The sequence below is a fragment of the Microcaecilia unicolor genome, chromosome 12, assembly GCF_901765095.1.
Source record: "Microcaecilia unicolor chromosome 12, aMicUni1.1, whole genome shotgun sequence".
NCBI classification, from domain to species: Eukaryota; Metazoa; Chordata; class Amphibia; order Gymnophiona; family Siphonopidae; genus Microcaecilia; species Microcaecilia unicolor.
In genome coordinates this window covers 110,449,385-110,508,923 of record NC_044042.1, presented here as the reverse complement: position 1 = coordinate 110,508,923, position 59,539 = coordinate 110,449,385, and the positions used below count along the sequence as shown (strand labels likewise).

At 45.3% G+C, this 59,539-nt stretch overlaps 1 protein-coding gene across 2 annotated transcripts; it reads right to left on the bottom strand.

Annotated features, from left to right (window-relative positions):
* Positions 1 to 1,347: 1,347 nt before the first annotated feature.
* Positions 1,348 to 59,227, bottom strand: VAT1 (vesicle amine transport 1). 2 transcript variants are annotated; one of them, XM_030221090.1, is made up of 7 exons: positions 58,786 to 59,227; positions 25,564 to 25,771; positions 14,592 to 14,762; positions 13,041 to 13,130; positions 12,755 to 12,847; positions 10,027 to 10,268; positions 1,348 to 1,621 (listed from the first exon to the last, which is right to left on the bottom strand). In XM_030221090.1, the coding sequence occupies exons 1-7, from the start codon at positions 59,137 to 59,139 to the stop codon at positions 1,523 to 1,525; spliced, it is 1,257 nt and encodes a 418-aa protein (XP_030076950.1). In that variant the 5' UTR covers positions 59,140 to 59,227; the 3' UTR covers positions 1,348 to 1,522. The 2 variants fall into 2 exon arrangements, with proteins under 2 accessions (XP_030076950.1, XP_030076951.1); XM_030221091.1 differs by lacking the exon at positions 12,755 to 12,847.
* Positions 59,228 to 59,539: the final 312 nt, after the last annotated feature.

Sequence of the window (59,539 nt, the reverse complement as noted above, 5' to 3'; positions counted from 1 at the left end):
GACTCAAGAAAAATGTCACAAGAGTAGTGGATGCTTGGAATGCCCTCCTGCGGGAGGTGGTGGAAATGAAAACAGTAACGGAATTCAAACACGCGTGGGACAAACAAAGGAGCTTAGCCGAGATTGGGTGGCAGAGCTGGAGGCGGGGATAGTGCTGGGCAGACTTATACGGTCTGTGCCAGAGCCGGTGGTGGGAGGAGGGGCTAGTGGTTGGGAGGCAGGGATAGTGTTGGGCAAACTTACACGGTCTGTGCCCTGAAAAGGACAGGTACAAATCAAGGTAAGGTATACACAAAAAGTAGCACATATGAGTATCTTGTTGGGCAGACTGGATGGACCATGCAGGTCTTTTTCTGCCGTCATCTGCTATGTTACTATGTTTAAGGGTATTAATGGACACAAGTGAACAAATGTTTAAAAATATTTGGTCCAAGTGTTTTGCCTATATTCACATTCAGTTCAGGAACTGTGAAACGATTCCAGCAGCTCATTTTTGAAAAAACTGCAGGCACAGGGTGGCAAGTGAAAAAAAAAAAAGCCATACATACCTCCTGCAGCAGGAGGGGGCAGTGGGGGAAGGTGTTTATGCTCATAGCTTACTAATTTAAGTACCCTTACACAAGGAAAGCATACCTCAAGTTCAGTCTGAAGGACACCAATTCTGGGCTCACAGAAGCAAAAAACACAAGTCAACATTTAAGAGTTCCAGTCACTCTGGAATACATCCGTTTTTCACAAGACTAGTTTTAGTACAGAACTTTACTAACCTTTTCCGGATCTAGGAAAACGTTGGACAGATCATGTTGCCAATAGGACCTTTTGAGAAGTCCCTGAAAATACCAGTAGGTGGCTTCCAGTGGAAGCCAACTTAACTTCTCTTGCTGGTCTCTGAAATTTGAATCTATTTGGTATTGATCTGTTGAGGTGGCCCCAAATCCACCTGAATTCAGCTAAGAGCCCCGAAGAACCCATTGTAAACAAATAAAAATATGGGCCTTGCACTGGCATGTTCAGAGTTAAATGTTAAGGCTATTTAATTGTTCTAGATTTGGCATTCCAGAGCCTCCCCTACCTGGGAGGGTTTCAGGTGCTGATACTAGGCTCTCAAGATGCCTTATGTAACCTTTCCCCTCAGTTTCAAGGGTCTGAAACCAAAATCCCATTACCACTATATTTCTAGAGCAGATTCATTGTAGCCATCTTGCAACTGCCAGGTCACCAAGATAATATCAAGAACTGGAATGTATTTGGGGGAGGGGGAATTGCAGCAAACTGACCCAATAGATTCAAACAGAGGGGGGAAAAAACCCCAGCATCCAGTTTAAAAATAAAGTCTTATGAATATTATTTTCAAACATGATCTTTTATTTTATATATTCTCTAGCTACAACCACCACAGAGGTCAAGTAGATGCAGTTAGAGCAAATTTATTCAGATTTTGGCACATAGTATTGACCTGTCCTGTCCTAGGTCTCGAAAAGTTAGTAGACAGACCACAAAGTTACAGCAAATCCTTGCACGTCTAGTTCTCTTCCTTGTTTTCTTGCTTTGGTGTTTCTGGAACCAGAATCACTTTCCCAATATTCTTCTTGTCCTGCATCTGTCGCATGGCATCACCAACCTGGGAAGACATACACAAGTCAGATTCCTTACTCCTATTTCACAATACAGTCACAGGCATAACCTCTACTAGACAGCGAGTTTGCAATGTGATTAGGACACTGGGGAGAGGAAGAATCAATTACCCCATAACTTCTCATTTGTATCCCATGTATGGAAGAGTTTTGGCAGGGGCTGCAGTCAAAACACCTGCACTACTACAGACACTGTATACAGCTGTATCTGGTTGATTTAGTTAGTACTATGGATGTAATAGTGACCACTACAGCTTAACTTTCAAAGAGTTGAAGCACTAGGCCATACACAATTTGATTCCCCCTACATATCTTGATAAAGACAGCTAGGAAATTTCTATGTTCTGAAGTTTGCTAGGGGGAAGAGAGGGAGAGAAGAGATGATAGCGACAAATCTCAAGGGCATTAATGTACAGGAAAGCTCTGGAACAAGAATGCATATGATGAAGTTAAGAGGGAATAGACTTGAAGGGTGGTAGAAGCACAGAATGGCCTCCAAGTGGAGGTTGTGGAGTCCAGGACAGTGTCAGAATTTTAAAAAGGCATGGGGTAAGCATGTGGGATCGCTTAGGAAGAGGAAGAGTTAGGGGTTACAGAGGATGGGCTGACTAGATGAGCCATTTGGCCCTTTATCTGCCATCATGTTTCCAAAACAAAACCCAGCTTGCACAGAGTCCCATTTCTAACTGAAAAGGTTGAACAGTGTAAGACTTGCATGGAGAAAAGAATGTTTCCAAAAAAACCTCAACCTTAAACTAGCCTTCAGTGAGCCATTAACTAGCAAATGTTTAACCTCTCATTCAGTGCTGCGATACGAGGATTGAAGGGTGGCTAGTGTCAACACTGATAAATTCCCAGGGTGAGCTGGGAAACGATACACTGAATAGTAGATTGCTTATATTTGGATTTTCAGAACTTGACTAATTAGCCTCATGAGGTATTTTAAGAGTCATGAGATTGATTGCAGACTAAAAACAAAAGGGACTGAGTAATTAGTTATCCACATTGAAAAATGATGGTTAACCTCTTAGCCCATTAGGACAGAAGTTACCTGCATATAAATGTCTAGCAGTGTTGGTTTGCTTAAGGTCTTTCCTGGGACCTGTGCTATTAGGAATATTCATATGATTTAACCACTTTTACTCTGAGCTTCTATCTCAGTTAAAAGTGACAGAGGGATCTGAATTCTCTTGTGAGACTAGGTGACTGGGCATCTTAAGTGGCAAACAGTTAACTGATTTTTTACAGCCATCAGGGATCAAATCCCAGAAGCCACCATGAAGTCCCCAATTTAACCAAGAATATACCAATTAAACATTCCTACCTCTTACAAAATATATACAGAAACTAACATGTCTCCAGCAGTAATAGATGGCAGAGAAAGACCTGCACAGTCCATCCAGTCTGCCCAACAAGATAAAACTCATATGTGCTACTTTGTGTATACCTGACCTTGATTTGTATCTGCCATTTTCAGGTCACAGACTGTAGAAGTCTGCCCAGCACTAGCCTCCCACCACCCAATTTCCACTAAGCTAGTTAGTCTTCCCTCATTCCCAATTACGGTAGGCCATCCAACAAGCCAAATATTCCCCCTCCCGCATTACAAGCCTAATATTTTCCCACCTCCTGAATAATTATTAGGATAGCTGATGACCTGCACTTGTGACTGAGGTATCCGTATAAGGGCCCTGCCCCCTTCCATCCTGGCAGTCTTAACACATTTATGTCCTACTTCAAGAACCATTCAACAATGCTATGTTCCCAAGTTGATAAAACTTGAAAAGCATTTTTGATGGTTTGGGACCGTTGAGTCTCCTAGGGACTATTTACACCTTGAACCTCACACAAAGCATGACATTTATTTCTCCAACACCAGTAGGTGGGGTGTCTCCGGCAGCCAACAAAAACCCATTTCTCCACCCCAAGTGGAGGGTCTCCTACAGCCAATGATGAACAATGCACTTCTCCAATATACATGCAAGGGCCTCTATCCTGAATCCTATAAGCTTGTTAAGCATCTCCCCTTTTCAGGAATATGGTGTTTGTCAACCTAGTAAGCACCTTAAGTAGCTAATGGCCCTTCAAAAGATGTGGTCACCCCAAAAAGCATGAAGAGTGGTCATTCTGGTTACCTGCCCTATAAGCCTGAAGCTGTGAAATATGTTGGCATTCCTGTAACTCCAGTCGAGGTGCGGTAGCCGTGTTAGTCCACTCTTAAAGGTTATCAATAGAAATCAAACAAAATAGAACATGGAAAAGAAAATAAGATACCTTTTTTTATTGGACATAACTTAATACGTTTCTTGATTAGCTTTCGAAGGTTGCCCTTCTTCGTCCGATCTGACCTGTAACTCCAGCAAAGGCCATCTTGCGGGATTTCTATGACTACATCCTGAAAAATCCACTCCCTCTGTCCAAAAGCCTAAATCTTTGCTCCAAGCATCCCTAAGAGGACCAGAATCCTTGGTTTGCAACGCATTATGTAACCAACATTTCCAAGTGCATCTCCCCTCAAAAAAATCCTTTTAAAGTTTTCTTCCCAATCTGATGTACAAGGCTTGGTGGTCCAATCCTGCACAACTGCAAAACCACATATAGGCAAAAGTCCCCTCATCAGCCATTGTTGCAGTTCAACACTATTTAAAATCACTTAATGACCTTGCATCTAATCCATTTACTTTCAGCTTATGTATTTAAGATCATGTAATGACTGCATCATAACACTCTAAGCCACATTGAGCCTGCAAAAAGGTGGGATAATGTGGGGTACAAATGCAATAATAATAATATTGCTTTAATGAAGTGGGCCAAAGATCTGCATTCCCCTTCAATGGCAAGAGGTCACTAGTATTTGGGTTTGGTTTCCAATACAGCATCAATTCCTTCCATAAAGCGCTCAACAGCTGCAACAAAATCATATATGCCAAATGGGGTAATTGATATACAAAAAAAAAAGTCCATAAAGGAGAGAAATGCAGTTTCAAAATCCAAAAATAGGATTGGATGTCAGACCAAATAGCTCCAAACAAACGATATTTTGCTAGAGAATTTTATATTGCTAGAAAATATATAGGGGCCTGAAAAGAGCTCAGTAGTGTTCTATTGTAGATTAAAAACTGGTTAAAAGATAGAAAACAGTAGGGTTAAATGGTCAGTATTCTCAATGGAGAAGGGTAGTTAGTGGGGTTCCCCAGGGGTCTATGCTGGGACCACTGCTTTTTAATATATTTATAAAGGACCTAGAGATGGGAGCAACTAGTGAGGTAATTGAATAACTGTCATCAGCAAATTTAAAGTCGTTAAATCGGGGGAGGATTGTGAAAAATTACAAGAGGACCTTACGAGACAGGTGACGTTTAATGTGAGCAAGTGCAACGTGATGCATGTGGGAGAGAGGAACCCAAATTATAGCTACAGCATGCAAGGTTCCACGTTAAGAGTCACAGACCAAGAAAGGGATCTGTGTGTCTGATACGTTGAAACCTGCTGCAGCTAAGAAAGCAAATAGAATGTTAGGTATATTAGGAAAGGAATGGAAAACAAAAATGAGGACATTATGTCTTTGTATCACGCCATGGTGCGACCTACCTCAAATAGTGTGTTCAATTCTGGTCGCTGCATCTCAATAAATGACAAAAATGATAAAGGGGATGGGACGACTTCCCTATGAGGAAAGGCTAAAGCAGCTAGGGCTCTTCAGCTTGGAGAGAAGGTGGCTGAGGGGGAGATATGATAGAGGTCTATAAAATAATGAGTGAAGTTGAATGGGTAGATGTGAAGCGACTGTTTATGCTTTCCAAAAATACTAGGACTAGGGGGCATGCGATGAAACTACAAAGTAGTAAATTTAAAATGAATCTGAGAAAAAAGTTTTCACTCAACGTATAATTAAATTCAAATTTGTTGCCGGAGAATGTGGTAAAGTTTAAAAAAGGTATTGGGATCTTGCCAGGTTATTTGTGACCTTTATGTTATGCTTATTGTTTAATATACTGCATTTCAACACAAAGTACTATTAAAACATTGCCAACGCAAGTTAGCCAGGTAGACTTGGACAGCCATTTCTCTGTGATAAGTTGTACTGTACAATGAGGTGTTGGTCAGAGTCTAGAGGCAGACCTACTATAAAATGAGTGGGAACTGGATCAGGTTCTTCAAAAATAGACTCGGGATACTGAACTTATAGGCGTTTGAGATGACTTGACACGGTACCATGTTTCAGTACATGTGTGCCTGCCTCAGGTGTCTTGATACGTATACTTAATAATCACATTAGTCCTTGGCGATATGTCTTGTGAAATAAACATGAGCCGTCTTTAAAAAGACCGTTGAAAGATGATTGTTGATGTGTGTAAAATGCCACAAAAGTTGAAGGTCAATGGAGTGAAAATTCTAAAATCCATAAGACTAAACTAGCCCTGAAAACTTAGTGCTGAATATGAAATGAAAAAGTTGTGGGGCAAAAAGGATGGACAGCCAGATCACTGCAACGTTAAAAGGGGCTCTTGCCACTATCTACAAAAAAATAATGCAGTTTAAGTACTCCTGTCCCTACAAGTATGTATTTAGTGGTTTGGTAAGCAACCCCCCACCAAATTCTACATTAATGAAATGGGGTGCTATGTTTAAAATTTGGGAGAAAAAGCTACTTGGTCTCAAAAGCGATCTAGACTACACGTACCAGCTGTTTTGCATACTTAGATCCTGCCAAAAATGCATCCAGGAGTCACCACAGCACTTGTCAGTTTACGCACCAATGACTGCGCTCGGCTGCAGTTCGATGCTGGCTCCATCTCCTAGCAGTCTGTTTTATTACATAAGTGCATGTCAGTGAGCTGCCAGAGTAGGTGTGGGATACAGGCAGGGGTGGAAAAAATGTACAACTTGGGTGCCAGCCAAGTTTTAGAAAAGAGTCACTTGTCATATTATGTAACTTTCTGCTCTCATGAACTAAGTCTCAAACTTTGCACTTTGATGCATCTCCCCTGCCCCTCCCCCTCCTCCCGGTATCCATTACTCACAGCATGGTTTTTTGTTTTTTTACTTATGTTGAAAAAAAGTGGCAGACAGGTGATGAGCACAGGCCTTTTGGAAAAGCACCATGAGTAGGTACACTGGACCCACTCATCTGAGCAACTAGATCTCCAGAGGGGGGCAGCTTGTGTACCATACCGCAAACCCCATTATCACATTTAGTTTTACTACAGAGGCATAATGTATTTCTTGCTGCCACTACGACACAAAAAGCACCAGTCACTGAATGATATCCATGCAGACATCAACCATTTCTCCCTTCCCTCCCCCTAACCCATATTATACACGTTTAACAGTTTAGGTGAAGCAGAGACCACAAAACTTCATCTTCCTTCCTCTAAACCATTCATTACTAAAATGTCCTGGTAGCATATTCTGCTGTACCCAAATCTTAACAGTTTTGTGGTAATCCCTGGCAAGCAAGGCTGGATTACAAGACAGATCCTTCAAGAATGCCTTGTCTGAAAGTTGATTTCTACCTTTTTGGAGAAGGATGCCAGACTTAACTGGAAATCCTGCTGCAAGTTCTAGAACTGAATTTGAAGAAATTAGAAACTGTTCCAAAGCAGTTCAAAGTGATCAAATCCAGAAGGGAGCAGTCCCCTCTTGAATTATCACTTGTATACATTTCCAGTAACAGATTGTCAGCCATGTACTCAATTGTCTAAAATGACACTTGACAGCAGCTCCTGAGGAAGAGACTGGGTATGACTAAGTCCCTGTGAGTCACTGACCTAGGGCTACAAATGCAGGGTATTCCCATGCCTTGGGATTAAAGCTGAAGACCATGCGGGTCTTTCAAACCCTTGAGGGCCAGGGAAATGTGTAGGGAGATCCATTTCAGGTATTACTAGCTGGCAAGCTACTGACCCCTTTCTTCTAGCTGCACTGCACCATTGAAGTAGATAAGACCATATGATCTATCCAGTCTGCCCATCCATGCCATTTACTCTTCCCACTCATTACACATCCCAAGCTCTCTTGAATTCAGATACCATTTTCCATCTCCACCACTTCCACAAATTCACCACCTTTTCTGTGAATTACTTCTGATCTCCTTTCACCTTCATCCTATGGCTCCTTCTAGAACTTCCTTTCAACTGAGACTCACCTCCTGTGCAGGTATTTGAAGTCTCATTTCTCCTTTCCTGCCTTTCTTCCAAGGTATACATATTGAGATTTTTACATCTGGCCCCATATACACTATGAAAACCACTGAACATTTTAGTAGCTGCCCTCTGGACCAACTCAACCCCGTTTCTCTTTTTGAAGGTGTGGTCTCTAGTCTTGTACATATTCTAAATGAGGTCAGTTTTACAGGGACATCACCTTTCCTACTGGCCATTCCTCTAGCTTTTGCTGTTGCCTCTTCTATTTAAGATCCTACCAAAGTCCTGCTACTCTCGTGCAGAGGAGCTTACCCCCTAAACTGTACTGTTCCCTTGGGGATTTGACCCAACACATGACCCTGCATTTAGCATTAAATTTTAGCAGTCAAATTCCAGACTATTCCTCTAGCTTTATATTCCTTAATTGTGTGTGTGTGGGGGTGGGGGGGGATGGGGTGAATCACCAGGAGAATGAATCCTTACAAAGTGACTTGCTCCTGCCCAACGCTTCCTCTCCTCCATGACCACCACTCTGTAGTTGCATGTGCTGTAAGTTGCAGTAAGTGTCTGGACACATCCAGCCCACAGGCCATAGCCTAATACTGAAACTGTAGGGGCAGCCGAGTGGAGAATCAGCCCAAATGTTCTTGCACTGGCCCGAGAACCAGCTCTTGGGAGTGTTAATATTTGCCCAGTCCCATTGCCCCAGGTACAAAATAAGCACCTGTATATAATACTGCTTCAACTAATCACAGGAAGACACTATATCAAATTGTACCCCCTTCCAACGCCATTTTGGTGGTAACTCATGTGCAAACAGGGGTGTAGGCCTAGAGTTAACCTGGGTGGACCATTCCCACCCCCATCCCTATACATACATACAATATAGTGGGTTTTTCTAATGCCCTGACGTCTGCCCATTTCTCTCTGAACCCCCTCCCCCAGTCCTACCTCAGAGCTGTTGCCCATCACAATTCCTATAGGCAACTTGCTCCGGCCCTGCAGGTTTCTTTACCACATTCCCGCCAAAGAAACAAGAAGTGACATTATTAAGGGCAGGACATGATAGAGAGAAGCCTGCAGGACTGATGCAGGATGCCTATAAGAATTGCCACCAGCAATAGCTCTGAGGTAGAACGTCGGGGGGGGGGGGGGGGGGGGGGGGGGGAAGGTTAGAGAGAGATGGGCAGATGCCAAGCCATGAGTGGAGAAGCGGGAGACAGAGTAGTGAGACAACACCACTGAAGAGTTTGGGGAGCTTCATGGGCTGCTGACCACCCAGGCCCACCCTTAGCTACGCCACTGTGTGCAAAGGACACCAACCCTTATAGAAAGAGCCAAGATACTATATAATGAGCTGAGAGCAGGTTATGTAGTTCAGGCTACTGTATGAAAGATTCAAACAGCATAATGTTACTGGCAGAACTGCCAACAGAAGGGGAACACCAGTGTGTTTACAACATAAAGGATCATTTTTGCCTTAACCCAGCAGTTCCCAAACCTGGTCCTGGAGGCACCCTAGCCAGTCAGGTTTTCAGGATATCTACAATGAATATTCATGATGTATTTGCATACAGTGGAGGCATGGAGGTGCATGCAAATCTCATTAATATTCATTGTGGATATCCTAAAAACCTGACTGGCTAGGGTGCCTCCAGGACCATGTTTGGGAACCACTGCCTTAACCCAACACCAGCATTCACTCCCAATTCTGGGAATCCCCTGCCCAGCATCTCTTCTCCCAACTGCCATCCCTTCACTTGTGGTATCAGATAAAATGCAGCAGGGGTCTGGGAACCAGCTGGCTTGACTAACGCTAAGGCAATAAGAATTAACCTGTTTCCTTCAAGGCCCAGCTGTCCACTAGCTATTACATAGCCAGCAATGAGCAAGAGGAACCATTCAAAGCCAGAGAAGCTACCTGAATACTGCTGTCCCAGAAATGAGGGCAATGTCCCTTGGCTCCAGGTTAAGCTTATCTACAAGGTCACTAAACTACTACTTAGTGATAAAGGAATAGGAAGAAGTCATTTGGCTGTCTACCTGACTTGTCTTGGCCCAAGTCCAGCTTTGAGAGGATTGCCAACTGGTTACATGACTAATCTATATACTGAAACTTAAGCTAGGCCTATCAACTACCTGTCTGAAAAAGCAACACCCTCTCAGGAACTGCTGATGCCGTGTACCACTGCAGTATATACTTCCAAGACTTTACATGAAGTCACTAGTCAGTAAACAAAGCTTACCTGTTCAAAAGGCCACACGCTGTCTATTTTGGGCTTTATCTTGCCTTGTTTATATAGGTTAATCAAACTGGCTACGACACCAGCAATAAGCTCCCATTCTCCATCCAGGTGACCGAGGTGATAGCCACACACAGCTTTGTTGGCATGAATGAGCTGCAAAGCGCTGATGCTGAACTGGTTCCACCATGTCTTTGCCAGGGCAATCAAGTTCTTCTTCTGGCCAGTGAGCAGATTTGCTGACCCTTGATAAAAAGGAGAATGGTTCCCAATGAGTTATTGCCCCAAGAACACAGTTGTAAAGCAGGACCACTAGAGGATTTTAGTGACACTGGCCAGTTGTCCCACAACATTCGCCATACATAAGTTTAATGCAACATTTGAGGGCCTACAATGCACAGCAACAGCAAGCTACATATTCAACTATCAGAAGTATGTAAAAATGTTACAATCGTGTTCTATAAAAAAGCAGCTGAAATGCATTCTAGTGTAACATTTCTGAGAGGGGCCTTTGTCCGAGGTGCCTCAAATATTGAGTTTCACTGCTGAGGATGAAGGCTTTTTTGGTATGTTTCAAAGCAATTTCACCCACACATCTAGCAAGAACACAAGTGTACTATTATAAGGATCATCAACCCAGAACAATGAGAAATTGTCACTTATGTAGTGACAGCTCAGCCATAGACAGCCAAAGATTCAAGAGGGGAAAATGTTTAAAAACCCTGTTTCGACAGATGTAGGAACACAGCCTACCGCAGGGAACTCCCACAGCACACTGGTTGAAAAACACATTGGCCTAGAGCATATGGGCTGAGCGTAAGAAACATACTTCCCCACTCACTGCTTGGGGACCTGAAGATGAACCCACCCAAGACTAAACTTTTCATTGGACAACCCTATTAGTGCTGTAAGCCACCTGGGCATTACTGAGAATTTAGCCTGCTTTAAGAATTTTCTAAATGGGAGTTTATCTCGTGAGTGACAAGATGTTAGGGGCATTTCATGGGTGAAGAAGCCTGACCCAGCCCACCATTCTAACTTCTACGTCCCAAAAACCATGACTTGTGTATGCAAAGCTTAGCAGAGCTGTTATAGACATCCCAGAGGGCCTGGTTCAGTGAAGTTGCTGATCTATGAAAACCCTCTGCAGTCCCATAATGGGAACCTCATGCACAAAAGGCTGCCCAAGTTGAACAGGGAATGAAAGTCTCAGGAAGAAGGGTGTTTTATGGATTGTGAAGACAGGTTTGTCCTGTTAGTCCACCCTGAACAAGGCTGATTAACCCCTTCAATGGGTTCTAGGCAAAGTGCACTGGGCCTTCATTGCATTTTATTCTAGTTAAGTCCCACAAATGAGACCTAGGAGTTTTCCTCTGTAGAGAGCCACACAGGGAAGGAAATAAGTACCATTACAAGCTATTCCTGATGACCAAATGCCCAAGGGAGAATATAGGGACTTCTGCAGCACAGGGGTGTAGCCGGACACCCAATTCTGGACATTCGAACCCTGCCCAGATCTCTCCCCTACCCACTAGGCAACTGGGAGTCTCAACTTCTCTCCCAACCCCCCTGGTACTTTTAGTCCTTTGCCAGGAGAGACTCGTACCCAATGCTTGAGCCACCCCTGAGCCTTCCCTCTGATACAACTTCCTGTTCCTGGGACCAGAATTTGCAGAGGAAGGTTCAGGGCTGGTGTGAGCAGCAGGCATGAGTTGCTGCCAATAACGAATTGAAGGACTAAGGTACCATGGTGTTGGGGGTGGGGGGGATGCAGTTAGGACTCTTGATTACCTGGGGATGATGCTAGGCATCTTCAGCTGGCAAGTCTTGGGGATCCCTGCCAGACATCACAGCTGTGCTGGGTGGGCTTCGAATGAAGTAGGTGGGCCTGTGCCCACCCAGGTCTAAGCCACTGCTGGTCCATCTACTCTGCTAGAAGCTGACTTACCAGGACAAGAGCCATGCTAACTGAATTGGTCAAAAGGGCCAGATCTCTAGGCATGTGCCTGGTTTACCTATGCCTTAATCCTGTCTTGACCCTGGAGATCATTAGTCTGCTCTGTGCATATAGCCAGCTAACACACATGGTTCAATAACCCCTTCCAACCTTTTCAAGATGTTATAACTGCTTTGCTTTATCAAATTGACTAAATAAGTTTAAATGTAGTAAGTTACAGATACAAGGCCTCAAGTACCTAGACCATGTCAAAAACCCAACACACCGGGCCTCCTAGACCAGGTCAAGTTTCACAATGCAGAGATTCCGATCCAGAAAACTCTACAGAAGTGGAGCCAGATATTCAGGTCTTCAGAGTTGAAGAGGAAAGCCTGCTTTGTTGTGTAGGTGGAAACTAGCCAAATGTTTTTTTAGCTACATATACTTATGATGCAATCTGTAAGCAAAAGCCAATGGTTTGTCAATCTGCTCTACAAGCCCAAACAGCTTCACAAATGTGACCTTATGTTGAAATCTTAAGTCACTCTTAAGAGCTACATTAATAGACAGCACAAAAATCAGTGTATAAAGCTTGTACAACATCTTCCATAGTTATAAGCAAAGCATGTTTTAATTGAAGAAGTGTATTGCCAACTGGAGGCCAGAATCAAGTTCACCCCATCTTTATTTATAATTGTGCTTAATAGATATGAGAAAGGCCAACATTCAGTTTGCTAGAATTGAGAGTCGACCTGGGATGAAAGCTTTGAGCAACTTGGTAAGTATTCTGCTTACCAACAGCCAAACTGGTGATTAAGCATGAATGGGTTTTTACGCCAGTGAGATCTTGCACCAAGGTAGCCAGCGGCATATTGCAGACAGACCACACTGCAGGGCAAATGAGGAAGCTTAAGTTCTAATTCAACAAGTGCTATTTCCCCAAATATTTCCACTACAGTTCCTGTGATCAACACCAAGCTCCTAAAAGTGAACTCGCTGTTCTCCCAGAACCCAGATAATATAAGCCTAAGCTTTACCAAGTTATGGGCCAAAATCAGTTCTTAAAAGTCAATGCACTCACCATATAGTATCACTTTTCCCATTGGTTTCAAGAGATTAAATGCTTTTAATGTATCAGATCCTCCCAGAGGATCTAAGACGATATCAACTCCTAGAAGGGTGAAACAGAAGTTGCAGAAGTACAGTATTGGTTAAAAACCCAACAGTTATACAGACTAAGCCTACAAAGGCCAACATGTAAGGCACAACTTGTGCTGTGGTTAGGCTTGATTACTAATTTTGACATTACATTCTCCCCTCCCCCCTTGATATTCAGTCAGTGATCAGCAGTTGGCAGATGACCGCTGACACTAAACTCAGAAATTCAAGGCTGGCTATGTCTGGACACTGGCACCAGGTTGATGTAGCTGGCTAACAGCTGATTAAGTGCAATATTCAGGATTTAACTGGCTACAGGTTACTGTACAAAGACAAATCCAAGTCAGGCTGATTTTATGACATTTGTATCCCACAATTATCCCAAAGTGCTTACTCTGCCCCCAAAATAGCCAATTTCCAGCAGCAACCTGCCCCAAACAGCTGATTTAACCTGGTCATCATGTTGACTATTAACCACCCAAATCAGTCCTTGAGGTCCAACTGGCTTAATTACTTAGAGTAGGGGCTCTCAACCTAGTCCTTGGACACCTACCCAGATTTTCAGGATATCTTAATATGAACTATATTCCCACAACTATAATCTTCAAACATACTGTATATACTGCAAAAATTTTAAAACTATCACAAACCACAATTAGTGCTGTTTACACATCGCTTCTTCAAACTTGCACTAATCACAATACCCCTTTTGAAACGTGTAACCCCCCCCCCCCCCCACACACACCATCCTGCTCGGGGAAAATGGCAAATTCTAATCACAGTGATGTACTTCCATCTCCACACTGAATCACATGATGCCAAAGTGCAGTTACAGCAGCTGAAGGCCCCCCTGAAGTTGTAGCCCTGTTCTCTGCAAGCCAGCTCTCCTCTCTGCCTTCCCCAGGCCTACGTTGGCAAGGCACTGGTGAAGTGTCATTTTTGGGGCAGGATCATCCAGATTCACACCTCCCCCCTTCCTCCGTGCTAAAAAATGGCAGCCATGGGCCTACCTTCAGGGTGGGTGGAAGCTGGTCTGCAGAGGGGGCTACAGTTTTGGTTCCGTTTGAAACAGCTGTTGATTTGGTTTATTTTATTTATTTTTGTTACATTTGTACCCTGCGCTTTCCCACTCATGGCAGGCTCAATGCGGCTTACATGGGGCAATGGAGGGTTAAGTGACTTGCCCAGAGTCACAAGGAGCTGCCTGTGCCTGAAGTGGGAATCAAACTCAATTCCTCAGTTCCCCAGGACCAAAGTCCACCACCCTAACCACTAGGCCACTCCTCCACTCAGCTGGAACCTCTTACATAATTATCTAAACAGAAGGTAATGTAAGAGGAAACTATACCAATGGGCTCAACCACTTCCTATGCCAACTTTTGCTCACATGCATACAACAGAATGGCATCTAAGGTACATTTGGCCACAAGGATTAGATCCGTGGCTTCTCATCTACACCACTAGAAGATTTTACCTTTTGGAGCAGTTTTCAAGACCTCTTCCACGTAGTCTGATGTCCTGTAATCGATTGGGTGAGCAACACCATTCTCTTTAAGAGTTTCATGTTTGGAACCAGAGGCCGTGCCAAAGATAGTCACGTTGTCCACAGTTTTACACAGCTGAACTGCTGCAGTCCCCACCCCACCTGGAAAGAAAGATCAACAGGTATGTGAAAGTGAACTCTGGGCCCTGGCTTTTCCAGCTCCTCCACTGCATGGTACCCTGCATCTCAGCATGACAAATTGTATTTCATGCACAAACCTTATATCAAAAAGGCAGTTTTAGCCATGCTAAAATGCAAGGTGCACAATTACACACACAGTTTTTCCTTATACCACAAGAAAAGTAAAGTTAGTTACTAAACTAGCCAGGTGGCTATTGTATACTTTTGAGTCAAAAAGGATTGCAAAATGAAGTATACCACTAGGGACAGGGTTCATACCCTGTGCTGACCGCCAGAATGAGTATTAAGAGGATGCTTGGCACAAAGTGCAAGTTAATCTGGTTGTTCGTCTGTTGAGGCTCTGTGTTCTAGGATAGATGTGTGGCTAGAAAGAAGTTACTTTCAAGTTGCTATGCTTCGCCAGATGTGCTGAAATCAGTTCAATAGAAGTCCCAAGCCTGAAAGACCCACATCCTGCCATTTGTACCCTTCCTGTTTGTAAGGAGTCCTGTCCCACAGAAGCAGTCTCATTCCTACTTGTACACTTGTCATATGTCAACTATAAATGTCTCAAGAGTCCAGTGTTCAGATCAGGATCCTACAGTTTACATTACGTGACTGAGCCAAGCATTTAATTGTTTCAGCTGCTAATTTATGACTATGCTGTGCAGGGTCCTTTTGAACTTCTGTTCAGAGCCAGCACCAGCCACTGCTAGCCTCACATACTACAGTGAAACAGGGTGGTCCGGGTGCTGTAAGCATTTATAGGTGAATAACTTCTGGGCAAAGCTACCCAATGAGTAATTCCCAGGTTCTGTTTACAGGAGTCTGGCTAAACCAACTTCCTAGCTCTGTCCAGGGGTTATATATTATAAAGGAACCTGGCTGTTCCGGGCCTACACCAGAACTTTTCTTCTGTTAGAGAGAACTGGAATAAAAGTAAAGTCACTGCTGTGAAATATATTAATTTATTATATAGGTAAGAAAATAGAATACACCCTATACTACAGCTCAGCTGTACAAATGTAGCTCCCTTATGCTGATAAGCAACTGTAGAATGTATTGTCTAACTAAAACACTGATATCACTGGTTACTAGGTTTACACAATCCTGATTAGTAATACTGACTAGGTCATGAAGTAATACAGTTAGCAGCACATCTTCCTGATCACAAAGTTCTGACTAACCCGCCTTTGCTGAGGTAAGAACCCACTAGCTAATCCCCGACTATAGGAAATAAATCTCTAATTCTCACCGAGCTGACTCTAGGTGGTCTCTCAGATGAAGTGGACAGGTTTTTCCCTTTAGACTTCAGCTGTTTTCCACAGCGAGTCCCCGTCTTAGGAAACAGCACAGGCTCTCTGCAGCATGCAGGATTACAGTCTCTCTGGCCGGTAGAGCTCAACCAACAGGTACTTTCTTCAGATGGTCAGTTCACAAGGTTGTGGACCACTTCAGGTCTCGCTGGTCTTCTTGCCAGCTACCCTTCTTCCAGTAGAACCAGACAAATTCTCCCTTTTTCTTATTGTCTGTCCTCTCTGTACTTCTTTCTGGTTTCCGCTCTCTGGCCCCTGATTCCCAGGTGACCAGACAGCAACCAATCAGGATCTTGTCCAGCTCCTTCCCTGAGCAAGAAAAACCTTTTTTTTTTGATCTTCCAGTTACATGGTGGTATGCATTCCTGTCTCATCAGACTCCCTGGCACCATGGCCTTACTCCCTGTAGCTCATCAGGGAGGTGCAAGGGTCAGGTAGCCCACTGCATATCCTTGAGTTTTTTTTTCAGACCTGCCAGTTATTTATCACAAGCAGAAAGTTGAACCTGCTTGGTCACTGAAGTGCAGGGTCTTAGTTCACAGACTCCATCTTGACATAGTTGTATACACAGGCTGAGAGCAGCAGAGTGAGGCTCACAGGGAAATAGCCCTACAGTGCCATGCTAAAGAGACCTAGGTTCAACCCCTGGGCTTCTGCACCCTTGGACAGCCAAATGGGAGGCAGTGTTCACAGCCCATCTTGGTTGGGGAAAGGAATCCATTACTGAATAGAAACCAGTTGCCAGATTCCAGAGACCACAGCAACTTATGGAAGGATGTGCCCCCCCCCCTCAACCCAAGATCTGTTCTAGATACCACTGTTTAGCAATTGCAGAGAGACTCCCTCCCTTGCCAGATGCCCTACTGCTTCCTTGTGCAGGAAAAAGCTCTGACTTGCTTTGGATTGAAAACTTGGGAGCTGCATCAGAAAGCTATGCATTGAGTCATGTACCCAACAGCTGAGTGCAATGCTAACACGAGTACTTCAGAGCAAATAAGACACGGCACTGACAGTGGTATACAGCTGTTTGCTGCAGAACAGCAAAGTGTCTCCCTTCCTGTCAGTGAGTGTTGCCTGCCATCATGTGTTGCTTTTACCCACTTCTAAAAGATTTAATCCCTCAGGCCCCCCCAAAAGTAGATTCCTAGTGTGGCCCTCCCCCTCCAACCCCATATACCTTACGAGGAAAAGTGATCCCCACCTTTCTCCAGCCTCTGTTCAGACATCTTTCAAAAATAGCTGCATATGACCCCAGGATGTACCAGATCCCCTTTACTGTTGGTGGGATTGGGGGAAATGGATCCTGGGGTAGGTCTTCTGCCCCAACACACCTGCAAAGGGGTGAGCTAGCCCTTCTACACTCCCCTCAGTCCTAGCTTGCTAGCAGTTCTGTGTTGGTAACATAGTAACAGTGGATGACGGCAGAAAAAGACCTGCATGGTCCATCCAGTCTGCCCAACAAGATAAATTCATGTGCTACTTTATGTGTATACCTGACCTTGATTTGTATCTGCCATTTTCAGTGGGGAGGAATAGCTGAGAAGCCCCCATCTCTCTATATAAAAAGCAACACCAACGTTCTAGGAAGCCTCCAGCCGGAAGTGTGAAGGGGGCGAGATATCCGGTTTCCCTATGAGTGTCTGCCCCGTCCTCTCTGTAACACAGTCAGTGAAGGAAAACAGCAGAGCACGAAATCAAATCGCTGGCTCTGTAACAGTGAAGGACTCAGAGGGGGGAGGGGAGACAGGCCAGAGGGCAGGGACACATACACTCCCACATGCACACAGAAGAAAACATTGCTAGCCCCCGTTTCATTTGCATCAGAAACGGGGCTTTTTTTACTAGTTTTAATATGTTGTGCTTGTCTGCAAAAGCTGCCATTAGGCTGCTAGAAAGATTGAGTGCAGACATTGTGCTAGCATATGCTTCCTTGTGTACTAACTTTCTGTATCAGCCCCTCAGGAATGTTCAACACCACCTCCAAGCCAGCCCTGGAAAATTTAGAGAAGGCTCAAAAATCACCATTGCTTTCATACAGATGGACATACTGCCAGAAAGTTCTGCAGACAAGCTCATGGCAAATGTGATCTGTGAAGTCAACTTTATGAAGCGCTGATAATGGCTTTTAAAACATTAAACAGATCAGCCTTAAGGGGGCATTTGTGCTTTCAATGTTCCATACAACTACTTAAGTCAAATACCTAAATGGCAATGCAGCCATCTGTCAGGGTACCCAGGACACGTGGCTGCCTTATCTTTCCACAAGCATCTGGCTGCAGTAATCAAGCCAAGATTTCTCAGCATCTGTCTGAGACAGTTTACACTGTCAGTGGTCAACTGGGAACATACCCAATGCTGTTCATTTTATAGTGCTTTGTAACCCCTTAACCTGCCACTTTTTCCTTCCTTACAGCTCAACTGGTTAACAGGGAAGCTGTTGCCAAGAAACCCAATCTTGGATTATGAAAAAAGTTCAGATTGAAACGAGTCCATTAGTTGCGTTATAGAGATGCAATTCTCTCAACATACAGCTACCCTTGGTTACAGCACTCTTCAGCCAATATATTCCTACTCCAAGGCCAAAAGGGCTTTTTAAGGGAACTTGAAAGGGAAAATTAGGTTCTCACCATGATAATTTTCTTTCCTTTAGTCATAGCAGATGAAGCCATTATGTATGGGTTGTGTCCATCAACCAGCAGGGGGAGATAGAGAGCACTCAACTTTTCATAGTGCCTCATGGCCAGTATTTGAAGCTTCCAAAGCAGTATGGCAAACCACAATGGGAACAACATGAACTTTCCTCACAGCGAACGATGGCCCCTTAACAAGGGCATAAACTCATCCTTCTGGAGGGAATCTCGTCCTCCACTTTGTATAAATGGAGGGAATACTTGCATCCTCCTGGAGGGAATAAACTCATCTTCCCAAAACATGAACTGGAGGGAATGAACTCATCCTCCTATAACTAACAAGAATCCTGAAGACTGTTTTCCGACTCCCCAAGGAAGGAATATAACTTCAGGAAACAAGAACAGCACCTAAAATCAGAATCACTGCAATACAGACAATCATACAGGGAGGGCTCATGGCTTCATCTGCTATGACTAAAGGAAAGAAAATCATCATGGTAAGAATCTAATTTTCCCTTCCTTGTCATCAAGCAGATGAAGCCATTACGTATGGGATGTAACAAAGCAATCCCTAAATAGGGTGGGAACAAGCCACACCACGTGCTAGCACCTGTGCACCAAAACGCGCATCCCTCCTGGCAGCCACATCCAGCCTGTAATGTCGGGCAAAAGAGAGCTTAGAAGCCCATGTTGCAACATTGCAAAACTCATGAAGAGATAAGTGCTCCAGTTTCTGCCCAGGAAGAGGAAATCGCTCTTGTGGAATGTGCCTTAAAGGCTTCAGGCGGAGCCCAGCCAGACAGCAGATATGCTGAAAAGATAGCTTCTTTGAGCCAACGGGCAATAGTGGCTTTAGACGCTGAAGACCCTCTGCGAGGACTGCAAACAGCACAAAAAGATGATCAGAGGTCCTGAAAGAATTTGTAATTCGCAGATAGTGCAACAGAGTCCTGCGCACGTCCAAAAGGTCCAACTGCCCAAATGAATCTGGAAACTCCTCCTCAACAAAGGAGGGAAGAAAAACAGGCTGGTTTAGGTGAAACACTGAAAACACCTTAGGCATGAAGGAAGGCACGGTCCGAACCGTGACCCCTGACTCAGAATTGCAGAAAAGGGTCTCTATAGGACAGCGCCTGGAGCTCTGACACCCGTCTCGCCGAGGTAATGGCCACTAAAAAGACGGCCTTCAGTGTCAAATCTTTCTCTGAAGCACGCCAAAGCTGTTCAAAGGGAGCCCCCTGAAGGGCCTTCAATACTAATCCCAGGTTCCAAGCTGGACAAGGTGCCCGCACGGGAGGACAGAGCCGAAGAAACCCCTCTAAGAAACCGTGCCACATCTGGATGAGCAGCTAAGGACACCTTCAACCTTGCCATGCAGGGAGGCCAATGCTGCCACTTGCACCCGCAGGGAATTATAGGCCAAGCCTTTGTGCACACCATCCTGTAAAAAGTCCAGAATTGGCGAGACAGGAGCCCGCAACGGAGAAAGCGCTCTTGAAACACACCAGACTTCAAACTGGCGCCAAATCCTGGCATAAGCCACGGAAGTGGAGCGCTTACGGGCCTGCAGGAGAGTGGAAATTACCTTATTTGAGTAGCCTCTCTCTCAATTGCGCCCTCTCAATCGCCATGTCATAAGACCAAAGCGGCAGGTGTCCTCCATGGCCACCGGACCCTGTGACAACAGGTGTGGAACCAGAGGTAACAGAAAGGGAGCCTCCAACAGCATCTGTCAGAGGTCCACATACCAAGGCCTCCTGGGCCAATCTGGGGCGATGAGCACCACTTCTCCTGGATGCAGCCGAATCTGCAGGAGCACACGCCCTATCAAGGGTCACGGAGGGAAGACATACAGCAAGCCCAGGGGCCAGGGTTGAGCCAAGGCATCCAACCCGGCAGAGCGAGGATCCCTCCGTCTGCTGAAGAAGCACAGGACTTTGGTATTGGAACTGGTCGCCATAAGATCCATCACTGGCTTGCCCCATTTGGCACATATCTGCAGGAATACATCGTCTGCTAGTTCCCACTCTGCTGGATCGATCTGATGCCTGCTTAGTCTGCTTGCACGTTGCTCTGACCTGCAATGTGAGCTGCTGACAGGGACTGTAGATGCAGCTCGGCCCAGTGGCAAATTTGTTCGGCCTGCGTGGCTAGAGCTCTGCACTGCCTTGTCGATTTATGTAGGCCACTGCTGTCGTGTTATCCGACATCTCGGACAGCCAATCCTTCCAGGGTCACTTGAAAGGCCGGAAGAGCCAGAAACACCGCTTTCAACTCCAGGCGGTTGATAGACCACTCTGACTTGTCGGGCGTCCACATGCTTCCCCTGGCAATGCGCGCCCCAGCCCTTCAGGCTGGCATCTGTCACCACTAGGCACCAATCGGGGAGTGCCAGCGGCATTCCCCGCCACAACATGCTGTCCGAGAGCCACCACTCCATACTGAGGCGGGCCGCAGGGAGCCAAGAAAGTCTGCACTGATAATCCTGAGATACTGGAGACCATCGTTGAAGTAGAGAATACTGTAGAGGTCTCAGGTGCGCTCTCACCCATGGCACCACTTCCAAGGTGGCCGTCATCGATCCCAACAGCTGGACAATGTCCCAAGCTCACGGGTGGGGCATCCTCAGGAGCAGACGGACATGATTCTGAAGCTTGCACCGCCTTTGCTCGGGAAGAAACACATAGCCTGAGGCTGTCAAACCTGGCCCCCAAATAGTCTAGAGATTGCGAGGGGGTCAGGTAACTTTTGGCCATATTGACGACCCAGCACAGAGATTGAAGGACTGAAACCACTCTAGCTGTAGCTAGATGACTTTTTCCGAGTCTGCTCTGATGAGCCAGTCGTCTAGGTACGGGTGAACCCGGATACCCTCTTGCCTGAGAAAGGCAGCTACTACCACCATTACCTTGGAGAAGGTTCGGGGAGCTGTGGCGAGGCCAAAAGGCAAGGCCCAAAACTGGAAATGTTTTCCCAACACCGCAAACCGCAGAAACTTCTGGTGCGGGGGCCAAATTGGTATGTGCAAGTAAGCTTCTTTCAGGTCCAGAGACGTGAGAAAGTCTCCTGGCTGTACCGCCGCAATGACGGAGTGCAGGGTTTCCATGTGAAAATGCCGCACTCTTAAGGACTTGTTTAGCTCTTTTAAGTCCAGGATCGGGCGAAAAGACCCGCCTTTTCCTGGCACCAAAAAGTAAATGGAGTAACGGCCTAGACTTTGTTCGGCAGGAGGCACCGGGGTCACAGCCCCTATCTGGCACAGACTGTGCAAAGTCTCCTCTACCGCCGCCCATTTGGCGGCAGAACCGCATCGGGACTCCACAAACACGTCTCACCGGGGCATCGAATTCTAATCGGTATCCGTCTCTGATCAGGTCCAAGACCCACTGATCTGCGGAGATTTTTGCCCACTCCTCGAAAAAGAGGGAAAGTCTTCCTCCGATGACAGGAAACGAGGAGGGGGCCGGCGCACCATCATTGAGAGGGTCGCCCCTGAATCGGCAGCTGCGGAACGTTTGTCCGAGCAAAAGGAGTTTCTCTGCTGAAAGCAGGCATGAGAAGTGAACCCAGCAGCACGCCCCGGGCGGTACCTTCTAGCTTCACGGAAGCGAGGTCTGTAAGAGGAGCGGACCGCCTGACCCTTAGAGGAAGGCTTCGGCCTATCTTCGGGCAAGCGCTGAGGTTTGGAATCCCCCAGGCCTTTAACAATGTTTTCCAGCTCCTCACCAAACAGGAGAAGGCCTTGAAAGGGCAACTTCACCAACCTTTGCTTAGAGGCCATGTCCGCCGCCCAATGTCATAGCCAAAGAGTGCGGCGAGCCGCCACTGCTACAGCCATTTGTTTAGCCGAAGCTCTGACCATATCATAAAGGACGTCAGCCAAAAAGGACAAGGCCGACTCCATCCGTGGAGCCACTTCAGATAAGGTCTCCGCTCCATCACTGGGCTGTTCCACTGCCTGCTGTAACCAAGCCAGGCAGGCTCTAGCAGCATAACAACTGCATGCAGACGCCCGAACAGTGAGACCTGCCAAATCAAAGGACCGCTTCAGAGCTGAATCAAGCCTGCGGTCTTGAATATCCTTCAGGGCAACACCTCCTTCAACAGGGAGGGTAATTCTCTTTGTCACAGCCGTGACCAGGGCATCCACTTTAGGCATTGCAAAGCGAGCCAAATGTTCCTCACTCAGAGGGTATAATTGCCCCATAGCCCTGGCAACCTTCAAAGGTCCCTCGGGGTCAGCCCATTAAGCCGAAATAAGCTCTTGGATGGAGTCATGCAAAGGAAAGGTTCGAGCAGGCTTTCTGGTACTAGCCATCCTTGGATTAACAGAGGAGGCTGTGCCACTCCCCGGATCTTCAATCGAGAGGGCTTGTAAGGCATCTGAAAAAAAGTGCTAGCAGCTCCTCGCGGTGGAAAATCCTCACCGCAGACGGATCATGAAGATCCTGTGGCAATTCTGCAACCGACTCTGGCTCCTCAGACCAAGAAGCTCTGCTAGACCCCACAGAATCCTCACAGCCCGACCACGGGGGGGGGGGGGGGGCACCACCCTTCTGCATTTATCAGGAGGATAAGAAACAGGCAAAGCCAACTCCAAAAGGCCAGAATCCACCGGGGGGTGGGGGGGGGGGGGGGGGGGGGTGGGGGGGAAGGCAGAGGGTCCGAAGATCCCTGTGGAAGATCTCTTAAGCATGTACGCCCTATGCAGCATTAAAACAAAATCAGAGGAGAAAACTGCTCCCTGACCGCCTGGATCCTGCCCAGGGCTATCAGCTCTATTAGCCTCACTCAGAGGACTCCCCCTCCCCCCCCCCCCGGATTCAGGGCTCTCCGTCGCAACGGAGGCCGCGCCATGTGGAAAATCCAAAATGGCGTCTGCTGCCAGCTCAGAGCGCAAAAGATCGCCGCTCACCATGCTCGGACCGGCTCTACTGTCTGTACAGCATGAATTACAGAGCCCCGCTGCTGATTTGCGCTTGCCACATTTAGAACAGCGCTTTGCAGTCTCCGCAGCCATTGCCGAAAACAGCGGTAAAATTCAAAAATGGCGGTTCACGCCAAAAACGGCCCACCCCGGAGGAGTCAGAAAACACTTACCTCACTAAACCGAGTAACAGCTCCGGTCCTGCAGAAGACAAGAAAAAACCTCTTTTCCAAGATCGCTGCGCTAAAGCGCGACGCGACTATTTATTTTTAACGCTGTGAGGAAAGCAGAGGCAAAAAGAGGTAAATAAAAACACTGGAGGCTCAGATAAGTGGGAAAGAGCTGACCTATGTGCCTTCAAAGTGAAGCTGCTATAGCCTCTAACACCCCGGCTAACAACTGGCAACCCAGGAGCCACCCCCAGGCAGATTGATGGAGCTCGAAGAAGCTGCAACCACCCTGCTTGGGGAGATAGAGAATACTGAAGAGGCAGTGGCCATGAGGCACTGAAAAGTTGAGTGCTCTATCTCCCCCTGCTGGTTGATGGACACAACCCATACGTAATGGCTTCATCTGCTTGATAAGGAACAGCCATTTCTGTGTTCTGGAAACTTAACGTCCACATGAGCACCCCATTTCGAGGGTATTACAAATCTTTATAGAGCTCACTGACTACCTCATGGCAGTTGGTTCTACAGGAGACCAATACTTGACACCATCCTGAACAGCTACATTCAAAGCATCAACTTAAAGCCTCATGTTTACTATAATAGCAAAGGTCCTCATAGCAGAGCTGCTGGTCCAACAGGTCTCCTTGACAAGCTCTAAAGGCTTACTCAGACTAAGCCTAATTTGGTTCCCTGGCTTATCACCAAAGTCCTCTTAAGGCAAATTACCCAAAATTCCCCAGAGTTTGCCCAGAACTCTCCCATCACTAAATTCTGTGCAGGCAAGGTAGTCACATACTGGGCCCCATCCTCTGCTGTTCTAGGCCTAAGGCTTCATATGAACTGTATGACCGTGGAGGCCCTAAGGTTCCACAGCTCACTGAGTAGTGAGCAGGAACAGAGGGTCTTGTGTGTGGTTTCAAGTGCCATCTGACACCCTACTTTTTTTGTAGTCCCATAGGAGAAGAGATCACTGGAGAAAGCTGGGTATCGTGTCCTAGAAGGGCAGGAGTGGCTGACAAGGGAGCAGAAGGCAAGGGGGGGGGGGGGGGAGGGCTGGCTGTACATGTATCAGGGGAACCTTGGGGATATACAGGTCTAGGTGTCTTGCTGGGAGCTACAGAAGAGAACTAGAAGGGGGGGGGGAAGGGAAGGCTGATGGGAAAGAACCAAGTGGTATGTCAGGCCTTATCTGCCTCTCCAGATACTCCTGGGGGAATTGTGTACACAGTACATTAAAATTCTGCATTGCGCCCAAAGTTTTTTTTTTCAGCAAAGTGATGTGGGATTCTTAAGGATTGTATTGTGCTGTAGGGCTCTCCTTTTAGGCAGCTCGAATGTAAGTAAACCAGGACAAATTTAGTGGTGTTCAGACCCATGGTTCACCTGTTCCAGGATGGTGTCTGAAGTCTAATGAAAGACTGGTGCAAGGTTAGAGCCTTAAAAAAAAAACCCAAGACCTGCTCATGTATCCCATTCTTAGTTGGATTGATACTCTCACTTTAAGCTGCTAGTAAAGACAGCCTTCTGGATACTGGTTCAATATTCGTCCCTTTTGTCCAGGGGCAGTCATACCTATTTAGGTCTTGACTACAGGTCACCCCTGCCTTCAAAAACCAGATTAAGGTCTTCTCTTCTGAGCCTGTACTTTGCATCTTTTTGACATGCAAGTTAAGATGTCAAATCTACACTACAGGTTGCCTTGAGGAAAGCTCTACAAATAAAACCACCTGCAATTGTTACCTGCTGCCATATGAATCAGAATACTCTGACTGGGTCTCAGGTTTCCAAAGTCAAAGAGGATCATATAAGCGGTGATGTAGTTGACCAGGAATGCTGCTCCTTCTTCAAAACTCATGCCCTCGGGCATGACGAATGAATGGTTGGCTGGAACCACCACCAACTCCTGCCAGAGACCTGCTCTGTTCATCACCATCACCTTATCGCCAACCTAAAACCAGAAACAGAACAAGGTAAAAGGCAATGTGAATTCTTCTGCAGAGATACATGACACTGAAGAATCAAAAAATTGTCAATGGCTCAGGATGGTTTACCTCAATATCTTTTCCCACAGGTAATACAGATGCAGTATACAATAAACATTTTACACAAGGAAAGTGATGGTTAACAGAAAAAAAAAAAAAAAAGGGAAGCCAGCAGAAAATGCAGGTCTTAAGGGATAAAATTACAGGTTGGAGATATTAGAAATTAGGGAAGGATGATAGGGTGGGACCAATTGCAGAATCCAGTCATAAGTTAAAAGGTTTTTGTTTTCCCCAGTAGACACCTAAGTTTTGGATAGGAGTTCAAGTCTAAGGGGTTGGAGAGCATTCCAAAAGTAAGGGTGCTATGCAAAAGCAGGCCCTGTGCCTCAAAAGCCATAGTAGCTTTGACAGATCCCTATTTAAGAGCAGTCATACCATGTTTAACCGCTCCACTGACTGACCGCCATCCAAACTACATAATTTAAGCCCATTTTCCTTCCCCAGGGCAGCTGGGATTAGATCCCCATGTTTGATAAAGCCTCCCCCCCCCCCCCCCCAACACCAATCAGACCAACCTTTTACTGCGCCACAAGGATTCAAAAGTTCATGATCTACCCCCAAAATAGTATTTTAGCTGTGCCTGTGTCATTTGCTGGCTTCAATCTGATAGCCAGCTTCTAGGACCAGTAGCTTGATGTTAGAAAGCCAGTAGAGGAGGCAGAGGATAAGAACAGTTACACCAGTAGAGGAAATTAGAGAAATGTTACCATATTTGTGATGGGTAAATCTAGGATACTTCTCTATGGTAAGGAGATTTGAGGCAATGAAAAGCTAAGGGGCTAATTTTTAAAACAGAAAAACATCCAAAAAGTGGCAGATGGACTATTTGCCAAAATGTCCAAACTGCTGTTTTCAAAAGCCATTTAAGACTATACAGTGCATTGAAATTTATTTTATTTTGTTACATTTGTAACCCGCGCTTTCCCACTCATGGCAGGCTCAATGTGGCTTACATGGGGCAATGGAGGATTAAGTGACTTGCCCAGAGTCACAAGGAGCTGCCTGTGCCTGAAGTGGGAATCAAACTCAGTTCCTCAGTTCCCCAAGACCAAAGTCCGCCATCTAACCACTAGGCCACTCCTCCACTGTTGCTACTATTTGAGATTCTACATGGAATGTTGCTATTCCACTAGCAACATTCCATGTAGAAGTTGGCCCTTCCAGATCACCAATGTGGCCGCGCAGGCTTCTGCTTCTGTGAGTCTGATGTCCTGCACGTACGTGCAGGACGTCAGACTCACAGAAACAGAAGCCTGCGCAGCCTTCTACATGGAATGTTGCTAGTGGAATAGCAACGTTCCATGTAGAATCTCCAGTAGTAGCAACATTCCATGTAGAATCTCCTATAGTAGCAACATTCCATGTAGAAGTTGGCCCTTCCAGATCACCAATGTGGCCGCGCAGGCTTCTGCTTCTGTGAGTCTGATGTCCTGCACGTACGTGCAGGACGTCAGACTCACAGAAACAGAAGCCTGCGCAGCCTTCTACATGGAATGTTGCTAGTGGAATAGCAACGTTCCATGTAGAATCTCCAGTAGTAGCAACATTCCATGTAGAATCTCCTATAGTAGCAACATTCCATGTAGAATCTCAAAGAGTAGCAACATTCCATGTAGAATCTCCAATAGTATCTATTTTATTTTTGTTACATTTGTACCCTGCGTTTTCCCACTCATGGCAGGCTCAATGCGGCTTACATGGGGCAATGGAGGGTTAAGTGACTTGCCCAGAGTCACAAGGAGCTGCCTGTGCCTGAAGTGGGAATCAAACTCAGTTCCTCAGTTCCCCAGGACCAAAGTCCACCACCCTAACCACTAGGCCACTCCTCCACTGTTGCTACTATTGGAGATTCTACATGGAATGTTGCTATTCCACTAGCAACATTCCATGTAGAAGTCGGCCCTTGCAGATCACCAATGTGGCCGCGCAGGCTTCTGCTTCTGTGAGTCTGACGTCCTGCACGTACGTGCAGGACGTCAGACTCACAGAAACAGAAGCCTACGCAGCCTTCTACATGGAATGTTGCTAGTGGAATAGCAACATTCCATGTAGAATCTCCATTAGTAGCAACATTCCAAGTAGAATCTCCAATAGTAGCAACATTCCATGTAGAATCTCCAATAGTAGCAACATTCCATGTAGAATCTCCAATAGTATCTATTTTATTTTTGTTACATTTGTACCCCGCGCTTTCCCACTCATGGCAGGCTCAATGCGGCTTACATGGGGCAATGGAGGGTTAAGTGACTTGCCCAGAGTCACAAGGAGCTGCCTGTGCCTGAAGTGGGAATCTAACTCAGTTCCTCAGGACCAAAGTCCACCACCCTAACCACTAGGCCACTCCAACTGAAACCACAGGGGGGGTGTTGGGGTCAGGATTTGGGTATTCCTAAAAGACCTGGACACTTCTGCCATAATGGAACAAAGCAAAAATGTCCAGGGCCAACTGGAGGGATGAAAGCATGACCTTTACTGCCCCAGTGGTCACCGACTCCCTTCCACACCCCCCCCCCCCCCCACAAAGCTGTGAAACAGTACATACCCAGCCTCAGATGTTATGGCCAGGCCTATTAGCGCAGCAAGCAGGTCTGCAAGTACAGAAGGGAGCCCGGGACCAGAGGCAGTCCAAGGCAAAATGCCATCCGAGGTACAGTTAAGATGACGCTCTCCTCCCCCAGGCCTGGCGGCAGCAGTGATTCCCATACTACCCTACTGTGGCCACCTGAGCCTCTGGTGAAACAGGAAGTTTCATCAGAGAGGCGGATGCATTAAAGGGGCGGTGCTGGCAGCAGGGCAGTGAATGGTAATTGCTATGAACAGGGTGAAGGAAGGGGGAGATGCTGCTCCCTGAAGAGTGCTGCCTGAGGCCCCCACCCAGGCCCATATCCTACTCTTACTCTAAAATGGTACACTTGTGGTAGAAAGTGTGAGCTGTCCAAAACTCGAAGGCCTACCGTACCCACATGTAGGTGACTATGGGCCATTGTTGTGGTGTATAGTTGGATACAGTAGGTTTTTGGTGGGCTCACCATAAGTACATGAAAGGTCCCAGGTAGAGTCCACTGTTCTGCTGGGATCCCAATGACTTGTGTTCAGTTTTGGAGGCCGTATCTTGCTAAAGATGTAAAAAGATGAAGCGGTGCAAAAAAGCTACAAAAAATGGTATGGGATTTGCATTGCAAACCGTACCAGGAGACTTGCTGACCTAAACATGTATACCTTGGAGGAAAGGAGAAACAGGGGTGACATGATACAGACGTTCAAATATTTTAAAGGTATTAATCTGCAAATGAACCTTTTTTGGAGACGGGAAGGCGGGCAGACTCAGGACTAATGTCAGGAAGTATTTTTTCATGGAGAGGGTGGTGTATATGTGGAATGCCCTCCCGCAGGAGCTGGGCAGACTTCTACGTCTGATTGTGACTGAATAGATAGGGATGGGCTGGAGTGTAAATTTTAAGGGGCTTCGACGTTACCTGCATAACTTAGTACAACAGTGCTGGGTAGACTTCTACGGTCTGTGCCCTGAGAAAGGCAAGGACAAATCAAACTCTGGTATACATATAAAGTATCACATACCATGTAAATGAGTTTCTTGTTGGGCAGACGATGGACTGTACAGGTCTTTATCTGCCATCATTTACTATGCATGTTATATATTCCCTTTTTCCAAAAGTGGTCCAAAAAGGAACACAGAGCACAAAAGCATCTAGCATGGGACATTTTTGAACCAGAAAAGGTCCTGTTAGCCACTTGGTTTTGGATGTTTCCAGCAACCCCCCTCCCCCCCCCCCCCCCCCCCCCACAAAAGTCAGATTTAGACATCAAATATACCCCTCTAAATGACAATCAAGTGTGGTATTTGAACCCTGGCTTCCCCAGTTCAGCCCACTGATTTAGGCTACTCTTCCTTTCAACCGCACATCTAGCCACAACTAGCCACATCCCTAGCCATCAGCAAAGCATGGTCGGGAAGCACTGCTTGAGGCAGTGGTTCTCAAATCTAGTCCTGGAGGCACCCCAGCCAGCCAGGTTTTGAGGGTATCTACAATGCATATTCATGAGACCTGCACACACTGCATGCAATCTCTTATGAATATTCATTGTGGATATCCTGAAAACCCGACTGGCTGGGGTGCCTCCAGGACCAGGTTTGGAACGTCACTAGCTTAAAGAGTGCCTTGACTGGTAAAGTCAAGGCAGACAGGCTTGTATGGACATCAACATCTGATAACTCAAGTGTGTGTGTGTGTGTGGGGGGGGGGGGGGGTGAAGACCAAGTGCTGCACATCTTATTCTACATTTTTTTGTTACATTTGTACCCCGTGCTTTCCCACTCATGGCAGGCTCAATGCGGCTTACATGGGGCAATGGAGGGTTAAGTGACTTGCCCAGAGTCGCAAGGAGCTGCCTGTGCCTGAAGTGGGAATCGAACTCAGTTCCTCAGTTCCCCAGGACCAAAGTCCACCACCCTAACCACTAGGCCACTCCTCCACTGTTGCTACTATTTGAGATTCTACATGGAATGTTGCTATTCCACTAGCAACATTCCATGTAGAAGTCTGCCCTTGCAGATCACCAATGTGGCCGCGCAGGCTTCTGCTTCTGCGAGTCTGACGTCCTGCACGTACGTACAGGACGCCAGACTCACAGAAACAGAAGCCTGCGCAGCCTTCTACATGGAATGTTGCTAGTGGAATAGCAACATTCCATGTAGAATCTCCAATAGTAGCAACATTCCATGTAGAATCTCCAATAGTAGGATCATTCCATGTAGAATCTCCAATAGTATCTATTTTATTTTTGTTACATTTGTACCCTGCGCTTTCCCACTCATGGCGGGCTCAATGCGGCTTACATGGGGCAATGGAGGGTTTAGTGACTTGCCCAGAGTCACAAGGAGCTGCCTGTGCCTGAAGTGGGAATCGAACTCAGTTCCCCAGGACCAGAATCCACCACCCTAACCACTAGGCCACTGAGCAAAGCAAATGCCTGTTGCAACGTGATCTTCCAGCCACAGTGGTGACAACTAATTCCAGTGTTCCCCCAAAGCATCTGTACTTTCAGTGCTCTTATGCACATTTTAGATACAATAATTCTGAAGTGACCCTGAACATTTTTACAGCACTGGATACAACTTGATTAAATTGGCAATCCTGCAGTTTCAGCAAATCCGCTCTCTATGCAGAGGTGGATGTCTTAACTTGGGGAGGGTAGTGCTGAAGTCCTTCCGAAGAATAGGACTGCTCAAACTGTACAAGACTGGCAAGAAAATTCCCTCTCCCCACCCACTAGAAACACAAGTACAGCCATTAAGTTGCAGTAATTACTGCCAGTATACATATGCACACTTCTACTTCAGATAAAGGACAAGGTGGCATCAGGTTAGTTCCTTGGTGCCAGACAAATGGAACATACAGACCGGAGATCAAAACTCAAAATGGCCACCCTTGTGGCTCAAAGTCAGTCTTCCATCTCCCCTCAAATTAGTGGAGAAATATGTTGATTCTCCACTTGAATAAGCAGAAAATAGTGCTGAAAGTAAGGCAAGGAGACCATGCAGTTGGCTTTGGAAGAGAACGTAAGCCTTTTGACAGTCAATCGTGGGTTAAGTTGTTCATACTCAATTTATGCCTTATATGGCTTGTGATGGCTGCAGTGGGCTCTGCAACTTCACAGCTCTGAACACCAATAGTACATTTCAAGAGCCCTAGAACTAAAAGCTTAAATTAAAGGGGAATTATACAGATTACACCAATATATACAATACTAAACATTTACAGCAGAATCTTATGAGAAGGCTTACAGGGGCAGAGGCATTGTTCATGGAGATATTGTAGACGTGAAGAGTCCCTGTGATGGACCAAACAAGATAGCAGAAAAGCTTAGTTCTGACGTTAAGGGGAAGCCATGGATCTGATGGATTCTATGATATTTTGCACCAAGGAGCTTGACTAGGTAAGATCTACCTGCCCTCATTCTATGAATTTCTTGGTCAGTGTCAATAGGAAAACCTCAGCTGACAGGTTAAAAAATCTCTCAGAAACCCTGTAGTTGTCATGCATAGACAAGTGACCCACTGAGGTCCTGATCCACAAATATTTGAATTCAGATATGCCACTTTTCTTGAACAAACCCACACTTCAAAACAGCCAGGACATAACCTGCACAGAACAGGTATAGCTGTCACATTGGGCAGATTAGGTGGACTATACTGGTCGATTTACTGTGTCGCCATCTTGGCCACTTTAAATAAAATTCCAGCCACGAGCAGTTCCTAAAACCACACACATTCTGAACATTCCAAAGCAGCTACTACTTAAAATGATACCCCCATGCTCTAAGTACATATGATCTATCAGGTTCCTGAATTTTTCCTGTTATGAACTTGTACCTTCTAGAAAGATCCTACATACCAGTACTAAAATTGTTCTGTTCTCTCCTGATTGGTTAACTGCATGCTAATATCCTGAGTAGACAGAGCCTAGTATAGAACACGACTGAATTCTTGAACCAAATCAAAGGAAATATGACTTAGTTAGATGTGCTGAACAAGAGTCTTTGCCTTGCAGACTAGGGGTCTGTCCTCTACCAGCTCACCCTGTAACTAGGGAAGCCAGGAAATCTCAGCACTGATGAGTAGATGCTGTCAATACTATGTTAAAAAAACCTTGTCATTTACAATAGCTTGAAAGGCGTATGCTACAGGGACAGCAAAGTTAGCTTACAGTTCTTATAAAATCATGCTGCAGTCGCACTCAACCCCAAAAGGAGACAAGGGTGGGCTACAGCCCACATACACAGAGACAAGAGGCCAGCCAATAGGAAAAGTCCCACAAAGCATAGGGAACTGGGACATGTGCTCAAGAAAAGCCTATTATAGAGCACTACAGGAAAATTAATATTTGTAGTCCAAAGGCACTTCCTGAAATGTAATCAGATATAACAATGTCTAACATCTCTCTCTCTCTTATTTATATATATATATATATATATATATATATATATATATATATATATATATAACACGTTGGAGGTGTGTTTTATATATATATATATAAAACACACCTCCAACGTTCTAGGAGTGGAGAGGAACTGAGTTCAATTCCCGGCACAGGCAGCTCCTTGTGACTCTGGGCAAGTCACTTAATCCTCCATTGCTTGCCGCATTGAGCGGGAAAGCGCGGGATACAAATGTAACAAAAATAAAATAAAATAATGAAGCCTCAAGCCGGAAACGAAGTGGCATAGATATCTGGTTTGTCCACAAGTGTCTGCCCCGCCCTCGCGTCACAACATAATTGACGTCGAGGGCAGAGCACTGACACTCGAGTGGCGAAACGGACAAGGCACAGGCGCGGAGGCAGAGCAAAAAAAAAAGTGTCCCGACAAAACCAGCGTCGCGAAAAGAACCAGGGTATCACTGTTTGAAGGATCAAGCCAGCCACATTGTGCAAGGGAGGGAGGCAGGCAGCCTGAACGTCGGAGGGTGGGACACAGCTAGCTAGCTAGTCAGCCAGCCTCTTGAGTGGCGAAACGCACAAGGCACAGGCGCGGAGCAACAAAAAGCGTCGCAAACAAAAGAAACAGGGTATCAGCGTTTCACCGAGCGAACCAGGAACAACGTGGGAAGGAGGGAGGGGAGGCAGCCTGCCAGCCTGAATGTGGGAGCCAGCCTGACTGTGGGAGTGAGGATGGGGGCACGACTATGACAGGCGGAGGTAGGGGAGGCCACGACCCTGAAGCTGGGAGGGGGGAGTGGAGGAAAACTGGAGGGGGACGGGAAAGGGGGCCCCTGCCACACACTCAAACATACACACTCCAGAGGCACACCTTGCTAGCACCCGTTTCATTTGTGTCAGAAACGGGTCTTTTTTAAGTAATGCCATACTGGGAAAAGACCAAGGGTCCATCGAGCCCAGCATCCTGTCCACGACAGCGGCCAATCCAGGCCAAGGGCACCTGGCAAGCTTCCCAAACGTACAAACATTCTATACATGTTATTCCTGGAATTTTGGAGTTTTCCAAGTCCGTTTAGTAGCGGTTTATGGACTTGTCCTTTAGGAAACCGTCCAACCCCTTTTTAAACTCTGCTAAGCTAACTGCCTTCACCACTTTCTCCGGCAACAAATTCCAGAGTTTAATTACACGTTGGGTGAAGAAAAATTCTCTGATTTGTTTTAAATTTACTACACTGTAGTTTCATCGCATGCCCCCTAGTCCTAGTATTTTTGGAAAGTGTGAACAGACGCTTCACATCCACCTGTTCCACTCCACTCATTTTATATACCTCTATCATGTCTCCCCTCAGCCGTCTCTTCTCCAAGCTGTATAGCCCTAGCCTCCTTAGTCTTTCATAGGGAAGTCGTCCCATCCCCGCTATCATTTTAGTCGCCCTTCGCTGCACCTTTTCCAATTCTACTATATCTTTCTTGAGATGCGGCGACCAGAATTGAACACAATACTCAAGGTGCGGTCGCACCATGGAGCGATACAACGGCATTATAACATCCTCACACCTGTTTTCCATACCTTTCCTGATAATACCCAACATTCTATTCGCTTTCTTAGCCGCAGCAGCACACTGAGCAGAAGGTTTCAGTGTGTTTATCGACAACGACACCCAGATCCCTTTCTTGGTCCGTAACTCCTAAATTGGAACCTTGCATGACGTAGCTATAATTCGGGTTCTTTTTTCGCATATGCATCACCTTGTGCTTGCTCACATTAAACGTCATCTGCCATTTAGTAGCCCAGTCTCCCAGTCTCGTAAGGTCCTCTTGTAATTTTTCACAATCCTGTCGTGAGTTAACGACTTTGAATAACTTTGTGTCATCATCAAATTTAATTACCTCGCTAGTTACTCCCATCTCTAAATCATTTATAAATATATTAAAAAGCAGCAGTCCTAGCAGAGACCCCTGAGGAACCCCACTAACTACCCTTCTCCATTGTGAATACTGCCCATTTAACCCCACTCTCTGTTTCCTATCCTTCAACCAGTTTTTAATCCACAATAGGACATTTCCTCCTATCCCATGACCCTCCAATTTCCTCTGTAGCCTTTCATGAGGTACCTTGTCAAACGCCTTTTGAAAATCCAGATACACAATATCAACCGACTCCCCTTTGTCCACATGTTTGTTCACTCCTTCAAAGAATTGAAGTAAATTGGTCAGGCAAGATTTCCCCACACAAAAGCCATGCTGACTTGGTCTCAGTAATCCATGTCCTCGGATGTGCTCTGTAATTTTGTTTTTGATAGTATACATATAAAAATCAACCTGCCTCCATGAATATGAGGCTACAGCAACGGTAGAGACTGGACAGTTCCCTCCTTCCACTGTGGCTTTCAGGTAATCCATACATGTTCACTGTTTAAGCTTTGCAAGGCCAGCTCTACTGCAGATATGGACATCAGGGCTTGTGACTAGCTGGAAGTCAGATTTAATTTATACATTGCTTGGTTTTATACATAAACTTTCTGGGACAAGAGGTGCACAGTTTTTGGGGGGGATGGGGGGACGGGAAGGAGTCAATCTTGTGAATAGGCTGAAAGGTTTTGACAAGACATGGAAGAACTGTTTTCTGCACAATTAACCTAAAATCCAAGTGCGATTTATTCTGCAACTCAAACTACATTTCCATGATATGTTTATGATGCCAGCTTTAACTGGGCCAGAAGCTAGGGGAGAAGTAGCCCGAGAGCAAGGTTCAATTACCACTGCAGTTCCTTGTGACTCTGGACCATACATACATCACTTTGAATATATCTACCCCCCCCCCCCCTTCATGGAAAAGGTGTTATACCAAAGTCTACAGGTTTTACTGTTTTGGGACAAGGACCTGTGTGCTACCAAGGTGAGAATTAAGGGGACCCTTTCAGGATGGTAGGTTTTTGCACCTACTGCATTCAGGCCCAGATGCATGAAAGACATTGGTAATTCCCGTTCCCTACCGATTCCATAGCGAATCGGTAGGGAACAGGAATGCATCAACGATAGGGAATGCAAATGAGCTACTCGTTGTAGCTCACTTCCATTCTCTAGTCCTTCGGTACATGAGTCAGAGAATCGGGACGTCCCTTTAGATTAGGCTCCTCTTCCTGGTCTCTTCAGCCAATCAAAGCGGGCTTAGCTGGCTGTTGTCAGCAAAATGCGCTCTGATTGGCTGAAGAGACCAGGAAGAGGAGCCTAATCTAAAGGGACGTCCCGATTCTCCGGCAACCAGGAAAATAGAAAAATTTCGCTGTTGGAGGGGTAAGTGGCGCAGCGAAGACTCAGAAGGGGGAAAAAAACACGAGCGCCGGCAGAACAAAAAACTGCAAAAAAAAAAGTCTCCTCTCAGAAGCACAGGGAGAGTACGTCCTTAAAGGACGCCCCTCACATGCGCTCCCTGCTTTTTTTTTTTTTTTTCTTAACCTTTTTTGGGGGCCCTTTTCCTTTCCGATTCCCTCACAGGAGCCCTAACAAGAGGTCAGACATCTCGTTAGGGTTCCTACGGTAAGGGAATCGGAAAAACGGTAGTGCATCTGATTATAATGGGCTGCAACGGTAGTGCAGCTCATTATAATAGCTTTTCAAACGTTTGCATTCCGTTTTCGTTGCCTGCTACCGTGGCAGGGAAAATGCCCTTAGTGCATGCCCGGGGTGAACTACTTGCGTTTTAAGCTGGCTGGAACCAGTTTAAAACGCAAGTTGTGGGCTCGTTAGGTTTTGTGCATCTGGGCCTCAGTGTAAACCTAAAAAGGTGTGATTTAAGTACAAAGCCTGTCCTACATTGTGTACAGAACAGACCCACATTACATTCCCTGGCAAAAAGCCCAGATGCCAGTACAGGTTGATCTGGAGCAGCACTGGGTCCATGTTAAGAGCTGCAGGTGAACCCCATTACCCAAGTCCCCCCCCCCTTGCTAGAGTTCCCTGGTGATCTAATGGTACAGGATAGGACTGCCCCCCAACTGTGCCCATTTCAAGATGCCAGCGACTCTAGTGGTAGCCCTGCAGCATAGGAGCCAGCTCTGTGGGTGCTTGAGTACCCCCAATATTAAGAAAATTCCTTGTACATGTCCAGAAGGGTTATTTCCATTGAGCTTTGCACCTCCAATCATTTTGAAAAGTTGGCCCCTATGCCTTGCAGTACTACTGCTCAATACTCCTCTGAAAAGTCCTAAGGTCCAACCTGTCACTGCCATGTTTCATCCATTTTGGATCATTGAGGCAGCAGCTAAACCATGAATTGTGGCTAGTGCAACTGAGTCAGCCCTTCCCCTACTGTGCTCCTATCAGAGGCCTGCTAAACTTCCACTTACGGCACCAAAACCAGCCCAAACTCTTCTGCTCAGTTTCAGCCTGAAGAAAAAAAGTTTTGGCCATGTTTTTGGTTTCAGCATGACCATGCATTTATGGAAGCTGAAAAGTGGAAAAGCAACATTGTCTCACACCCTGTTCCAGACACCCCCTCATGTCCTACCTGTAGGACCCCATGGGTGTATCCTACAATCCCTAGTGGTCTAGGTGTAGTTGGGGCAGCATTGAACCTACCCATTCCAACTCTGCTCTCAAAATAGCAGAGACAACTGGGGTATTGCTCCTTGTCCGACTATATTAGACCACCAAGGAATATAATAGCTGGGGGGGGGGGGGGCGCGCAAATTTTTGTATTGCAATTGCATATAGAGTGCTCCAAATCAATGCTTTTGATACAAAATTTTAGCAGGAATTTGAAGTGTAAATTTGGGATAAGCTCCTCCAGAATTGGCTTCTGGAATTATGACAAGCTATCACTAGGGTGCAAAAGCACAGTTTTGTTTTCATTAGCTGAAGTCCATGCAGGTGGAGGTTATTTTGCTTGGAGGTAAAATTAGGAGTTTGGACACTGTAGGTTTAGCAGAAGAATGCAGACTAAGCTGACGATCTCCAGTGGCCCTCACTGGTTCACATCTGCAACCAAACTTGAGTTTTTGGTTTTGGTGAAAACTAGGATATGCAGTTTCAGTCAGCCTCTACCTGTTACAACACCGTCTGTTTAAATGTGGGAGCTGTTAACACAGGTCTGTGTCAACATTACCCATAGCACCGATTCTCAAACTATTATGGCAAACCTGACAGACAATGCTCATGCAAGTGCCACACCAAACATTAATTCACAGCTGAACAAAGCATGCTTAATATTTCATTTTTAATTAAGTTTTGGATGAATTTGCTTATTTCATATAAAAACTGGGATGCAACACATCCGTTCCAGATGTCACTTTCCATACAATATTCAAATTCCGGTGTCACCTCAGTAACAATCCGTCCACCGCCAAATACTGTGAAGCAACACAAAAATGCTGTGTAAGCAAACTGAACCTATGGACAGCAGACCTACAACATTTTCAGCCGAGGCTGGGGGCAGAAGTTATTGGGGGGTTGTGGGGAAGCAGAAATAGGGACCAACTATGGGCATTCAGAACCCATCTTTTGGTCTTCCCCAGCTTGCAGGCACTGGTTGTTCTAAAGAAAACACAGGCTTGCTGTCATACACCAAACTGACACCTCTTGGACACTGTCCCAACACCGAGAACCATTGCCCCATAGTAATGCTTAATGTAAGTTGCTAAACAGGGCTCATTTTACCAAGCTGTCTTGCACCCCTCAAAAATTGCATTGTGTAGCTTCACCCACCCAGCACCAGCAGTGTCACAGCCTCCCTGCTTGTGTGAAAGTAGCTCATGATGGCTGATAATCTGGAAAAGCCCTAGTATAGCCCCTGGCTGAGGTACACTGCAGTGACCAGACTTGGATTGGTGATGGGGTGGTGAGCTGGAATTAAGTGTATATATGGGGAATTCCCCAGGCACCAGAATCGCAGCCCTTATTCTGATAAGTTAGAGCCCTAGAGAATGAGGCAACGTGTCGTTAAAGTGGAAGCCAGCATTATTGCTGCTTTACATCTGCATAAGATGTTGATCTGGGATCATGTCAAGGCAACTTGAGGTAAAACATGGCTTAAAATAGGAGGTCCATGTTGTGACACCTTGAATATTGTGTTCAATTCTGGTCACTGCATCTCAAAAAAGATATAGTGGAATTAGAAAAGGTACAGAGAAGGGTGATGAAAATGAGGAAAGGCTGAAGTGTCTAGGGCTCTTCAGCTTGGAGAAGCGACAGCTGAGGGGAGATATGATAGAAGTCTATAAAATGAGTGGAGTGGAACAGGCAGACGTGAATCACTTGTTTACTCTTTCCAAAAATACTAGGGGGCATGCAATGAAGCTACAAAGTAGTAAATTTAATAGGAATTGGAGAAAATCTTTCACTCTGTGTAATTAAACTCTGGAATTCATTGCCAGAGAATATGGTAAAGGAAGTTAGCTTAGTGGGGTTTTAAAAGGGTCTGGACGGCTTCCTAAAGGAAAAGTCCATAGACCATTATTAAAATGGACTTGGGGAAATCCACTGCTTATTTCTGGGATAAGCAACAAAATGTATTGAGTTTTCTGGGATCTTGCCAGGTATTTGTGACCTGGATTGGCCACTGTTGGAAATAGGATGCTGGGCTTGATGGACCTTTGGTCTGTCCCAGTGTGGCAAAACTTATGCACTCGTGTTCCGACTGTCCGATGGTGCTTTTCTACCTATTTAACATGAAATCCTTTTGAGTTGCTTATGGACCAAAATCTGAATGGTTCCATGCGAGATACTAGCTCAGTTACAGGCAATGCAGTGAAGATTTAGATGCACCAGGCTCTGCCCTTAGATTGTGTAGCCTTCCAAAGGCCATTATACATTTGATTTTAGATCTTAACCTTCTCAGAATCAATCTCAAGGTGATGTACATTCAGGTAGGCTAGCTATTTCATGGAGTGAAAATTCTAGTTTTGCATTCACAGGCAAATGGAGGGTTATTCTCACTGCCCTGCTGAAATTCCAAAATGCAAATGGGTGGGTGTAATCTATATTGCAGTATAAAGCGATAGACGTGTCCTGCCCCAATATTTCAGAGATTCTGAAGGAGGGTGCATTCACATTGTAGGTAGTCTGAGTTTTGGTGCTGTCATGTTTAAGTTGATCCTGATGGCTGATCCAGTGGATCTCCAGCCCCCCCCCCCCCCCCCCAAAAAAAGCCCTGGTGGTCCTGTGGGCCACAAACCAAGCCCTTCAACCCGGTGGTCTAGTGGCCCTCCCCCCTCTTCCCGTGCTACCTTGGGTGGTGCCCAGCCCTGCCCAGTGCATTCTGGGATACACTGGGCAGGGCTTCACTGTATAAGGGAGTTGGTACCCAGCCTTGCACAGTGCATCACCATGGTGAAGCCCCACCCAACAAATCCAAGGATGCACTGGGCAGGGTACTGCCATTTTCAAGGCAGCGCTAGGCGTATGCTTATAACACTCAAATCAGACTGCCATTTGCTCTCCTCTCTCCCTCCTGATAGAAGGGAGAGAGGCAGTCCCTAACTCAATTTGGGCAGAGAAGCATCCAAGCCAAGATCTTAATGCCATCTACATACTGCATGTTGATACTGCCTAATGACAAGGTCACTTCTTCCAGGGCAGAGATCACAGCCCTATCAAACATTTAAAGAGAACAAACAATCACCTGATCTATAGGATAATGTTTGAAAACCCACCATCTCCTGTAAGACAATGAGTCATTTACTCACAATTTAGTTCAAGTTCATAAGCCTCATCACCTCAAGAGGTTTTCCTGAGCTACACAGCTGAGAAAGCTTATTTGAGGACCACAAAGCTGTCTCGTATTGCTCATGCTTTGCCTGGACTTCCTAAAAAGCAGGGGAAAGCTCTAGCCAAGTGGCAGACAGAAAACACACACGTTAAAATACAGAATATTAGCTCAATGTGTCACTTCAGGTACACAATTGTCTTATCTGCATCCAAAGTGGATGTGCCTGCAATCAAGAGACAAGTTTGGTTTAATTCAGCCTGACCCAAGACCTGTTCCATCAATCAGTTCTGTGCCTAGTACCTGAAAGGCAGTCATATAATCTGATCCCCTTGTTAAAACCAGAGACAAAGCTTCTGGAGAGACTACAAAGACAGTTCATCTTTTCAGAGAAAAATCTTGTCTGCTACTGGATAAAAACTGAATGCAGAATAGCCTTTAGTGGTGAAAAGCCTCATTGTAGTCCATCTTCCCACATTCACACAGCAGTATGTGACCAAGTCTCCAGCTACTGGTAAGTTTGCATTTGACATTGTTCCTCATTTATTTATTGCATTTGTATCCCACATTCCCCCACCTATTTGCAGGCTCAATGTGGCTTACATAGATTTGTAAACATTGTCATTTCATGATATCAGATAAGTACATAAGTAATGCCATACTGGGAAAAGACCAAGGGTCCATCGAGCCCAGCATCTTGTCCACCACAGTGGCCAATCCAGGCCAAGGGCACCTGGCAACATTCTATACATGTTATTCCTGGGATTTTGGATTTTTCCAAGTCCGTTTAGTAGCGGTTTATGGACTTGTCCTTTAGGAAACCGTCCAACCCCTTTTTAAACTCTGCTAAGCTAACCGCCTTCACCACATTTTCTGGCAATGAATTCCAGAGTTTAATTACACGTTGGGTGAAGAAAAATTCTCCGATTTGTTTTAAATTTACTACACTGCATGCCCCCTAGTCCTAGTATTTTTGGAAAGCGTGAACAGACGCTTCACATCCACCTGTTCCACTCCACTCATTTTATATACCTCTATCATGTCTCCCCTCAGCCGTCTCTTCTCCAAGCTGAATAGCCCTAGCCTCCTTAGTCTTTCATAGGGAAGTCGTCCCATCCCTGCTATCATTTTAGTCGCCCTTCGCTGCACCTTTTCCAATTCTACTATATCTTTCTTGAGATGCGGCGACCAAAATTGAACACAATACTCAAGATACAGTTAGTAATGTGTAGTGATCAAGGAAGGGAAGAGAAGAGGGAGGAGAGTGATTAGGGTAGTTATAGAAGGTGGGCGTTCATACTTGAGTGGGTTGGTGAAGTGACTTAGTGAGGCTATATGTTCTCAATTGTAGGCCTTGTTGAAGAAGAATGTTTTCAGCGATTTTTGAAAGATAGCCGTTTTGTTGATTGCTTTCAAGTCTGTAGGTAATACATTCCATAATTGTGTGCTCAAGTAAGAAAAGGTAGTGGCATGCAACTGCTTGTATTTAAGTCCTTTACAGCTGGGGTAGTGCAGGTTGAGAAATTTGCAGGATGATCTTGTGGCATTTCTGGGAGGTAGGTCCACGAGGTTTAGCATGTAGATTGGGGCGTCTGCATGAATGATTTTGTGTACAATTGTGCAGATCTTGAACGCAATACGTTCCCAAAGTGGGAGCCAGTGGAGTTTCTCTTAGGGGTTTTGCACTTTCATATTTAGTTTTTCCAAATACGAGTCTGGCGGCCGTATTCTGGGCAGTTTGGAGTTTTTTGTTAGTTTGTTCTTGGTACCCGGCGTGCAGTACAATATAAGATGACATATTACCATTGACTGTACCAGGGTACGGAAGATGTATCTTGGGAAGAAAGGTTTTACTCTTAAGTTTCCACATGGTGTAGAACATCTTTTTCATCGTGTTTTTCACATGGGTATCAAGAGTGAGGTTTCGATCAATGGTGACCAAGAATTTTCAAATTTTGTGAGACCGGTGAAGTTTTTTGTGTTATGTTGTGAGGTGAGTACAAGACATTGTGTTTTTTCTGCGTTAAGTTTTAGTTGGAATGCATCTGCCCAAGTGTGCATTAAAGGCAAGGGGGACTTATGCCAATATGTACAGCCTTGGGCAGGCAACCACCACCTCAAAGAGGCAGGTGGCACCCAGGGGTGTAGCCAGACCTCGGTGGGAGGGGGGTCCAGAGTCCAAGGTGGGGGGGCACAGTTTTGCCTGCCGTCAACCCCCCACAACCAGGGATGTAGCCAGACCTCGGTGGGAGGGGGTCCAGAGTCCAAGGTGGGGGGGCACAGTTTTGCCTGCCGTCAACCCCCCCCAGGTACCTTTGCTGGTGGGGATCCCCAACCCCCACAACCAGGGATGTAGCCAGACCTCTGCAGGAGGGGGTCCAGAGCCCAAGGTGGTTGGGCTCCAGCAAAGATACCTGGTGGCGGCAGGGGAGGGGGCCAGGGCTAATCTGGGGGCCCATGCCCCAACCTAGCTATGCACCAGCTGGTCTTCAGCGCCATCTCCAACAAAGGTACCTGGCGGCAGTGGGAGGGGGTCAAAAGTGGCGGGGCCAGGGCTAAATCTGTAGGGGCCCATGCCTCTGTGGACCCACCTAGCTACCTGCCTTTTTTTTTGCAATTCGACAAAATGGCTACCCCTCTAATGTTCATCTGGATTTAGCAGTAGTTATGGTGGTGGTCAAAAGGTCTAGCACTATCTGTAGACAATGCCCACAGGGAAGAGTATAATTAAAAAGGCCTCTGAGGCTTAGGCCTCCGCTGATGGGTATTAACCAGAGCTAAGCCATCTTTGCCCAAATGCTTTGGGTGAATTTCTTAAAAAAAAAAAATAAATTCTCATATATCACCCTCCCTCCATGGGCCTAGAGTGATTGGTCTAGCAATATCTATACACAATGTCCCGAGGGAATATAATTAAAGAGCCTCTGAAGCCTAGGCTTCCTGATAGGTATTAACCAGAACTACGCCATCTTTGGCCATGTGTAACCTTGGGTGAGTTGCTTCAAAAGCCTGTAAATAAAATTCTCATACATCGCCCTCCCTCCAAGGCCCATCACCATGGTTTGCAAGGACGTGTAAAAAGAAAGCAGCCTGCAATGATCTCTGATATTGTTATATCAAAAGGTTATCTGAAGTTTCAACCCAGAATGTGAATTGACTAGAGTGACAGTCCTGGGACTAACTGGTTGCTTGATACAACTTAGTTTAGGGTAACAACTAGACATTTAAGATGTACACCAAATCCATGCTTTAGAGAATGTGAACTTCAGTTTTCTAGACAACTGATGGAGCAGAGATTGAACTGTTCTGGCTACAGAAGACACCCAGTGATCATTATGTCACCCCTCTTCAGGAGGTCACTGGTTAAGGCAAGGTTACAATTTATGCTTTACAATAGCAATGCACATCTGAAAAGGTTTACAGCTCCCTGCCTTTTGATTAAAGTAAGGCAGTTCTCCCCCCTATGTTGAACCTTCTCATGGGCTTAATATGTGTTATTGCGGATTGGGTACATTTAGGCTGAAATTAATGAAGGAAAAAAACTAAGTTTCCTTGGATTGGTCCGGTAGCTTATCAGAGAACCCTATAATTAGGCACTTTTGATATATCCCTTGATGTAGTCTCAAGAGTCTTAGGCCAATTCTGTTTCAATGCCCATTAGTAAGGTGGTCAGTAAATTCGGCTCTTTGTAAATATTTTCACCCGAAGATTTTAGTGGTGCAGTCTAATTCTGCCATTATTGCAATTCTATTTATATTGTCAGTACAAAATCTTTTAAATTATGAAGTTAAAGGGTTCAAAATGCCACAGTTAAAGTTTTTTTGGTAGAATTTCTCCTTTCATGCGAGTTACACACTAGTTGCCAGTGGAAAGCTAGAAGTTTTGTATTGATCTTTAGGGCTCTCTTCATGGAGATATTCCAAATTAATTTTAATAGGTCTACAAAATCCTGAGTAGAAGTAAATTGATTTTTTACTCAGTCCAAAAGTAGAAGGACTAGGGGACACTTGAAGTTACATGGAAATGAAGGAGGTGGTAATGGTGGTTAGCATATCTGGGTTAAAAAAAAGTTTGGACAAATTCCTGGAGGAAAAGTCCACAGTCTGGACAGACATGGGAAGCTCCCTGGGATTTGTAGTATGAAATGTTGCAACTCAGATTCTACATGGAATCTCGTCACTCTTTAGGGTTCCAGAATCTTCCTACTCTTTGGGGTTCTACATGGAATGTTGCCACGATTTGGGTTTCTGCCAGGTACTTGTGACCTGGCTTGGCCATTGTTTGGAAAACAGAATGCTGGGCTAGATGGACCATTGGTCTGACCCAGTATGGCTACTTGTGTTCTTATGGAGTAATTTTGTTAGCTTTTCCTTCTGCTTGCAAAATAAAGACTTGGTGCCCTTTAAAATCCTGTCATACCAAGCAGCATCCAGTTGGAAGTCTTCCAACTTTATGATATATAGACCAAGTTTCAGAAATTATAAAAGCTTCTTTGGAAAGAATGTTGAGAATTAATAAATATTTTGCCTGAGCTTTAAAGTTGGAGTAAGGTAAGTTCTGCAAAGGCATCAAGTGGTAGATTGATGCTGCAAATCAAAGCCCTTCAGTTTAATCTGGCCAACTTTTTCAGAACCTCATTTACAGATCTGTCTGTATTCAGTCCTAGTTACTCAGCAAGACCAATGCACCTTTATTTCACACAAGACCACCCTCCCGCCCCAGTTTTAGCATCCGATGCCGGTGCTCAAGAATTAGATTGGTGCAGGCTTTCGGAGTTATCCCTCTGCCCCCCAGGTTTCAACTATCAAGCTGGCTTTTAACATATTAAAAAGCATTTCAGCTAATGCCAAAATTAAAGAACTGAACATCTGCAACTGTAGTGATCCTAGAGAGAATAACCATGCATGATCCTTTTGTCAGTAAAGCTGGCTGTTAGTGAGCCAACCCATGTATAACCTCTGCTGTTACTGGGGTGGGGGAGCCACAGGGGAACATTTATGCTACAAGAAATCAGAGCTGCAGAATCCTTCTAGATGTGTCCTAATTGGTTACATAATGCTGGACTTCACAGCTTTTAAGTGCTATATAGCCTGCTATACCACTTTGACGACTAGAAGAATATTCAGCTACTGGCCAACTGCTCTCAAAGCCTGTTAGTGAACTGTATTCACTGTATCCACAGAAACTTAGCTGAAATTGGGTGGCGGGGGGGAAGAGGGGTTGGTGGTTGAGAGGCTAGGATGGGGGAGGGCAGACTTATACAGGGTCTGTGCCGGAGCCGGGACTGGTGGTTGGGAGGTGGGAAATACTGCTGGACAGACTTATACGGTCTGTGCCCTGAAAAAGACAGGTACAAATCAAGGTAAGGTATACACATATGAGTTTATCATGGGCAGACTAGATGGACCGTGCAGGTCTTTTTCTGCCGTCATCTACTATGTTACTATGTATTCACTGGTCCCATGATATTGAGGAGACAGTCACCTTTTTAAAGGAGGCACCTCAAGGCCCATTAAAAAAAAAAAAAACCAAACAAACCTGAAGTGCTGTACTACAGACTGGCCATGGAGAAGTTCTTAAAAGGATGGCCTGGTGATAGTACTGTAAACTTACTGTTTTGTTTGATTTCTCAGTTTGATAAACTGCTAAGCAGTACATAAAAGCTTTGATTTATGAAGTTTTCTAAAAAGAACCTTAGTCCATAAAAGTTATATCTAGTTTTTCTTCACTTAGATCTCAAAACATCTTGAATAATCAGGTCTTGACGACCTAGCATTCCAGCTTGTAATTTCAAAGATTGATTTCTCAATTTGATAAACTGCTAAATATATATTTAAAAAATTCCATGTATGAAGTTTTCTAAAAAGAACCATCAAGTCCATAATTTTGCTGAATTATATCTGGTTTTCTTCACTTAGATCTCACATCTTGAAGACCTAACGTTCCAGCTTGCAATTCTTAGCTGGAGAGAGCACTAGCCCTGGAACAGCCCTGCAGGTCACTGCTGCAGTGACTGGGAAAACGTTGGGAGGGCATATAAGAATGCCTAGATAAAAATTTGCAATTTTTCTTTAGCACAAAACTAGAACCTTTATTTGAATAGCTAGAAGGAAACTAATCTAGCCTAGAAAATATTTCTATACCGCAAACCCATTGTAAAGTTCTATGTAGTTTGTATAAAAGAAACCAGGCATGGATCCAAGATGGCCACGACCTGCTAAGACGTCCCATACCTCGTTCCTGTGATGCCGAAGCGAAGAGGAAAAGTAGCGGGCAGAGCTTCCCCGCTCCCGTCTCCTTTGCCGGGTCCTATTGACCGTTTCATGAGACCGCGGACAATTGTGCAGAATAGCGGAACTCCGCCGATTGGGAACGCCGGCGAACGGCAGACTTTGGCTTCCCCCGGCTTAGAAACAACGTTGAGTCCTGCAGCGCGAACTCCACCTCCCCAACCGCTCAGCGCAAGCTCCTTCCTCTCTGACCCTACAGGGTCCCCCTTGGAAGAAGGCACGGGCCCAGAAGAGCGTCGGGGTGAAGCGTCACTTCTGAGGAAGGAATGGAGGACATTTTGTCCATAGAACCGCAGCAAAATGAGGGGAGAGAGAGACAGACGGAGTGAAGAGAACGAGCAGATTTCAGTAAGGTTTGAATTACCTAAGGAGCTAGTGGCCAAACCAAAGGAAGTAACCTTAGAAGTATTGTGGGATCTGATGTCTAATTTGGGACAAATTTTCCTTAAACAAACTAATGAGCTTTTACCTAGGGTAAAACATGTTGAAACTGATTTACAAAAAGAGGACGAGATTAAAGTTTTAAATGAAAAAATTGACCAAAGGATTATGAAAGTGGAAACGTTACAAACTACAATTATAAAAGATGTGACAAATCTCAGACAAGGCTTTTGATAACTTTACTAAGAATTATAATCTGAGATTTGTCAACTTTCCAAGGATACAAACAGTTCTCCCTCTGAAAATGCTGAAACGATATTTTTGTGAAGTTCTGAACATTTTGGAAAAGGATATTCCACCCTTTTCCCAAGTATATTATGTCCCAGAGATTAATCCAGATAATGAAAAACCGTTGGATATTTCTCTTTTGCTTGAGACCTGACTCCCAGTTGGTGACAGGTCGTATTGATTCCTGATAATTGGATCTTCTGTCTTTTTTTCCCGTAATAAGGAGAAACTCTTTATGGGATTTAAAATTATTTCCTGATGTCTCGAAAGAGAAGACGGAGGAAACTATTTTTGCTCCTCAAGCCTGAAGTTTTGCACTTGGGGTACCTTTTTTCTTAGATACCCCTGCAAGTGCATAATAAGGCTGGGGGGCAAGAAGTACATGTTTACTGAACCTGCTCATGTATCATTGTTTTAGCCTCAGTTAAATTGGAGAGGCAACAGTAGAAGGTGCACAATTTCTTAGCAGAGAATAATTTCCTTAATTTTTTCCTTTGTTATACTTCTCCCCTAGATTTCCTAAAATCTTGGATCTCCATTTATGGACTTTAGTGTCTTAAAATTTTGAAAGTGTAATGATTTAATTGCTCTTTTTTATTTTCCTGTCTAAAAATTTCTATTTGATTGACCCTTTCCTAAGATGTTTCTTGTAAATTTTGATTAAATGAATAAATAAAATTACACTTTTGTATGCCTGGTTTCTTTTTTTTTTATATTAAAAAAAAATCCAACCAAGTCATTAGTATAAAAACCTTCTCAAATGGCCACTTTTTAGTGTTTTTACACTAAAAGGCTGTTATACAAGATTGAAAAACCTTACATGTAATAGATTAAGAGATGAGTTCTCTACATGCTCAAAAATGGGCACTGGAAAAATATTGGTACTAATGCCCCGATGATCAGAAGCAAACATGGGCAGTAGAGGCCATTAGCACCTGCATTTACTAGTGCAGAATGCTCAGAGGGCTCCAGCATGAGGAATTAGCATGCTAATATAGTCAAATGATGTTATTTCCTATTCCCTCCCAATGCTCAGAAAACAGCGCACAAAAAATACAAAAACAGCCAAAAATACTAGGACTAGGAGCATTCAAAGCTAGAGTAGTAAATTCAAAACGAACCTGAGAAAATTTCTCTTCACTCAATGTGAAATTAAACTCTGGAATTCGTTGCTAGAGAATGTGGTCAAGGCAGTTAGCTTAGCGGGGTTTAAAAAAAAGATTTGGACAGCTTCCTAAAAGTCCATAGACCATTATTAAAATGGACTGGGGGAAAACCCACTGCTTATTTCTGGGATAAGCAGCATAAAATGTTTTGTACTTTTTTGGGATCTTGCCAGGTATTTGTGTGATCTGGATGGCCCACTGTTGGGAAACAGGATACTGGGCTTGATGGACCTTTGGTCTGTCCCAGTATGGCAAAACTTATGTACTTATGCCTTACTGCTGCAAAACCACCACCAGCTCAGAGCAGGCATTAGGGTGCTTGTGCCCAGCTGGAAGCAGGACTGACCTGACTGTGTCTGCTTGCAAGCGTGCACACCAGACTTGGCTCTTTGCTAAAGAAGCTGCAAAACTTTGTGCTGGGAGAGGGAGAGAAGTTCCTGCACCTGCTCTCCACAGCTTTGTGGGCATGTACCAGGCATAATCCTCCCCCTTAATTTCCTAATGCTCAATAGCATGCCTTTATTTGATTACCAAGTTGTTTTGCCGCACTGTTCTGTGCAGCACTGGAATTTTGAGGGGGGAAGGCGGTAGAACTAGAGGACATGAAATGAGATTGAAGGGGGGCAGACTCAGGAAAAATGTCAGGAAGTATTTCTTCACGGAGAGAGTGGTGGATGCTTGGAATGCCCTCCAGGAGGTGGTGGAAATGAAAATGTAACTGAGGGATAAACATAAGGAATCCTGTTCAGAAAGAATGAATCCTCAGGAGCTTAGCCGAGATTGGGTAGCAGAGCCAGTGGTGGGAGGTGGGGCTGGTGGTTGGGAGGCAGGGATAGTGCTGGGCAGACTTATACGGTCTGTGCCCTGAAGAGGACAGGTACAAATCAAGGTAGGGTATACACAAAAAGTAGCACATATGAGTTTATGTTGTTGGGCAGACTGGATGGACCATGCAGGTCTTTTTCTGCCGTCATCTACTATGTTGAGCATCAAGGGCTAAGTGCTAGTCTGTAAAGCATGTGCTTTACAGACTAGTGCTCTTGGGCACCAGACTTACGCCTACCAAAACCAGGTGTAAATCCCAGAACCCAAGTTGTGCAGAAACCCATTATAAGAATTTTTGGACACCCATGACCCGCCCATGCCTCTGCCCCCCTTTCAAAGTCTGCACAAGACCACTTAAGCATGATCAAGTATCTCTGTGTAACCCCCAACTAGTGTCACTTAAGTGTTTGTTAAAGCCAGTTAGCCAATAACCGACCCAATTAAGCACACAATTATTGCCCACAAATCTGATCCATGTGCAAATTCCAGTGCCACAAAATCTGGGATTAGCGTCCTCCTAGGAATTTGAATATAAAAGTTGTTTAAAAGTGGTTGGCTGCACCTTAAATTCTAAGTTCCTTATTTCCTAGTTGGTCAACGATTACAGTACTTGCCCTGTGGTTTTAGTCCCTTATAATTCTGTTTCCAGAATCACAAGCAGTTACTTGGTACAGAAAAAGCTGTTTCTCTCCACGTTTATTTCACAAGATTCTGAAATGCTATGCTATCTCTTACTCGTCAGCCTAACAGATGTAACTTGCTTTGAATCTTGATTAAGACACCGATACAATCAACAAAACAAAACAAAATAAAATAATGAATATGATACAAACTAAAAGAAAATAAAGTAGTGAATCTTAAGAAACCGATACAATCAACTAGGCATCAACAAATAACTAAAATAATCTCAATTAAGACTGATACAATCAGCCAGGAATCAACTAAAAAAAAATACAAGTAGTGAATCTTAAGAAACTGAAAAAGAAAATACAAATAAAACCAAAGTCTTCAAGGCTTTTTGAAAAGCTTACCGGTCAGGGTCAAGACCACATCCTAAACAATACAAATCGATACTCTAGGGTTCACAGCCTTTTACAGTCTGGTGAGCTGAAGAACTTCCACTCAGCAGTACAAACACAAAGTCCTTAGAAAGGGTGGCCTGGGAAGGCTTGTACGAGTGTGAAAGGGCTACTAAAGGGATGCATGAAGGGTATGTGTCAAAATACAAAAAGACAAGACAGATCACATCTCCCCTGTAATAACTGCTTCTATTTTTTTGTATTACTACTACTACTAAACATTTCTGAAGCGCTACTAGGGTTACGCAGCGCTGTACAGTTTAACAACGAAGGACAGTCCCTGCTCAAAGGAGCTTACAATCTAAAGGACGAAATGTAAAGTTGGGGCAGTCTAGATATCCTGAATGGAGGTATAATGGTTATGTGCCGAAGGCGACATTGAAGAGGTGGGCTTTGAGTAAGGATTTGAAGATGGGCAGCGAGGGGGCTTGGCGTACGGGCTCAGGGAGTTTATTCCAAGCATAGAGTGAGGCGAGGCAGAAAGGGCGGAGTCTGGAGTTGGCGGTGGTGGAGAAGGGTACTGAAAGGAGGGATTTGTCCTGTGAGCGGAGGTTACGGGTAAGGGGAGATGAGGGTAGAGAGGTAATGAGGGGCTACAGATCGAGTGCATTTGTAGGCTTGAACTGTATGCAGTACCTGATCGGAAGCCAGTGAAGTGACTTGAGGAGAGGGGTGATATGGGCATATTGGTCCTGACGGAAGATAAGACGTGCAGCAGAGTTCTGAATGGATTGAAGGGGGGATAGATGGCTAAGTGGGAGGCCAGTGAGGAGTAGGTTGCAGTAGTCAAGGCGAGAGGTAATGAGAGTGGACGAGTGTTCGGGTGGTTTGCTCAGAGAGGAAAGGGCGAATTTTGCTGATGTTAGAGAAAGAAGCGACAGGTCTTGGCTATCTGCTGGATATGCCCGGAGAAGGAGAGGGAAGAGTTGAAGATGACTCCGAGGTTGCGGGCAGATGAGACGGGGACGATGAGGGTGTTATCAACAGAGAGAGAGGAGGGAGAGAAGTGGGTTTGGGTGGAAAGACAATAAGCTCGGTCTTAGCCATGCTCAGTTTCAGGTAGCGGTTGGACATCCAGGCAGCAATGTCTGATAGGCAGGCCGATATTTTGGCCTGGGTTTCCGCAGTGATGTCTGGTGTGGAGAGGTAAAGCTGGGTGTCAGCATAAAGGTTTTATTTTGCTCATCTCTGGATACAGACCTTTGTTTGAACTGTACTTTCATGGTTATTGTTCTATGTTAGTATAACATGTTTCTCTAATGGCGTTTAAAAATGAAGTTAAAGAAACCTTAATTCATTTCTACCCCATCCTGCTAGAGACCTGCCTTAACTGGCAATCTCCACGTCCTAGTGCAAAATGTTTCCCGGATAAGCAGGGTGACATAGTAACCACTACAAGACATGATTTACAGCTCAGAGTATGAACAGCTAGGAAAGCCTTCCAGGGCAGAGTGACCTTTCATACATTAAACAATGGACAGTAGAAGAGTCAGCACAGCAAACTTAAGTATTATATGAAATGGGTAGAGGGGGTGGAGGAGCACATATAGATCCTGTAGGAACAAGCATCTATAAGGAGCTGTTTCGAGCAGACATTAATATGTTTAGTGCATGAATGAGGCAGCAGGGCTTCACTAGAGGCAGGTCAAGAGACAAATTGGGAGGGGCGCTAGATATGGTGTACTTGGATTTTAGCAAAGTCTTTGACACGGTTTCTGCACAGGTGACAGAAAAACTGAGGGGCCTTGGTATGAGACCTAAAGTGATTGGCTGGGTTAAAAACTGGTTAAGTGGAAGGAGACAGAGGTTAGTGGTAAATGGAGATTGCTCTGAGGAAAGGGATGTTATCAGTGGTGTGTTGCAGGGACTGGTTCTCGGGCCGACTTTTTAAACATATTTGTGAGTGATTACAGGAGGACTGTCTGGTAAGGTTAGTCTTTGTGGGTGGACACCCTGGAGGACGTGGATGGTATGAAGAAGGATCTAGCAAAGCTTGAAGAATGGTCCAATAATTGGCAACTAAGAGTTAATGCTAAGAAATGCAGAGTCATGCACTTGGCGTACAAGAATCCAAGGGAGTGGGTACATTATAGGGGCTAAAGTGCTTCTGGGTATGAAGGAAGAGCGGGACTTGTGTCTGATGACCTTAAGGTGGCCAAACAGGTGGAAAAGGCAATAGCCAAAGCCAGAAAGATGCCTGGGTGCATAAGGAGAGGGATGGCCATCGGGGGGGGGGGGGGGGGGGGGGGGGAGGTGATAGTGAGCTTGTATAAATCTCTGGTGAGGCCTTATTTAGAGTACTGAATACAATTCTGGAGACCGCAGTCTTCTATTTTATTTGTAGCATTGTATCCCACATTTTCCCACCTATTTGCAGGCTCAATGTAGAAAGAAACAGGATAGAATCGATCCAGAGGGTGGCTACAAAATCAGTAAGTGGTCTCTGTCATAAGACATAGGGACAGGCTTAGGAACCTCAATGTGTATACACTGGAAGAGAGAGGCAAGAGGGGATTATAAGAGATATTTAAATACCTCAGTGGCAGTGAGCCTTTTTCAAATGAAGGAAATCTCTGGAATGAGGGGGCCTAGGAAGATGTTGAGAGGAATCTAAAAATACTCCTTCATAGAAAGGGTGGTGGATGACTGGAATGGCCTCCCAGTAGAGGTTGTGGAGACAAGGACTGTCAGAGCATGGGACAGGCAAGTGGGATCCCTTAAGAAAGAGAAGTTAGTGGTTACTAAGGATGGCAGACCGGATGGGCCATTTGGCCCTTATCTGCCATGTTTCTATGAATGAATATTCTTGTCTGTTGGATACTTGTCTATTCAGTGTTGCAGTTCTGTGCATGCTATGTTGTGGAAAAAGTTTAATAAACTCTTAAGTTACAAAACAACTTCTCTTGCTATAAGTGAATTCCATTCAATGCTCAGATACATACAGAAGGGAAGCTGTCTCTGTACAAGGAAGATGAGACCTCACCAGCAACTGCTGAACGTCAACCTGTCTAGTCATCCAAAACCTTCCATGTGAAGTGAAGACTCGTATCTAATATTCACACCCTGAAGAGGGACAGAGCGATATTTTAATATGGGGAGAGGGGGAATGACCTCTTAGCATTACCCTTCATTATGTCCCCAAAGAGGTCATGATAAGTCTTCTAGAAGATCCAAAGTGATCTCCTAGGTTGAACTGCTCTAGTCCTCAGTTTTGGCTTATGCTACAGGAGTACACCCAAGCTTCTGAAGCAGTGGACCATCTGCAAGGAAGCTTTTGGAGAGGCTGCAGCAGATGAATCAGGAATTGAGTAAAGGTCACTTGTCCTGCATGGTGAAGACCAAGCAACATTGAAGCTGGACAGGCCAGGCCCTCAGCATGGTGAAGACCAAGCAACATTGAAGATGGACACGCCAGGCCCTCAGCAGGTACATTCTGCTGATTTATCTGTACCCTAGATTTCTTCTCTAGGGAAAAAATTTAAGACATCCAACCAGCTACACAAGAGTTACACCACTTATGAAGAAGAACCCAAGTACTTACAGTTCAAGCTTCTCCTACTAACCTACAAATGCACTCTATCTGCAGCCCCTCCTTACCTCTCTACCCTCATCTCCCCTTATGTTCCTACCCGTAACCTCTGCTTTCAAGACAAATCCCTCCTTTCAGTACCCTTCTCCACCACCGCCAACTCCAGGCTCCGCCCTTTCTGCCTCGCCTCACTCCATGCTTGGAATAAACTCCAACTAAGCCCATACACCAGGCCCCCTCCCTGCCCATCTTTAAATCCTTGCTCAAAGCCCACCTCTTCAATGTCGCCTTTGGCTCCTAACCACTATACCTCTATTCAGAAATATAGACTGGCCCAACTTGACATTTTGTCCTTTAGATTGTAAGCTCCTTTGCGCAGGGACTGTCCATTAAACTGTACAGCACTGCGTAACCCTAGTAGCGCTCTAGAAATGTTTACTAGTAGAATCAGAACAGGTCTTAGAGACATGAGGCTCCAGCTTTTTTGTAAGAAACTGATAGGAAGGTTTTTAGGTGCCAAAACAGCGAATGCCTGAAGTTTTTCAGGGGACAGTGTTGGGTAAAATTATTGAAATCAAGCACAAAGAATTTGAAGTCAAAATCAGTTGTGACTTCAAACCAAAACTCATGGGACAGATTACAGAATAATCTGTCAATATTCATGTGTGTTCATATGAATTACAAGTTCATATATGGCAAGAATTATATAAATAAGGCTTACAAACTTCAGTAACTTAAGCTCAAGTTTAGACCTCACGGATCTTGACCACAGTAAAATCCTATTAAAACATCCAGCAGCAAATGATTTAATAAGCAGATCAAAATCATGTGATTTCAAATAAAAATCAAGTCATACAAAATAATTTTAAAATCATTATTTCAATGTACATGGTGTTTTAAACAGCACCTCCAAAAAGCTGTTTCCAGAAGCATCAATGTCTGAAGTAATCAGGTCAGTTGAAAGATGGCAAACTCTGGAGTGGAGAAGCAGAATGGTTAAGGCAGCAGGCTAAGACCCAGGGAAGCCCAGTTCAAAAATCACTGCTTGTGAGCTTGGTTAAATTACTTAGCGCATGCTAAACGTTAAGAGACGCCCATGTATTCTTATGGGCGTCTCAAACATTTAGTGCATGCTAAAAATGTACGCGAACCTTAGTAAAAAGATCCCCTTAACCCTCCATTGCGTCAGATACAAACTTAAGATTGAGCCCACAAGGGGCAGGAAAATACCTCCTGTTAACTCACCTTGAAGGTTTAATGGGATTTTTATTTATGCAAGAAACAGGAGAATCCTGATCTGGATACAAATCATTAAAGCCTACAACTTATGACTTATTTCTGATATGACCTAGACAACTAAACTTACCAGGACACACTGAAACACACCAAGTAGTGATGAGCAAGTGTTACATGCAACAAAAGCAATCCCATGAGGAAGAGGGTAGAGGTGGATGAGAGGAGTGATAGAACAGGTAGATGTGAATCATTTTACTCTTTCCAAAAATACTAGGACTAGGGGGCATGCAATGAACATACAAAGTAGTAAATTTAAAACAAATTGGAGAAAGTTTGTTCCCTCAACATGCAACTAAACTCTGGAATTCCTTGCCAGAGAATCTGGTAAAGGCAGTTAGCTTAGCGGGGTTTAAAAAAGGTTTGGACAGCTTCCTAAAGGAAAAGTCCATTGACCATTATTAAAATGGACTTGGGAAAATCCACTGCTTATTTCTACAGTAAGCAGCATAAGTGTAGTGTACTTTTTTTGGGATCTTGCCAGTATTTGTGACCTGGATTGGCCACTGTTGGAAACAGGATGCTGGGCTTGATGAACCTTTGGTCTGTCACAGTATGGTAATACTTATGATGAGTGATGAGGGTGGCAAAGCAGTATAATTTGTTGTTTATAAACACGATAGGAAACTCAGATCTTTGTTAAGTCTTGTCTGGTGGGTGTCACCATTTACTCATTTCTGATCTGAAGAAGGTATTGCCTTTGAAAGCTATCAAAAAATGTATTGTGGGGGGGGGGGGGGGGGGGGAAGAGTACTTATTTTTTCTCTATTTCATTTCCATTACCTTTAAAGTGGACTAACATCTACCACACCGCTTTACACTGCTCTTGAGAAAGTTTCTACATTTCCCTCCTAGGGCTTGATCAGTGGAGGGTAATCACTGCCTGTTCGGGGTTTCTCAAAAGCCTAGACCTCCGCCCTCAGTGAGAACTGCAGGGTGTTAAACCCTGTTTATGGCCACCCCCATCTGCAAAGCATTTAAATCTGTTACACGAAACCCAACACATTGTGATGGGTGTGGATTCTACTTTTGCTTAATGATTTCAGAAACACCCAAATTAATTTATTAACTATGTTCCTGCCTTTATAAGGCATCTTTCATATGTTTGGTATCCTTGCTTCTACCACTTAACTGTTATGGCTTCTGTTTATTCGTAGCTACAACAGAGTTAAGACCCAGAAAGAGCCAAATGTACTCTGTGCTGGGCCCAGAAAGAATCAGCCACAGTGGTGCCCTGAAAACAGTATTATTCACTGTTCCAAGTTGACAGCACATTTCCTCAATATAGTTTTGACACAAAAACCAGCTCTATTCCCTCCCCTGCCCCCCCTCCCTTGAGTGTGCTGCATGGAGAGGACTGGGCCCCTGCGCCATAGACTATGGTGGAAATGCCATAGTCCCCCCCCCCCCCCACGATAAAATAATTCAGCAGGACACAGTGGCCAGATTTAGGGAACTGGTAACACTGGGGGTGGGGAGAGGGAATAAGAAAATCCTCAAGTCAGATCTTATCCCTGGCTCCTGCTGAGCTGTAAGTCCTAATGGCCAGGCAGCACTGGCAGGCCACAGAGTTACAGCTCAAGCAAGGGCCCTTATGGGCAAAAAGCAAGTTGAACCGGAGATCGGGTCTGCTCTGTTGCAGTTACTGGAGCAGGAGATCAGACAAGGCTATTTACTACTCAGCTGTACTGTGGAAAGGCCAGTAAGAGCTAAACTTGCATATTTAGGAAGCCAGTTTCACAAGCACTGCTCAAGCTCTACAAGGTTACTTATGGGGGTGGGGGGAGACCTCAAAGCACATTCCAAGGGAAAAAAAGCTTTTCCAGAAGGATTCTGACTGAAAGGCAGAAAGATAAGATAACAAAAGGCAAAACAGGCCAGGAGCAGGTAGAAGTACCTTCAGTTTTAAAGCATAAGTACATAAGTACATAAGTAGTGCCATACTGGGAAAGACCAAAGGTCCATCTAGCCCAGCATCCTGTCACCGACAGTGGCCAATCCAGGTCAAGGGCACCTGGCACGCTCCCCAAACGTAAAAACATTCCAGACAAGTTATACCTAAAAATGCGGAATTTTTCCAGTCCATTTAATAGCGGTCTATGGACTTGTCCTTTAGGAATCTATCTAACCCCTTTTTAAACTCCGTCAAGCTAACCGCCCGTACCACGTTCTCCGGCAACGAATTCCAGAGTCTAATTACACGTTGGTGAAGAAAAATTTCTCCGATTCGTTTTAAATTTACCACACTGTAGCTTCAACTCATGCCCTCTAGTCCTAGTATTTTTGGATAGCGTGAACAGTCGCTTCACATCCACCCGATCCATTCCACTCATTATTTTATACACTTCTATCATATCTCCCCTCAGCCGTCTCTTCTCCAAGCTGAAAAGCCCTAGCCTTCTCAGCCTCTCTTCATAGGAAAGTCGTCCCATCCCCACTATCATTTTCGTCGCCCTTCGCTGTACCTTTCCAATTCTACTATATCTCACCTTAGCTTCACCACTATGAGGGCCCCTATGTACTACCATATACAGACACACTCCCCCCCCCCCCCCCCCCAATACATCCATTACTGCTCAGAACATCTCTGCTACCACCATCACTCTCTATGGATTAGCCCTGTGACTAACTACACCCCGACCAAGGGTTCTTTTCTGCAGTGGTTCTCCAAACCTGATCCTGGAAGCCCTCTAGCCAGTCAGGTTTGCAGGATATCTACAATGAATATTAATGAGATGGATTTGCATGAGAGAGAGAGAGCGTGCAAGCAAACCTCACGCTTATTCGCTCTGGAAATCCTGAAAACCTGGGTGGCTGGGGTGCGTCCAGGGACCACATCACCCCACTACCATTCAGCCCCCCTCCCCTTTTATTTTGTTAGTTACTTTCATGCGTTTTCAATGCAGGAGGAGGATATTTCACGCGTTCACTTAAGAGCAATATTTAACTTCAGAGGAGATCCAGCCAGAGCGCGCATGCGCTCAGCCGCCCTCATTGTTTTCCCACTCAATAGCCCATGGGCGGTGGCTAAAGAATGGAATAACTGTTTGACATAAGGTGCAAAAAATGCCACCCTCCCCGGGAAGAGAAAGAGGGGAAATAAGTTACAGCGCTCACAACGATGCTGATGTGCCCCAAAGCATATGGAAAAATAAGTTTATTCCTGCCCAGGCATTTTCTAGTGAACTGATCAGAGGAGAGGGGAGGGGGGAAGGAATTTTGCAATCGATGCACAGATTCTTGCACACCCGATCGTTATCCACACCCCGCTTTTTTCCTTTGCACTAGATTTTACTAGGGGGGGGGGGGGGAAGCAAGGGGGGTGCACAGGATCTGGACTTTGCAAGCATGCACGCACACAGAATACGAGATCACATGCATGTGTCTTGCCCCGGTACCCACCTTCCTGTCGGTGACCCCCTCGCCCACAGCCTCCACCACCCCCGAGCACTCCATGCCCAGGGTGGTGGGCAGCGGGGGCAGCCGATCGTACAGCCCCTGGCGCCCCAGCAAGTCGGCGAAGTTGAGGCCGCAGGCTCGGACCCGCACCAGCAGCTGGCCAGAAGCGGGGGTGGGCGAGCCCTTGCGGACCTGCAGCTTCACCTTGTCGTAGCCCCCGTGGGCAGCGAGCACCAGGCACTTGTAAGTGGGCTCGGGAGGCTTCTCTAGCGCTTCTGTTTCCTGCTGCACTTCTTCTTCCTTGTTCTCCTCCTCGGGGGGCTGAGGAACTGCTGCTGCTGCCTCCTCTCCGGACATGGCTGCTGGCTGAGTGGGGCGGGTTTGCAGCGGTGCAAACAGCTGTGTAACCAGCAGCGAGGGACAAGCGGAAAACCCGGAACCTGGAGCCGCCCCGCTGCTTTTATAGCGCCCGGCTTAAAGGGCCAGCGGCCCGGCCCCTCCCCCACCAGGGCGATGAATCCCCTGTGGCTGGCGTTTGGGAGTCGCTGAAACCGTTCACAGGGCCAGACGGATGTAGTAAAGCACTTTCTCGAAATGATTAAAGATGGAGCATTAAAAATTCTGTTCAATTTTTTTTTTTAATGTTCTGCCCAGTTTCATATAACATGCTTACAATATACTAACTTTTTTTTTGTCTTTGCTATAACTCCCTGATTTTCTGAGCACATTTCTGAGGAGACATTTCCCCCCTTTGATC

Coding starts and splice junctions, on each gene's coding strand:
- VAT1 (XM_030221090.1), bottom strand. CDS start 59,139: ATGTCCGGAGAGGAGGCAGCAGCAGCAGTTCCTCAGCCCCCCGAGGAG. Junction 25,772..58,785: donor AGGGGGTCACCGACAGGAAG/GTGGGTACCGGG, acceptor TTCTGGTTTTAG/GTTGGCGATAAGGTGATGGT. Junction 1,622..10,026: donor GCGTGTGGCCTTTTGAACAG/GTAAGCTTTGTT, acceptor ATGTCTTCCCAG/GTTGGTGATGCCATGCGACA.